This window comes from Pogona vitticeps, chromosome 2, assembly GCF_051106095.1.
Source record: "Pogona vitticeps strain Pit_001003342236 chromosome 2, PviZW2.1, whole genome shotgun sequence".
NCBI classification, from domain to species: Eukaryota; Metazoa; Chordata; class Lepidosauria; order Squamata; family Agamidae; genus Pogona; species Pogona vitticeps.
In genome coordinates, this window is record NC_135784.1 from 146655337 (window position 1) to 146711314 (window position 55978).

The 55978-nt window shown below is 40.0% G+C and overlaps 1 protein-coding gene across 1 annotated transcript; it reads left to right on the plus strand.

The window, feature by feature from the left end:
- Positions 1–19600: 19600 nt before the first annotated feature.
- LOC110077808 (uncharacterized) lies at positions 19601–40884 on the plus strand. Its single transcript, XM_020791292.3, has 4 exons — positions 19601–26274; positions 32730–32784; positions 35436–35645; positions 38601–40884. The coding sequence occupies exons 1-4, from the start codon at positions 26206–26208 to the stop codon at positions 38966–38968; spliced, it is 702 nt and encodes a 233-aa protein (XP_020646951.3). The 5' UTR covers positions 19601–26205; the 3' UTR covers positions 38969–40884.
- Positions 40885–55978: the final 15094 nt, after the last annotated feature.

Genomic DNA, 55978 nt, shown 5'->3' on the forward strand with positions numbered 1-55978 from the left:
TGGGCTGTGGAGAAAATGGAAAGGGAAAAGCTTCAAGGAGGTGATAAGCTCCTCCAAAGGAAAGTTACAGCCTATTATGTATTTTAATTCCTACTTGTCTAATAAAGATAACTGGCCTTGCTTTTGGGAGATGCTCCAACCTAAATCTCCTTGACTTGGAACATAATCAAGCTGTGGAGAAGGGGCAGAGTGGGGTGGTGGAACTGGCCCCACATGCTTCTTCCCTGAAATGCATCAGGTTTTCCACACAGGGCATGGGCTCCTACAACTGGTTCATCCACCCGTGAAGCCCAGCTGGTTATGCAAGGAATGGGAAGAGCAGGTTCTTAAATATGCTCGGTTATTCTTCTTCCCTTCCCATCCTCATTCCTTGTATATCATATATCTTCAAGTCTGAGGATAATACTTATCCTGCTCTTGCTGTATGTGAGCTTTCCAGGGAAATGTTGGTTGAGAGTTGGACTCTCTCAGGGCTGCTTCATATGTGTCTTTTGTTGTAACATCACTTTTTTTTGTATGTTTGAAACAGCTGTCAAAGATCAACAGGGGTACGAGTACAAACAAAGGGATGATAAGGGACATGGCAGAGGTGGAAAAGATGCTATGGTGGTCACAAGACAAAGATCATTTTTTTGTGAATTTTTAGCTTACCCAAGAAAGATTCTATCTCAGGATGGACTTTGGGACTTGACCTCAAGATTGTAAAATAGGTTTTATGGTGGGATCATGATGATAACGATGATGATGATAATGAGGAGGAGGAGGAGAACAATGTAAATGTTCCTTCAGTACGTAGGAGCTCTTAGTTCTTTCACTGCAAAATTGAAGCGGGAAAAATCAATACTGGATTTCTATAGTCTCAGTTTAGAGATGGGATGCCCCTTCCCCAAAATGCAGAGACTGTAAAATTGCATTGATCAAGCCCTTGCTTGATGAGACTCTTTCAGCCTTTGAATGTAGCACTTAACATCTCACATTATTTTACTCTAGAAGGAGCAATTTCAGCTACCGAGCTTCAAACCCATTCCCCCGCCTCACCAACATTTGGTAGGAAAGTGGAAACAGACATTAAAACAATTAGGAAACATGCTTTTAATGCAGTTATCTTGGTTAGCCATTTATTGATTTTCTTTAATTTATTCAAAATATTTTTATCCCACCCTTCTTCTCGAAAAGGCCCAAGGTGGCTGATTCTGGTGGATGTGTGAGGAAACATAAGGGGAACAAACGTCTTCCAATTTCTTTAGTGGAGGTTGGTGGTTTGCTGTGGGACAGTTTCCACTTCCATTTCAACACTATGGTTTGGGAACTACCTTGGATCAATCAGCCAATTGAATCTCCCAAGTAGAGTTCAAGGGTTTAGTCTACACTATAAATTGCAAATCCTCTTTCATCTACAGGAACTGATAGCAAGACAAACTAATCCACCATAATGATCTTGGTGGGAAAGTGGAGGATTTCCTTCTGGCTAATCTCTTTATGTTCTGCTTTCCAGTTAGTAATGGAGAACCAAAATTGCTATGCAAGCTTGAAGAACATTTTTTCCCTCAAGACTCATTAAACAATTCCCCCACCCGGGCAAAAAAAAATCTGGCCTAAAGAAATACAATATGTACCAGCTCTTTCCTTGATCGCTGATAAATGATTTCACCATTCTTTAAAGGTTGGGAAAAAGCGGCCACAGAAATAACATCTTAATATATTCCAGATTAGGTGACATGCTATATTTGTAATAAAGACTCTTGTCCAGCATTGGTTGGCAGATTGCTCTTATGAACAATTATACAAATAGCTATTAGGATATGATTGCACTCATTTCCAGGCAGTGCAGGATTGCCAGAACTGAGCTTGGCTGGTGGCTGGAGTTTGGTTTGACTTTTGGAGAAAACCACAAGAATTTGTCAGTCATCTTGGCCGTCAGGAAGGACTCCTCGTCTTGAGGCGATCCTCTTTTAGTTGAAAAAGCAAAGTTGTTCAGCTTCAGTTTCATTTTGTGTGTGATTTTTTTGGGGGGGGGGAATCAAAATTCATTTCCCCTCTTGTGTTTTGTTTTAAGGACCTGAAGGAGTGGGGATTCTTTAAAAAGGCATTGATGGATGGATTAGACAAATGTTTGGCCTGTGTGACTTTCATGCATCTCTCGTTCATCTATCTGGTCTGTCCCATTTCTCCTTTAGTTTGCAAATTAAACATACACATGCACTTAAATTGCATTTTCTCTAAACTATGTTTCTTATACATAATTATTCATAAAACGGAGGGTTTTTTGTATATTGTTCTCTTAAGATGCACGTATTTGTTGCCTTTTTAAAAAACGAGAACCGCATTGTGAATTTTTAAGATTTTTATAATCCAAAGGTTCTCTGTGTTCCAATTTGTATATTAGTCCATGATATACAAATTAAAAGCTAAATCCAACATTATTGTATGGTCACAGTAGAACTTTCCTTTACCTGTCCCTTCACTTCAGATGTTTTCCCAAACCCTCCAGAGCTAGTTTTGATGGGAGAAAGAATGCAGAAGGTCCCTTCACGGGGCAAGAGTATCCCAAGTCTCTTAATTGTACTAGATCCCACTATTTTGTCACTAAAACATCAAAAGTGAAGGTGATCCTAGGTAATTTCACAGTAAATATATACCAGTAAAGTAAATATATACAGTGGTGCCTCGCTTAACGAGTGCCTCACTCAACGATGAATTCGCATAACAATGGCCTTCGCTGGAAATTTTGCTGCCTCACCTAACGATGTTTCCTATGGGGGATTTTCGCTTAACGATGTTTGGGACCTTGCTTCACTTAACGATGACAGTTTTAGGTCCCCTGTTTCGCTTAACTTTTTTTTTGACAGCCCTGTTTTCGCTATTTTAAAAATATTTTAAAATGTTTAAAAAATGTTTAAAATGCTTGGAATCATTAGTGCACCTAATAAAACCTTCGTTAAAGTAATTTGGCTTTGTTCTGAGTCTTTTTGAATTTTTGGTGATTTTTTTTCACCATTGAAATGTATTGAATAGGCTCCTATTGGAACGGATTAACCGGTTTTCAATGCATTCCTATGGGAAATGGTGTTTCTGTTCCATGGATGATCTACAGATGGCACAAATTGTATTCAAATATTAAAAATATCCATAATATGGATACAATAATTTTAAAAAATCACTAAAATTTCTATAATGGATGGTGCAGAAAAAAGCATGAAAGCTCCCAAAGTTATAGCAGATGTCCATACCAGGTCTGTGTCTTCAAAGAGAGTTCCAAAGTGCAAGCTACAAGCACGAGTCAGGAGTACAGGTTTGAGATTCCACTGATGGTGGCCATTGATTGGGTTATCTCTCTCAACTCACTAAACAAAGGACAGGCACGTAGTCATCATTTTCCCTTACCCCACCGTTTTATTTTGAAACTCAGGATTCTTACTCGGCCAAGGTTTAGGGTGACACAGAAAAGAAAAGATGTATACTTAACATTAGGCAAGCAGGACTGTAAGCTAAAAATGAAATAAATAAATAAATAAAAATCTTCCAACTACTAGGTAATACCATTAATCTCTCTGCAATTGGCGTTACCTAGTGGGTAGATTGCATTTTATTCTTAATTTCCTGACAGGGGGTTCGCTACATTTCTGTGTTACCCCGATCCCTGGCCGAACAGGAACCCTGAGCTAGGACAGATCATTCAACCAATGGATGGGGTGAAATCGGAAACTTACACTCCTGATTTGTGTTTACAGCCTGCACCTTGGAACCCATTTTAAGTAACAGATCTAGCATGGACATCTGCCATGACTTTTGGGATGTCCTTTTTTTTCCCCTGCACCATCTACAATATATTGTTGACCAGCCTGATGAAAACTTGCATGGGTTGAAAGCTAGCAATTTTTTTTGCTATTATGATTTTTAGAGGTCTAATAAAGGTATCACCTGCCCTTGTTTTGGACTGGGCAAGGACCACACAATGTTGTGTGTGTTTTTAAATGTTTTTGCAAGGGTTGCCAAGCCTGCAGTACCCCATTCCTTGATCCTTCAGAATGAGACTGCACGGTGAATCCTTGTGAAGTTACAGAGGTAAGATGGGTAACTGGGAGAGGGGCAAGAGCTGCTTTTGGATTATCTGGTTATGGAAAAAGGTTTGAGAGGTTTAAAACCTAGTTAGCCTAGCAGTATGACAATGCAGAGCCAAAGAAAGAACACATGTTTCGAAGGCCCAGCAAGGGCCTCCAATATGTGTCCAGCAACTGCAGTGGTTGCCACCATTCCCACGAGGCTTTGTGGTTAGGTTTTAAAGCTACTTCACGCAGAGAAACCAAACGTTTTGCTTCCCTGGCATTGCTCGCTTTGAAATTTGCCTCCATGCAAATTTCACATGGAGACCTAGAGAAACAATTCCCTGAGTCTTTCGCTGGCGTCCCTGAGGCTTGACCACCCTAGGTTTTCTTTTGTATAAATTCTGGCTGGGCCCACCACGTCTGAGAGCTTTTTCAGGAGAATGAATAACGGAGCACATTCTGTGAGGAAATTAGTTGCCTTGGCCATGTTCCAAAGCAATGACTACACCAAGAATGGCTGAAGCATATCCTACCAATGGAGCATAAAATTGCTTCAAGGCTAATAACGGCAACACCTTGCCGAAGAAAACACTGTAATTAGCACTAAAGCAACATTTGTGCCCAGTGGACCTCTTGTATACCCCTACATGATCTCCCTTCAGTCAGACACATATTAAGATCATTCTTGCATGGGAGTGTATGCTTTTGTCAGGGTGGGAGAGAGGGAAGGGAGAGAGCGCTGTGTGCTCAGAGGTAATCTCTGTGCAGTATGTTGATGATGAATGTGCTATACTTGGCAGAAAGTGCAACCTACACCAGTGGGAGGCCTCTTGATTAGTCAAGTCCCCAAACTATCTACCTGGCTACATTCTCCCCACACACGATGCATATGTGTTGAGAGAGAAAGAGAGGGAGGAAGAGAAAGAGAGAGGGAACACTTTTATTTTCCTGGTTTATATATTATATATATTAACTCTACAGCCAGAACGTGTATTTAAACAAATTAAATGGAGCTAGCAGGTGTACAAAAAGTCTTGAAAGCCCCCCCCCCCGCTTTAAGCCATTCCATGAGTGGAAAAAAAGGAGAGAAAATCCAAACCCATGTACAATATAAACGTCATTTTCCAAAACCCACAGTCAGACCCATTCATGTCCCCCAAATACATGAAGTGTCAAGGTTCATCAACTTGTTCACATTTATTTGGCAGTACTCTTGCTTCTAGTCTCATGAGCGACTCTCCTATGATTTCAGAGAGGAAACTTCACTCAGACAGACACCATCAATTCTAAACGTAGCTGAAATCCCCTCCGTATTGCACAAATGGAGGTATGCCTCTGCTGGTACTCTGCAAAGAAGGTTTAATGGTGAACATCCATTTCTCAGAACAGTTGGAATAGCCACAGCACTGATGACAGAGCACTGAGGGTCACCACTGCCTGAGCTGGAACCTTCTGTCTCTGAATGGCTGCCTCAGTGATGTGGCTGCTTCTGTCTCAGCTATCTTAGCAATGCTTGGTTGCCAGGCCATGTCCCTATGGGAAGGATGGCTGCAGGTTGGTTGGTTTTTTAACCCAATTGCCCACAATATCTTGACTCTGATATCCCGCAGAGCTAGGCATCAATAAAATACCTGAGAGATTAGGGACTGTGCAAGTAAGGAACTGCTCAAAGAGGGAAGTAATGCCTTTTCTGACCTCAGGTGGTGGAACAGTTTGCTCCATTCCTGCCTATATGGTAGGCACGTCCATGTCGCTGTCCATTTTGCAAATGGCTGGACTTGATGGATTTGGCCAACGAGATGTAAAGCTGGGTAAATCTGAACAAATATCTGAAACTATTCTTTGTTTATATAACTTTTTCTTATCATTTCATACATATGTCACCAGTAGTCTTTCTTATTTTTCTCCCCTTTTATGCCATGCCATCTTGGTAATCTTCTTCAAATTATTTGTTCAATTAACTCTAATTTTATGATTTTATATATTTTATATATTATATTGTTCTCTTTTATCTATGTAAGCCGCCCCAAGTAGACATGGTCTAGAGAGGCGAGGTAAAAATCCAATAAAATAAATAGATAGATAGATAGATAGATAGATAGATAGATAGATAGATAGATAGATAGATAGATAGATAGATAGATAGATAGATAGATAGATAGATAGATAGATAGATAGATAGATAGATAGATAGGTAGATAGGTAGGTAGGTAGGTAGGTAGGTAGGTAGGTAGGTAGGTAGGTAGGTAGGTAGGTAGGTAAGTAAGTAAGTAAGTAAGTAAGTAAGTAAGTAAGTAAGTAAGTAAGTAAGTAGTTAGTTAGTTACTGGTACATTTATCAATAGTTTAGTTCCATCACTGGGTAAATAAAAATGGCCAGTTCTCAAAACCATCACTAAAACAATCTGGTTAGACAAACATACTTATGAAAGATAAGCATTGCCTATCAGATTAATATAGACATTGATTAAATATATTAAAATATGTTTATTCTTAGTCTAGTTCTTCTATTAAATATGTCCATCAAGTTCTAAACTGACTATTAATTTCTAAGAAACAAATTTCTCTAGCTACAACATGCTCATTCTCTGATTAGTTGCCTCTGGCCATGTTAAGTGAATTCTACTTGGATGGTTTTTCTTTTCCTTTCTGGCCTTTTCTCTCTGTCTCTGAAATGATTGGTTTTTTCCCCTCTTCATACGAAGCAAATCACATAATAGCTAACCATGCTGAGCAGAATTGTGGTTTGGATGGATTCCACATTCCTACTAGGAGATGACATAAATAGGACACTGGGATCCAAAAAACAGAGAAGCTAAGGATATCGCAGACATATTTTTATTTAACGTTTCATAAGGGCTTTGTAGGGGAAAAAATATTTAAAGCAGAGTAATATATTAAAGATTGTCGACATGCTCAGACAAATTGAAAGCTCTTTTAAGACAAACTGGGTGAAAATGCTTGGCTTTTGGCCGGCGTCCTTTCTCCAAGTCTCGTCTTATTTCCAAGAGAATGTGGTTTGGGAGTCCCGGTTTGCTGCTGGCACTCCAATTCAGCCTTTGCCTGCCACAGCTAGATTGAGTTTGCTGTTTCTGGATCTGAGAGTTGAACAGGATGCTGGTGCCTCAGGTAGGAGATGTTTTAACAGCAAGGAAGTAACTCCTCCCCTCCCCATTCCAAAACCTCCTTCCCTTCCAGGATAAGAATTTTCCAGCCAAGACGTTTTGAGCCAGCAGCATGGGGCAGCTTTGTCAGATGGGCATGAAGTAGCCTTGACAAACGTCTCTAGGGTGCATAGGCTTATGTGGTGGGGGAAATTTTAATGAACCAAGCCAGACAATGTGTGAGTACAGCATCTGAGGATATAGTTTGATAACTTGAATATATTTAGGTAATTTATATGGCAATAGCCATTGGTATTGTTCATTCTTCCTGGCAGTAGCTCACCAAATTCTGAAACAGACGGGGTTTTTTTTTTATCTTGTTTTTTGGTGGATTTGAGGTAACAAAACTGATAGGCTAATACACGTCTCCCTTGAATTGCACAATTTTGAGCAGCATGTGTTTGGTTATACATAGATTTGTTTTTCAACAACAAACAAAATTCAATAATTAAAAAAGAAAAAATCAATAAATGCTACCTCTCTGGACACCCAGAACCCCATGAATTCAACAATGAAGGCCTCAAAATGGTTTGTTTACACAACATCTGTAATTCGGCCTCTGGATCAGGGAGTCATAAAGACTTCTAAGGCTGATTGCACATGGTACTGTATGAAAAGGATTGTCAACAATATGGAAGAGAAGCCTGATAGACAGAACTGTTTTCTCTTTCTATGTGTGTATTTGTGTGCATCAGCTGTTTGTTATGTTTTGGGGAACATAAGAGTTATACACAAATTTTGAACTATATGGGGATCTGGCACCCCTAACCCCAGCATTGTTGAAGGGAGAAGTGTATTCCTTTTGCTAGTATGGAAAAGGTTAGGTCCCCAGTGCCATGAAATAAGACTCTGGACTGAATGGCCTTAAGGGAGGAGCTCCTTAGATGACACTGCAGGGCTGGCCGAAGACAATGTCGTTGTCTGACTTGGAGCACCGATGGTGCCTTTCCCCCAGCCAAGTGGCAGAGATTCTCCAAGCCAAGGGACACACATTTATTTATTTATTTATTTATTTATTTATTTATTTATTTATTTATTTATTTATTTATTTATTTATTTATTTTATTTTATTCTATTCTATTCTATTCTATTCTATTCTATTCTATTCTATTTGTACCCCACCTATCTGGTCAATATGATATAGCACATGACAGAAAAATCTCACAAGTACCCTTCTCCATTCTTGGCAGTATAAGTGTAATAACAACAAAGTAAATAGCTAAAAATGTGCACCTCTTCAACAATACCCCAAATGTTCCCCTGAGATGGCTAATTTACTCTGCACTCCTTTGGTAATGTGCATTATTTCTTTTGCCTCAAGGAGGTAAGGCAGTCTTCTTACATTGAGGGGCTTCCTGCTCATTCTATAGACCTAGGGCCCTGGACCTTGACCCCAGTATCCTTCCAGATGGTACGGGATGGATCTGAAAGTAGATACTGTAATTTAGTACATAGAAATATGCCTGCAGGACTAGAGTCAGCACTGATCTCATTATACATCAGGTGGTCAATGGCTACCTCTACTGGGTCTCTGAGTGTGGCTCTAAGAAAACAACATCCTGCCCCCATTGCTACCCCCTCTCAAACATGGGCTTTTATTTCTTATTAATCCCTCAAATCTCCCATTAAAGCTGTCTAACTACTGGCCATCAGCATATTGTGCCAAGTCACGTACCGTAAGTATTTATGGACAGATGAATCATCCTGTCCATAATATCTGGAAAGTATGGAATCTAGTGACTCAGTCCATTCTGATCAGCACATTAATTTGGGAGGCTAGAATCAAGTTAGTTCACAGTAGAATTCACAAAAACTGAGGGATCGTTGAGACAGGCATTTGTCCTGCTGTTTGGTATGTTGTGGAGGTGGATTGGTTCACTCTTTTTTTCTGGTGACCACATTCAAGTTTAAGTTTATTGTATTAGCTAAAAGCCGTCACAATTGTTTAAAATACAAATATAATCAAATAAAATCAGAATAAAATCACGGAGATATAAAATAATAAGAGGCTGTTCATATCTGGGAGTCTCCAGCACAATTGATTGCAATAGCTCTCAGGGAATTAGCGCAAATGTTTCTGGCCGCTTTTGCTAACAGTGCTGTTCTGTAAGTGATACATGGGTCACAATCCAAAAGCAACCTGACCACCTTTGTCTGGGGGCTTTCGTCCTGTAGAGCAGCCAAAATGTTACCCAGGAATTTTTTTCTGGGGTTTTGATAGAGCTGGCAGTTAAGTAAATAGTGGACAACATCCTCTATCTCACCTGCTCCACAAATACACAGCCTCAGATGCTTAGGTACATTCATGTACCTGCTGTCTAAGACAGCAGTTGGCATGGTTTGATAACGGAATGCGGTTCTCAAGGAGGGAGAAGTAAGTGTTTGTAAATATTGCGCCCTTGAGTGGTTTGTTTTCAACAGATGGTTACCACTGAGAGAAATTTGAAGAGTGGATTGAGGATAAGTCCTGGTCGTTATCCAATTTGTAGAGCCAGTCCCTCAACATTCTTTTAACACCAGAAAAAAACAAAAAATATCTGTAGAGAGGGATATAGATTTTAGTAGGGCTTGAACTGAGCATGCTGAGTGGACCAATTTGCCCCAGGGCACCCCAACCCATGCCCTTTGAGCCCTTGTCAAGCTGTTCATACAACATCTCCCAGCATTGTGTAAATGGTAGGCATGAACCATTCAGACTTTTTGGACTTGAAATCCCAGAATCTCCAGTGAGCACTGCAGCAATTTCCTCGTCTAACAGGCAACTAGGCCAGAGTTCAGCTTCTTCTAGGCCATGAAGCCTTCTAGCCTGGGCTTTCTCCAAGTGAACACAATTCAGAGAATTCTGGGATCTAGAGGACAAGAAAAAGAATGGCACAGCCTCGTGAACAATTCCTTTCAAATATTTCCCTCACCTCCATCTACTGCCTGTCAAATTCTTGGCTGGCATTAAAATCTGGCATTAAAATCTAGGTGAGCAAATAGGGAGAAGGATTGCTCTTATTCTGCAACTTCATTTGTTTAAAATGTTTTCTATCTTTTGAGATTTCATGATGATTGGTACTGAAATTAAGTAACAACATCAAAGCTACCAAAAATGGCAATATTAGTAATAGCATACATACTACACCAAAATTAAACAGATACTTAGGGTTTGGGTTAAAATTTGTATCTGTTATAGAATACCAGTCAATGTTTTTATAATTTGATTGACTGTGTTTGGTATTTTTAATAATAATAAAATAAAATAAAATAAAATAAAATAAAATAAAATATAATATAATAATAATAATAATAATAATAATAATAATAATAATAATAATAATAATAATAATAATAATAATAGTAATACTAATACTAATACTACTACTACTACTACTACTACTACTACTACTACTACTACTACTACTACTACTACTACTAATAATAATAATAATAATAATAATAATAATAATAATAATAATAATAATAATAATAATAATAATAATAATGTTTCATCAAATTAATTCTGACTTATGACAACTCTTTTCAGGATTTTCCAAGTAAAGAATAGAAGTGGTTTACCCTGCCCTTTTTTGGGGGTTCACCCTGGGATTGTGAAGCTTGCCCAAGGCCACCCAGGCTGGTTGCACTTCAAACAAGGCAACTGCCAACTCTGGTTTCACAGCCAGATACCTAAACCACTGAAATTGAACATGAGTTCAAAATCTGTCATATCTTCCTGAACAGCATTTGAAAAGAATCCCCATCACTCTCATGAATAATATTATGACAGTTCAGTCTGCCACTACTAGTGGATCTATCCACTTGTCCTCTTATATCCCCTTAATGCCCCCAGATCTACTCCAGATGATCCCTGAATCCTCCAGAGTAGAACTAGGAAACATCGTGAACTTTGACAGGGAGAAGAAAAGAGACATGTCGCGCAATTGTTGTGCAAAGGATATTCAATCATGTAATTTTGGATTTAGTACAAGGCCCTCAAGGTTAAATCCCAGTCACCATGTAAGTACGTTTGTCCATGTGGGTTACACTTAGAAGCATGGAGAAGGGGTTATTTTGGCTTACTGGATTTCATATGAATTCAGCTCGCTTATCATGGGAAAGTGAAAGACGAATTGTTTTGGATATAATACCTTTTTTTAAATGCAGAGAGCTCAGTGGCAGCCCTCAAGTTCATCCGTGCAAAATTTTCATTGGCTAAGCACCAAATTAGGGACAACACACATGAAACCTGTTCCTTCCACTAATGTTATGCTTCATTTGCCTCATATTTTCCATCAGATCTGTTCATGGAATATTAGATATTCTGGTGGTTATTTAATAAGGCAAGGAAGACAAGGAACCCTTTAAAGTGAAAGTAAAACAATCTCTGTTTTCTCTTCAGGAGGTTTTTTGGCAAAAAGAGAAAGATGGGAAGGAGGGATTTCATTTAAGTATAAGAAACAAAAGGTACAGCAGTTTGTCTAACCAAATAGGTGCATTTGAGGAACCCTTGAGATTGCTTGTGGTATCCCAGCTTGCATGCATCTTAAGTAGGGTATCATATAACTTGAAAGTAACAGTGAAAAAAAAAAGGACATTCATGTAAATGTAAAGACCTATGGGGTTTATTCTAATCTCATTTACACAGCTTTTAATACTAGGGCACCATCAAGACCCCACATACTCCCAGGAGAGGTAAGTGAAAGGTATTCCACAAAGTTTCATTAAAGGAACTGCTACATATTTGTTGAACAATGCTAACAGTTTCAATTCAAGCTCATAACCTTTACAGCCAGTATTTTGTCCTGGATAGTATCAGATAATGGGGAAAAGGAGAGAATACAGCAGCAGAAATCACAAAGTAGTGGCCAGGTGATCAAATTCCTTCAGAATTCTATTTATTTATTTATTTATTTATTTTAGTATTTCTATTTTAATAATATATAAATATTTGCCTATAGTACTCCTTTCCCTTTACATATACATTCAGGACAACATCTACAATGCAGATATATCTTAGTTGGTAAAATGTACTCTTGCATGTTTGTCCTTTTCTGTGAGGAGCCTGGTCCACATTTGCCACTAATAACATCCCCCCCCCCACACACACACACACACAGGTCAGAGTTTTTGGGACCAGCCAGTTCCTTCCTATTTTTAAACCACAATTTTTCTCTCCTCCATTTTTTGCTTTCCAAAGACAGATTGGTGATGACATAGTTCCACATACCATATGAACAAAGCCATGGGTTTTTTCATTTTCTTTGACCAAGAAACATGGAGATATGTTATTTTTCCTTTTCCAAGGGAAAACCTGAGATTGGCCAGTCAGTGGTTCTTAACCTTGGGTTACTCAGGTGTTTTTGAACTGCAACTCCCAGAAACCCCAGCCATCACAGCTGGTGGTGAAGGCTTCTGGGAGTTGCCGTCCAAAAACACCTGAGTAACACAAGGTTAAGAACCACTGGGCCAGATCTTTAAACAGTTTTCTCTGCACTAATGCCTCCAACAGGTTATGTTGCCTGATGAAAACACTTCTTGCCCAGGAGAGAGATAACAACTAATCCACACACACCCCATTCACAATTCTCTCCTTCAGGAGTTATTTTATGTGTCAAAGAACTAAACCTTTAGCATGTTATACGACAGAACAGGTGCTCATTCTTTGCTATCGTTCTTCAGTTTTGTTATTGGTTTGCTCAAAGCAAAACAATAACAATCAAATCCTCTTGACAAAGACAGTCTTGTCTAAGAATTGTGTCTGACACATAAACCTAATGGCCATTAAACATACTTATACTCTGCCCTATGATAACAACAAATTCATTAAATTGTCTGTTTGCATCAATTGTTTGCAACATCAGAGGTAACACCCACTCACATCCTGTCCTTAAGAAAAGATGTAAAACTATCCATTTACACCTTTCATCCTTTTTAGTTCTGCTCTGCTCTCCCATTGTCTGTAGCACACGGGTTACAACGTTCATCCTTGAATGTAACACATATTTTGCTAAGTTGCACAAATTGTTGGCCATGAAAAGATATGGTATCTGGGCCTTTCCAAAGGATACCGCAGAATGCAACTTTCTCTACACTGCTTTTTCTACTTTGTTGTAAGCTGCCCAGAGTAGACGATGTCTAAATGGGCAAGATATAAATTCAATAAATAAAAAAATAAAATTTTCAAATATCTCTCTGGAAGCACCAGGAAGTAATTATTAATGTAGCTAAGATGTGTGATGCTACTTTCTCAAAAGAAATGTAAGTATGATGGTGGCTTCCTGAGTTGCATTAAGATGGTTCTAGGAGCAATGTTCTTCACCCAGAAAATCTTCTCCACATACACAAGGTATGCCTCTTCAAGTCATGTTAAATGTTTGTTGGGAAGGTTCCTAAGAAATTTGCAGTGGATCTATTTTTAGTTGCTGTAAGCATGCATTAGAACAAAGTCCTGAAAAACCATGTTGTCATGAACAGTTCATATTCCATGCACAAAACAGTAATACAAATGTGAACAATGAAAAAGTGGGTCCAACTGAAAACATACATTTAAAAGGTACTTTAGTTAATTGGGAAATGCATATATTATGTAAAATAGGTAAATCAATGTACATATTAGGAAAAATGCATAAGAGGCATACAGTTTCAATGCAGAAATGATAAACAGTTTCTTAATCCAATATATAATGAGAATACATATTCAGTTTAGACTGATAGATCTTCATATACCTAAAAAAAAACTTCAGATACCTAAAAAAAAAAAAACTGAAAAAAAGGACAGGCTGTATGCTTCCTCTTCCTATTCTTCCACCCTGACCATAAGAGAGAGGATATTTCTAGTCACAGAAGCATTACTTTAGTACATCTGAAAAAGGACCATCTGGCTCCATTGCATTTTGCTTCTTGATTAAATTGTGGCTGCTTAGAGGCTTCTGGTGATTGTTGGGGGGGGGGGGGGGTTGTTTGTTTTTTGTTTGCTTTTTGTTTTTTGGTTTTTGGTGTTCAAATTTCCCCCAGTGTTTTTTCACTAATCCCCAAAATAGAGTCCCTTAAACATCAGGGCTTTGTGTTATTTAAAGAGAGAGATAAGAAACTTTCACACACACACACACACACACACACACACACACCATTATCCCTCTTTCATTTCACCTTTCTTTTGCCTACTGTTAATCAAAATATCTAGTGATTTTTTTTTGTCCAATACCAGCACCAGGGCTGCTCGAGGAAAAACAGCATGAGATAACTCAAAAGAAGGAGTTCCTTTTGTGTTAAATGAAAAGTTTGGTGCGTGGAAACCAAGAAAACAAGAGATCCAACCTCCAAAAGAGCCTGAAACAAAACAAAAATGAGAGTTTTCATCATACACACCCTTAATTCCAGTTACTTGTGCTGTGGATATAATTTAGGACATATAATTCACTGATTGATAATTTGGTCAATGGAGTTTCTTTAGGGCTGTGAAGAGATCTCACTACTTTTCTGATTTTTCAAGATAGGTCCTGACAGGTTGTAATGTTAGGACTATTTGTTGACCATACATTAACCCTTCTGAGATTTCTCATCTGCTACATGAAAGTGAGACAAGAACTATTTCTCAGTCAGTGCTTCTGCATTTTTCACAAAACTTATCTGAGCAACACTGGCGTCCTTTGCCTTTTATGATCTGAAGCACACACAACACAGAATAAACATAGAAAGCATGCAAACCATTTGCTTTGACATAAAAAGACACAAATTATCTACTGCACCAGCAAAATGTTGTGTCATCAAATGTGCAAATCACGCTGGGGGGAAAAAGCCATTTTGAAAAAAGATTTGCAAGACAGAAGGGTGACATTTCTCATTCTTAAACAGAAGCATTTGATGACTATTTAAGCCCCTAAACTCTTTGTTACTACTCTTAATATTTTAAGATTGTTTTTCATTTTTTTGTATTGTTAGTCACATGGAGTTTTATTCCCATTCTTTTATTTGCAAAGGAAGACAGAAAGCAACTGCATCTATCTATACATCTCTGTCTAGTACATATATCTTTTCATATTCTGACTTTTTCCATTGTGTGTGTGTGTGTGTGTGTGTGAGAGAGAGAGAGAGAGAGAGAGAGAAACATGAATGTGTGCATTCATACTGGTGTGTCATCAAAAAATAAAGATTTGTCAATTGCTGATTGAATTAATATGTCCAGTACACTACAAAAGTGAAGAATGACTTCTTCTCTGTTGTATCTCTCTATATCCTGAATAGAACTAGCTGGCTGTAAAATCTATACATGTGTGAAACCACAATATTTTTCCCCATTCTATCATTAAAAAGCCATTTATAACATAAATGGGAGGAAAAAGAGGAACACAGAGGTGGAGAAATAGCAATAAGATTATACGCGATACGCTTCCTTCCCGGCAAAGATTATTTTCCCCTTTTTTCCCCATTCATTTTAAGCAACACATTTTTACTTCACTTTTATGGGAAAACTGAAGAGGCCTCTAATGTTACTGCCCCTTAAACTCCTATATAATCACAGCATAATCTATATTAACAAAAAAAGTCTATAACTTTGGAGACACACAGTAGTACTCACAAAGTTAATGAAGTGAGTCTGAGACATTGAAGGGTGCAGTGATTCTTGCTAGGCACAGAACTGGAGAAAACTAACTTGGCAAACTGAGCTGAATGGAAATTTTCTCCCATCTTCTTCTCTTTTTTAAACTCCTATTTGGCACAAGACTGAGATTTGAGTGGCGCTGACCTGTTCTCTAGCGTTATAAGCTCAGTTGGCATCTTCACTATCCCCACTCCCACCCCCAAGGACAGTTATGGAAGCCTTGGCCCACTGGGTTCCACATCCAATTCTCACAGATTTCAATATTTGATAAATCACCATCTTTTGTTCCACAAAGGTCATCAGCATGTAAAATGAGTGGATTTGGATGAATTCCTTTTCCGCTGAGAATTCTCCGTGTACTTTAGCATAGATCTCTTCATAAGGTAATGGCATCCAAAGGAGTGATGAGATGCCACATGATTTGGGTCTGGAGGAATGACCACTTGAGCTAGTAAGATTATTTAAAGAGGGCTGTCCCTAATTTCTGAACAAGAAAGAAATGCCATGGCTTCGGATTGCCTGGAATCTATGCATTCTGGCTTAAAAAACAATTCCAATATCAGAAGAATTGGAAGAGATGCTCTATAATTATTCAGTGGTGTCAGAAATGCATTCACTTGGATAAGTGATATCCATATATTCCTAATACAGTATGTATACTTTGTGTTGTTAACTACCCAGAGTAGACTCGGGTCTAGATGGGCGGGGGATAGATAGATAGATAGATAGATAGATAGATAGATAGATAGATAGATAGATAGATAGATAGATAGATAGATAGATAGATAGATAGATAGATAGATAGATAGATAGATAGATAGATAGATAGATAGATAGATAGATAGATAGATAGATAGATAGATAGATAGATACACTGTAGACAGACAGACAGACAGACAGACTGACTGACTGACTGACTGACTGACTGACTGACTGACTGACTGATTGATTGATTGATTGATTGATTGATTGATTGATTGATTGATAGTATAATGGGCAACCACAAAAAGCTCATTTGTTAGCATCACAACACCCTGATGACTAGCAAAGCTGCCAATTTGGTTTCCTCTAGAGTGGCAGGAATACCTTGGGCATGGGCTCAGGCTACCTGAAGAATCATATCTTCCCACGTGAGCCTTTTCAGCACTTAAGATCATCAGAGGAGGTCCTTCTCTTGGTCCCATTGCCTGTGCAAGCACAGTTGATGGGGACATGAGAGAAGACTTTCTCTGTGGCTGCCCAAATCAAATATACAACTTGAGTCCAGGAATTAACAGGTGCTGGCATAGAATATCTACTTTCTGCATCTAATTTTTTCCCCCCAAAGATCATTTGAGAATGGGGGTATTGTTCAATGGTAAAGTGAAGGTAGGCTGTTCAAGCTTCCACTTCTTACATCTCCCAGTAAGCCTGGGAAAGAGTACTCTAGGCTGAAGGCTGGAAAACATGGCCTAATCATCCATTCAAAGACTGGTGTGGGCTGTACCCTCTTTTATTTATTATTTATTCCTTTAAAATGTTTCTATCCCGCTTTTCTCCCCAAAAAGACCCAAGGCTTTTCAATGATGTAGTGCAGGAAATTGACATGTGGGTTTGCAATATATCATGGTTGCAGCATTGAAAACTTCAGTGTGAATTGGCTAAAAAGTGCCAGCAACATTATAGTGGATGAGGGCTGCCAGCCAAGATTGTGTGTCTGAAATATCCAGCGGGAAGTCAGTATGGCAATCTTTTAAAGTTATGCTCAGCTGCCTAAAGTCCATAGCAATAACATTTCCAAGACCCTACTCCTATTTGTTATAAAAGTAATAGAAACATGAATATATCAGCCACACACTTGCCTTTATTGTGTTGTGGTAAAACACTGCTGTCACCGTGAATCACCAATTTCATATCATGACACTTCCTTTCTAAAACATCAGAGAGGAATGGAAACTTAAACGGGATGAAGTCTCTTAATATTCTGTTTCCATTCAGATGCTCAAGTTGGAAATATAACTTCAGATGTTTGGGATTATCGTCTACTTTTTGAGGAGTGTTTTTCTTCAACAGGCTAGGTCTCATGGGGTTTAACAGCTGTGACAAATTATATATAGAAAAACGATGGTATTAGACTTGAGACAACCTTGCAAATAAAGTTCTGTGGGGGTCAATAAATGTGAGGTGGATGATTTTATTTCCTTGTAGCATAGCTGCTGCTGCAATCATGATCATCTCAGCATATACTCATGAGCAAAAGAGAGAGACAGAGAGAGAGAGAGAGAGAGAGAGGATAATTTGGAATGTAAAACCTTTGCGAACATGCAACTCATGTTGCTACAGATGTGGACACTTAGTGCCCAAATGTTCGAGAGAACACCCTCACTTATAACAGCAAAGATTTAAGAGCAGAAAAGATTCTGTGCTACCTATTTACTTATTTATTTATTGAAAAAAACTTTATGTCTTCAATCTTTTTTGCATGCAGCAAGACCCCAAACAATATCTTCTTAAACCAGCCAAGAGGCCTGTTCAGGGCACTGCCCCTCATTGTCTGAGATTTTAGGGACAAACAAGAGATCAAGAGAAAAACCCTTGTGATGTCACAGGAGAAGGGCAGGCAAACACTGAGGACAGCAGAAGTGCTTCTGAACCAGCTGATTGTGGACATGGGGACAAGGCACTCCATTGCCAGCTTTGCCCCAAATAGTAGGACAGGCACACGTTCCTGCTCTTTCCCTCATCCTTTCATCTCATTCATGGCCTTTTAATATGCCCACATTGTGCAAACACAATGAGCCCCTTGCACTGTATCCAGGAGCCCTAGTGCCAGCAGAGAAGGGGTCCCTGGTTTTAACACGACTTAAAGTTATAATCATACAGGCACAGAGCTCACATTCTGGACTGCTTGTGGGGCAGTCTGGAGCAAGCTGTCTCCCGGTGATCAGATCATGTAGTAGTGCTCCTGCTCCACCTCGACCCATGCCTTTTGGTCCAATGACAGGGATACTCTTTTGGAACGCCAGGCTGAAGTGATTCCCCATCAGACAGAAAGGCTATCCATGGAAAAGATCAACGGTACCGAAACAAGAAGATCTTATTGAAAAGATACGGGAAATAGCCGAAATGGACATTTTATCAGAAGTCATGAAGGACTATCCCTTGCAAAAGGCAACAGAAAGATGGGATCTATTTAACAAGTGGACAGAATCAACAGGCAGCTTGTGAACAGTACATATTGAAAGAACTGAATCTAGAAGGCAGAAAAGAGTAAATAGAATAATTTAATATCTTGATATGGCAATAGGTACAGAATGGATGAAAGTATGTTATTGTCTCCCCTCTTCCTCATCAATCCCAATTCCCTTTTCCTTTTTGTTATCCCTTATAAAAAATAAAAAATACAAAAAAAAAAAAAAAGACAGAAAGGCTATCCTGAATAGGAACCGATCCAAGCAAAGTAATCCTTCCTTGCCATCTGCTTGCAGTTCCACAGACAAAAATCAAACTTGCTCTTCCTCCGGGCCTTCTCGCTTGGAGATCTGGGAAGCACAGCATCTCCTTAAGACATCGGGTATTTCTCGGAGACGTGGCAAGCCTGTGTTTTAAACTGTAATAATGTGAAAACCAATTCATTTATCCACTACCAAATTCCCCACTTATTGCTTTGGCTCTCAGTAGCATGCAACTGCAAACTTCCACCTCTTTCCCCAAGCTCAGCATGGTGACGACAGGGTGCTGCAAAGGGGATTTGAGCCACTGGCTCTCTCTGTAGGTGTATCCCTTAATAGTCCACTCCACATGTCTCCTGGCTTTGGGCATGGGATCTTTCAGTTTTATTATTGTTTTATTCGCTATTATTCAACATGTAGAACTATAATTTTGGTCTAGTGCCCTGATTTCACTCATCATAGGTCATTTGAATAATTAATCCAGGCTGTCGCTTCCTGAGATATAGTTTATACAGAGCTCTAATTCAGATCAGAGATAATGCACGCATACTAGCAGTTTAGAATTTGGATTCAGAGATGAGAGAAAGAAACAGAGAATGTAACCACTAATGATATCTTATGCACAAAGGCAATATCTCATTTCTGGCACCATGAAAACTGCAGGACACAGACGTAAGGGGTGGGAGGGAAGCTGACCTTGAACAGCTCAGGCAAACATCTGATGCTGGGTTACAGCTGACTGGAATCCCAAGGTCTTTCTGGCATTGATCCAGTTCAAAAACAGCACCAACCGCCCCATATTTTATAACATTGTAAAGCTTGTATTGTTTGAAACATGTCGAAGCACTTCTTTTTTAAAAAAAACACAAAAGCTGGAAGCTTTCCAAAACCATCTTTAATGGCCCAAAACTATCAGCAGCCACCCACCTTCCTGTCCATTACCATGTGATTAATGACACTCCACCATTGGGGTCCACCATTAAGAGTATCTGTGCCGTGGGGCTTCTACCGAAATAAGAAGACTGAGACTTGTAAATTGTCGGTATGGCTTGCAGCTGTGTTTTATATAGAGTTGTCTCTTTTATGCTGCGGTGACCCTGCAGGAAAGGTAGTGAGTATGTGTCTGTGTATATATACATATATCTTATTCAGGAAAGAGGTGGCACCCACGCATGGGATAAAAAGGTGTAATTAAAATTTTAGGAAGAATTGGAACAAATTATTTTGATTAGGGTTTTAAATCTTTAAGATAGTGCAGTTCTGAAATCTATCCATCGTTCAAATTCCACAAACTTTTTGGTTGGGGGAAAAAAATTAGAAATATCTATAATGTTCCAAAAGCAACAACAACAAACAGGCAGGGAATGGTTGATAAACTTTTGTTCTGAATATGCTTTCTAGATCATTTAGCTTTCATAATTTAAGTGACTGTAGAGTAAGGATGTGTGAGCTTTTTGGCCCAAAAGTCCTACGTGTAATGTGACTGACATAGATATTCTTAAGGAAATGCAACTTCAATAAAATTAGATCAATAATTTCAGTTGGGCCTATTTTCATTAGAAAATAGTCCTAGTAAACAAGAAGTAGTCTGAACAAGGGAAGAAAGGGTAACAGGCAAATAAAGGGTCAAAAAAAGGACGCTTCCCGCCCCCACTCCCCAATCCATATACAGATTTCTACTCTTAGAATATGTGTACATGGGGTCCTTTTGGAGTGGGCTGTTGCAAGCTAAATAGTGCCACTTGGTGTGTAATATGCCATTTGGTATGATCCTCGCATCAAAATGACATACTAGTGCTCAAGCAGCCCTGTTTGGTCCAGCTCCTTCTGGTCTGAAGTAATTTAATAAGCAAACCCATTCAGGAGATCAGCAAATTGGACATTTCCTCTTGGCCGGGGGGGGTGGTATTTTTTTTACATTGTAGTAAACTATTGCTGATGCACTATGTCACTTACAAAAATATTTAAAAATATGTATTCTTTGCCTGAACTGCAAGGAGAACATACCTCTCCATTCTAAAGGAAATCAACCCTGAGTGCTCCCTGGAAGGACAGATCCTCAAGCTGAGGCTCCAGTACTTTGGCCATCTCATGAGAAGAGAAGACTCCCTGGAAAAGACCTTGATGTTGGGAAAGTGTGAAGGCAGGAGGAGAAGGGCATGACAGAGATGGTTGGACAGTGTCATCGAAGCTATCAACATGAATTTGGCCCAGCTCCGGGAGGCAGTGGAAGACAGGAGGGCCTGGCGTGCTCTGGTCCATGGGGTCACAAAGAGTCAGACACGACTAAACGACTAAACAACATTCTTTGTCTTGTCTTAACTGCCTCTAGCTGAATCTGTGGAATATTACTGAACACAGTAGACACTCCTTCCTTGTAAGACTTGTAGTAAGTTTATGATTAATTAATAGAAAATAGAAGCAGAGGCAGTTTCCTAGGTATTCAAATTAGCATAAGTTGGAGAGAATAAGGATGTTCAGGAAAGTTGGTTGGCTTGCATCTTCAAGCAAATTCACCTAATTTACCGCACCAATAAAAAAACTGTACCTCTCTCCAACATGCATCCTGGTGAATTCTACCAGGGCATCATAAAATGGCTGCCTTCTAAACATTTTTTTCCTTTAAAGAAAACACAAAACAAACTGAAGAGTTAGATATATTTCATAGATTTTAAAGACTGGCTTTATGCTGGAAATGCCAGCAGTCCTCTGAACCTCTTGTGGAGAGCTCTTTCAGTAATTTTGAGGGAGTGATGGAGAACCAAAATGAAGGGATTCCCCCTCCCCCATTTTTTTTTCCAGGAGAAGTGTGATACTAAACATTTTCAGACTCAGGGGACAGGGAATTACTGGCAAATACTGTTTGGTTTGGTTTTTAACCACTCTAATGGGGCAGCCATTTTTTATTTCTCCACAATGCACCTGGAATGATGCCAAATCACAATACAGGACTAAACCCAGTGTTACTCCACCTAGAACAGAGCCATTGATATTAATGGGACTTGTCACCGATAGAGCACATTCGTCTCAGTAGGTCTACTCTAGTTGGGAGAAACATCGGATTAAGCCTTCTAACAAATGCTGCATTATTCATTTCAGTCCCAATGAAAACCAGCCCCACTAAGACTCACCCATTTTGCTGTTCTATTACTTTTCAGATTTGACTATTTACTTCATTCTGTTTTGTTTACTGTAGTTGTCATGTTGAATGGTCAACTGTTCTCCATCCACTGTTCTTTAGTCCACCCTAGAATATGTTTTGATGAAATGTCATGTAATGATGTCCTCAAAATAAGTGAATAGAATAGCTATTCTGCAGAGCTATTCTAGCCATCTCATACATCTGTTTGAGAGGTGTAAGGATGTGGTAGAGGTACTCTAAATTCAAGCAGATAGGAGTTTCTCAATGAAGGGTGAACAAATCCTGGGGACTCCCAGTTAGGCCATGGGTTGACAGTTGCTGGGCTTGAGAACTTCACAGGTTGAGAACTAATTCCTACTGGACTGCTAGGAAGAAGGAAATGCTAGCTAAAAGACTGTATGGCAAGAAGCCCACCCATTTAGATCTCTCCTTGGTTCAGTGCAAGATAGCTAATATACCTAAGCCACACACTCACACACACACACACACACACACACACACACACACACATGTGTACATGAACTGCATAGTGAACAAAAACATATTCTCTCCATTTGTGTTGGCTCTATTTTGTAAGCCCATTAAAATCCAGCATTTACGGAAGGCTCCTGAAGAAATCACAGAATGCAACAGCTGCAATATAATTTTGGATGGTAATCTAGCATTCTCACACACACACACACACACACACACACACACACACACACACACACACACACACACAGAGTGGGTGTTGGTGAGCTTTGTGTCTCAGGGATGGCATAGAGGGAAATTGATGCTGCTGACCTCTGATTTATATCATGAATAATCTTTAATTTTTTGAGATGTCACACAGTGACTTTTATACAGTAGTGACTCATCTTTCTAGCTAATTTTTTTCCTTTTAATTTTTTTTTCTAACTGCTTAATCCAAGAAACTCTGACTAAGTCAGTTCTGCCACGTCCCAAGTGTAGCAGGGATTCCTCACAGCGTTTGATGCAAAAAGAAACTAGTAATTCACCTCAGAAATAGGAAGGGGGGGAAAAGGCTGTTCGTGGGCTGATGCTCGATGCAATGATGACCTTGGCTGGGGCTCTGCAAACAAAATGGTCATGAAGCTGATGCCATTGCGGTAAACAGAAGCAGTGCCAACAAGGCAAAGCTTCAGGATCTCCTGGCACGGGAAACATCACTAGGCAGCAGTGTTATCCTCACAGGCCATATTTTCTAAAGGCAGTCTGGCAACCTATTGGCACCTTTTGATTTGACAATCCAGTTCTGTGTGTCAACTTGGTTTTCCACCGTTTCCCCCCCCCATCTGTAAATGTACTCAATGCAATGGTTGAATTGAATTCTAGTGGCCTATAATTAATAATAGGAATACATTTCTCAACACTTACTCATCATTCTAGCTAATACAGAAAATTTGGCGGTAGATGGCTATCAATGACAACCAGTTTCTTTGCTGGGAAGTATTAAAATTATTGCAAATGTGCATGCACACATGTGTGTAGGAGCAGTAATAGTCATAGTAGTAGCCATAATACTATCACCTATTACAGTAGGCCTGCCTTATTCACGGGATCAGTATCCAATGATTCACTTATCCACAGTCTGAAAATATGAAAAATTTTGAAAGAAAGAAAAAATCCAAAAAAACCTATCTATATGTATTACCAGAACTCGCCACTAGAGGGAGAGAGGGACAATCCTATTAATACTTGTTAGTGAAGAATACATAGCATGGTCTCTGGCACCCTCTTCTGGCCAGTTCTGGTAATACATGTGAAAATAGTGTTTCTGTTTTTCTTTTTCTTTTTCCCATGCTACATATATAATTTAAGATGATCACACTATAACATAGAATCAGAATTGTAGAAAAGTGAAGTTGGAAGGGGCCTTCAAGGCCATCAAGTCCAACCCCCTGCTCAATGCAGGAATACAATCAAAACATATCTACCAGGTGATTATCTAAGTTTTTCTTGAATGCTCCAGTCTTGGTGCACTCACCAACACCCGAGGTAACTAGTTTCACTGTCGTACTGCTCTAACAATCTCATTCCTGCATCTTGTTACTGAGGTAAAATAGATGTATTACAGCACCAAAATGCAAACAAACAGAAGGAACAGAAAACAGTGGGAAAAGAGATGTCTTCTGATTGCCAAAGTAAATATAATAGCCACATTAACTAGAAGTTACTACTAAAGAACAATTCAGAAGGCATCAAACACATAGGAAAGCACTCCATGAGTCAACCAAAGAATGTTATACTAGAAATCATGTATAATTCTGGTCACTGCACTTCAACAAGGATATTGCAAAGCTGGAAGATGGTTGGTAGCCAAGGGCAACCAGAATGATCAATGGACTGGAACAACTCCTTTATAAGAAATTTCACAACATTTTGAGCTATTAAGTTTAGGAAAAAGACAAATAATGAGGGGCATGATATGAGCTATAAAATTTGTACATGGTGTGGAGAAAGCAATGGAGAAAAAAAAAAGATGAAGTTCTTCTTCACAAAGGCTCAGTAAAAACTGAAGAAATCCCACCACAGGATGGTGGGTGGGGGCACCAACCTGGGTAGCTTCAAAGTGAGATTGGACCAAATTCATTAAAGACAAAGCTATCACTGGCTGATTATATTAAACATAATAACAGGAAACTGGCATCCTCCTTGAGAAACTTCATTCAAGTCATAATCACTGGACCTTCCTCACCTCTCCACAACTCCTCTCTGCCTATCATCATCTATTTTGTATCTTAAAGATAGGAAAAAAGAAGGAACCTCCCTGAAGAGTGAAAAAGCATTGTGAATATGCTCAGAGGTCCTCTGGGCAATGGGCGTACAACTGGCCAAACCTTCACTTCTAGAAACATCGCACTGCAAACTTGCTGATGAACAAAATGACCCAGCAGCCCTTTTAGGACCACAAATGACAGTAATTTCTAAAATTTAATTTAATTTTTAATTTTTTCCTATATTTCGTATGTATCCATAATTTTAAATTATGCAATACTTTGATACAAATCAAGAAGGAAGGAAGAACCTTAGAATCAAGGTCATTCTGAATTTTGTTTCTGTCTTCTAGGGTATTAGCTATTTTGCCCAATTTGGTTATCATCTGCAAATTTGACAAGCATTCCCTGCATTTCCTCATCCAAGTCATTAATAAAAATATTAAAGAGCACTGGGTCCAGGACTGAGCCATGGGGTACCCCACTAGTTACCCTCCCAGTTAGAGAAGGACCCATTAATCATCACCCTCTGAGTACGGTTCTGTAGCCAGTTTTCTTTGAGGGGAAAATCCCTTTCGTGCATATTCTTTGTGAGGTAAGGCAGCAAAGTGATGCACGTCAGTGTCCCAGTCTCATTCTGTCATGGTTCTCAGCTCCTTTTCAACCCCCCACTGGAGAAAATGGTACATTCCAGGCGTAGGAGCATAGAGGAAGTAGCCTTTTCAAGTGTGGAGGGTTTGTTTGACAATGTGCAGTTTGTTTGCTGAGGGAACAAGTCTGACTTGCTTGAGATAATTATGCCCTGTACAAAAACATGCGGAAAGTAACACCGCATGACTGAGCACTTTAGCCCTAGACAAGACTGCAACTTCTTTCTGTAAGCTTCCGGGGTTGTAATGCCGCTGGCAACAGTTTCGAAAGAGATTCCCCTTGTTCTGTTTGTTTATTTATTTATTCAATTTATACCCCGCGCATCTAGACTGAAGTCTACTCTGGGCGGCTTTTCTTATTGCTTTTCTTTGAGAAAAGCTGGTATGCAGGCAAACTAAAAGATCTGGCAGGTGCTCCTAAACATTTGCCTTTCCTGTGAAGAAGGGGAGCTCTCTCCTTGTTTCGATGAGTATGGCCCTCCCTTGTTCCTCCTGCTGCTGCTGCTGTCCCTGGATCTCATTTCCTTCGAGAGAGGTAAGAGACCAACTACTATGCTGTAAGGGGAGAAGGTGACGCAAAAAATGCCCAAATATCTCATTTTAAACATAATCTAAATAGTAAAAGAAACTTGAAGAACCTAGTCTGGGACAGAAAAGTCAAGTAGGCAGGTGCCCTGTTCATTTCTATAATGGTTAGAGGAATCTGGACTGGAAATAGGTCATAGTATAGGAATGCCATGTACCCTGCTAATATTCCACCATTATTGCACAGCAGGGAGAAATGTAGGCTTGGGTGGTTTACTTATGCTTTATGTGACAGGTTGAAGTAGTGTGTTCACATGGTGTTTAGCCTTGATAAAAGAAGACTGAGGGGAGATATGATATCATTTTTCAAATACTTGAAAGATTGATGCATTACTTTGTTCCTATATTTTAAATTGTTTATTTTATATGTTGTTAGCCGGCCAGAGTAGTCAATTGACTAAATGGGCAGGGTATAAATTCGATCGATCGATCGATCGATCGATCGATCGATCGATCAATCAATCAATCAATCAATCAATCAATCAATCAATAGTCATACTGAGGAGGGGCAGGATCTGTTCTTGCTCATCCCAGAGTGCAGGACAAGCAATAATGGGCTCATGCTACACGAAGCCAGATTTAGTCTGAGTATAAGGAAAATATCTTAACTGTTAGAATAGTAAGACAGTTGAACAAATTACCTTGGGAGGCGGTGAGTGCTCCAATACTGGAGGCATTCAAGAGAAAATTGGACAACGATCTGTCAGATCTGCTTTCTGGATTCCTGATTTGAGCAGGGGGCTGGACGGTCTTATTGGCCCCGTCCAACTTAACTATTCTATTGTTCTATATTGTTTTTTTGGTGATCATACTCTGATTCTTAAAGATCTTTCTACAACTTTCCAGCAGCAGTTCTAATAGTAGCGGTGGTGGGTTTTTTTAAGCTAAAATGCTAGGGTGCAAGCTTACTCAGATTTTATTTTCCTAGGACTGAGGCTACTGGAGAGTTATAACCTTTTTAAATGTATCTCTGTATTCTCTCTGTGTTCTCTCTTTCTCATGGAGAGAGACAGAGGACAACACTAAGTGCAAATTCACATAGCAGAATTCTGTTTTCACATTAGGTCTTGGTGAAAGGAGGATGCGCTTTGGAAAATACTTCCAGAATACCAGCGAAACTGTATCCCCATCACACTGGTCTGGCCTTGTAAAAAGAACTGCCCACATTTGTAATTTTTGCAGACATTTAATTAGTAGATCCCTTGGGGAACAGGTGGGAAGGTGGAGATAAGTGTTCTTCAAATATCTGCCAGTCTTTAAAAGTCACTTAATAGCCACTGGCCAAATGCAATGGGGCAGCCTAAACCAATTCAAGGAATGCTGACATTGCTCAAATTAATACTAAAGATATAAAGGTCATAACGTTGGTGGAGCCAGAGACATGGGGTGGGTACAAAACTAAATGGGCCAAACCAGATGGAAATCTTAGCGGCTTTCTCAACATAGCAGTGCGGAGGCCTATGAAACCTTTCCAGTATGTAAACCAGAGCTCCTGTTCTGTTAACCTAAAACCACTAATATTGTAACACTTAAAGCGGAATCCAGATGTTTTCTTTATCATTTTTTTGACATATTCATTTGCAATTCAAGGCTTCTCAGTCACTTCACAATGTGACCAGTAAATCTCATTCCTTCCCTTGACTGCCCTGACTCAGTTATCTAGTTCCCATGGCAACTGTACCTCTTGACCATTTATACCTTTTGGAATTACCAGAAAGCAGCTGAAAAAACTCACTCAGACCATAATTGAGGAAAGTGCTTGCCAGCGCTGGGAATACTATTTTAAAAGAACTGGTGACAATTATTATTACTCACATTCCAGAAAATACAGGGAAGTCCTCTGTGGTTCCTTCTACTGACCACTTCTAATATTGCACATTTAAAATACCCAAGTACAAAAGAGGAAAGAAAACAATGCTGTTGTTAGTATGTGGAACTCCTTGCCACAGGATTTAGTGATGGCATCTGTACTACATGCCTTTAAAAGGGGATTGGACAGATTTCTGGAGGAAAAGTCCATCGCAGGTTACAAGCCATAATGGGGATGTAGAATATCCAGGCTTAAAATGAAGGTACCTCCAAATGCCAGATGCAGGGGAAGGGGTATCAGGAGACAGGTCTCTAGTTGTCTCGTGTGCTCCCAGAGGCATCTGGTGGGGCCACTGTGAGATACAGGAAGCTGGACAAGATGGGCCCTTGGCCTGATCCAGCAGGGCTCTTCTTATGTTCTTATGTAATGCTTCAATTGCCAGTTAAAAGTGATAAGATAAAGCCATAAAACTTTAAAACGTTCAGTCAAAATGCCTTAAAATGCTCTTATAACTGAAATGTTTTATCCCCTCCAAGTCATTTAGGATGTTTGTCAATGCTGCTCTTCTGAGATTGTTTAACCATGAAACCCTCTCTGTGGATTCAGCCCCTCTAAAATCAAGAGTATAGATATTTCATATCAATTAAGCAGGGAAGAATTTTTAAAAAGCGTGGTGCTTATATACCACCCCACAGTGCTTCAAGCACTCTCTGGGCAGTTTACAAGTTAATTGTGCAGGCTACACATTGTTCCCCCCCCCCCCAGCAAGCTGGGCACTCATTTTACCGACTTCGGGAGGATAGAAGGCTGTGTCAACCTTGAGCCGGCTACGTGGGATTGAACCCCAGGTCGTGAGCACAGTTTGGCTGCAGTACAGCAGTTTAACCATTGCGCCACGAGGCTCTTCTAAATAAAGGGGCCCATTGTAACAGGAGATGGGAATATATGGCCTTTCAGAGGTTGCCATCAATCCTTAGCCAACACTGCAGGAGGAAAGATGTCTAACAACATCCGCGAGGCTATATTAGTTGTCCACTTGTGCATTTTAAGGCAGTTTGAGAGAATCATAGAGCACAGAGCAGGCCAGATGTACATCATCACAGAATATAAGTGCTCCTACCTCAGCAGTTAATTTTCACAGGATCAAGAGATGGTTGTCTGTTATCTTCACGACTTCTCACTAAAGCATAAATGTACATATTTATAGAACATTGTGTGTTTTTTTACTTCATGCACCTTCTTTGTCTACCTTACTTTTAAGTTGCCACCCTCCCTATAGGTATTACTTTTTTTTTACATTTTTAAAAATTAGAACTCTTCCAAGCCCTTGTTAAATGCCTTCATTAACTTTTGCACCACTAGTTTACTTTCATAGTATTTTGAGAGAGAAAGAGAGAGAAGTTTCCTTGGTGAAAATTGTTTGTTGTTTAGTCTTTAAGTCGTGTCTGACTCTTCGTGACCCCATGGACCAGAGCACACTAGGCCCTCCTGACTTCCACTGCCTCCCAGAGTTGGATCAAATTCATATTGGTAGCTTTGGTGACACTGTCCAGCCATCTCATCCTCTGTTGTCCCCTTCTCCTCTTGCCTTCACACTTTCCCAGGAGTCTTCTCTTCTCATGAGATGGCCAAAGTATTGGAACCACAGCTTCAGGATCTGTCCTTCCAGTGAACACTCAGGTTGATTTCTCTCAGAAATGGATAGGTTTGTTCTCCTTGCAGTCCAGGGAACTCTCAAGAGTCTCCTCCAGCATCACAATTCAAAAGCATCAATTCGTCAGCAGTCAGCCTTCTTTATGGCCCAGCTCTCATTTCCATACATCACAACTGGAAAAACCATAGCTTTGACTATGTGGACCTTTGTCGGCAAGGTGATGTCTCTGCTTTTTAAGATGCTATCTAGGTTTGTTATCACTTTCCTCCCAAGAAGCAGGCGTCTTTTAATTTAATGGCTGCTGTCAACATCTGCAGTGATCATGGAGCCCAAGAATGTAAAATCTGTCACTGCATCCATATCTTCCCCTTGTGTTTGCCAGGAGGTGATGGGGCCGGTGGCCATGATCTCAGTTTTTTTGATGTTGAGCTTCAGACCATTTTTGTACTCTCCTCTTTCACCCTCAATAAGAGGTTCTTGAATTCCTCCTGACTTTCTGCCATCAGAGTGGTATCATCTCCATATCGGAAGTTGTTGACATTTTTTCCGGCAATCTTAATTCTGGTTTGGGATTCATCCAGTCCAGCCTTTTGCATGATATATTCTGCATATAAGTTAAATAAGCAGGGAGACAATATACAGCCTTGTCGTACACCTTTCCCAATTTTGAACCAATCAGTTGTTCCCTATCCAGTTCTAATTGTTGCTTCCTGTCCCACGTATAGATTTTTCAGGAGAGACACAAGGTGGTCAGGCACTCCCATTTCTTTAAGGACTTGCCATAGTTTGCTGTGGTCCACACAGTCAAAGGCTTTTGGGTAGTCAATGAGGCAGAAGTAGATGTTTTTCTTGAACTCTCTGGCTTTCTCCATAATCCAGTGCATGTTAGCAATTTGGTCTCTAGTTCCTCTGCCCCTTCGAAATCCAGTGTGTACTTCTGGGAGTTCTTGGTCCACATACTGCCGAAGCCTACCTTGTAGGATTTTGGGCATAACCTTGCTAGTGTGTGAAATAAGTGTAATTGTATGGTAGTTGGAGCATTCTTTGGCACTGCCAAAGATGGGATACGGATGTAGACTGATCTTTTCCAATCTTCTGGCCACTGCTAAGTTTTCCAAACTTGCAGGCATATTGAGTGTAGCACCTTAACAGCGTCTTCTTTTAAGATATTAAATAGTTCAACTGGAATGCCATCACCTCCACTGGCCTTGTTGTAAGCCATGCTTTCTAAGGCCCACTTGACTTCACTCTCCAGGATGTCTGGCTCAAGGTGAGCAACCACACAATCTGGGTTGTCTGGGATATCCAGATCTTTCTGGTATAGTTCCTCTGTGTATTCTTGCCACCTCTTCTTGATTTCTTCTGCTTCTGTGAGGTCCCTACCATTTTTGTGCTTTATCATGTCCATCTTTGCACAAAATATTCCTTTCATATCTCCAATTTTCTTGAACAGATCTCTGGTTTTCCCCTTTCTATTATTTTCCTCTCTATATTTACACTGTTCATTTAAGAAGGCCCTCTTGCATCTCCTTGATATTTTTTGGAAGTCAGCATTCAATTTTTTTGTGGGAACAGAGAAAGGCAAAGTTATACATTATTTTTTTTCTCAGCGTTAGATAGCCAAGGAAATCTAAGATGAGAGTCTGAGACTCTGAAATCCCAGAGCCCTCTTTGGTTGGCTTTATTTGTTTTAAAAAAACTCTCTCTCTCTCTCTCTCTCTCTCTCTCTCTCTCTCTCACACACACACACACACACACACACACACACACACACACACACACACACACACACACACACACACACACACACACACACACACACACACACACACACACACACACACACACACACACACACACACACCACTCTCTTTGGATCCATTCCCAGGCACAATTCAAAGTGCTGGTTTCAACTTATAAAACCCTGAACAGCTATCTCAAGGACTCTGTGTCCCTTTATGACCCTTGGGTGTCACAAGTGTTGTGAGGAGTGGCAGTGTAGAAGGTCAGAAGGGATCCCCAGATCCTGACTGAGGTTTCTGCACTATGGTAGGCCCCTCTGCACGAGTTGGGTGATACAATTTAATGTTTTATAAAGTTGAGTCTCTAGTTGAACCAATTCTGTGTCTCATCTCATTATTCTGGAAATCTGAGAGGACAAAGCTTACAGGCAACTAGTGTACTGAATGGTAGTAGATTCAGACAAAAAGTTGTTCATAGTACATATAGGCTGAAATTCTGTTGCTTAAAATAGTGAGGTGCACTACAGTAAGTACATTGAATCAGTGGAGATAAGGGTAAGGGAACTTTTCTGTATATTCCATTGATTCAAATGGACCTGCTCTGGTTGTGACTTACTGTGCTCAGGCAATTTGCATCTATATTAGGCCCATTTGAATCAGTGGAACTTACAGAGGTGTTGACTCCACACTGATTCATTGGGCCTACACTAGTGTGACTTTAGTTGTTATTTAATGGTTAAGTCGTGTCTGACTCTTTCTGACCCCTTGGACCAGAGCACGCCAGGCCCTCCTGTCTTCCACTGCCTCCTGGAGTTTGGTCAAATTCATGTTGGCAGCTTCAATGACACTGTCCATCCATCTCATCACATTTTTCCTCCACATCACTCATTGAGGCCACACTTCAATACCTATTAAAACAACTAAAAATGTACCTGCCACAACAGAAGTGATGGCATGAGGTTGTTATCCCCATTTAAGTTACAAACATAATTTCCTGTAGATAGATGTTTGTTATTATAAAAAAAGGAACTACGTGTGAATTACTAATTGTTTGAAACTCTCTGCCTAGAGTGGTCGTATAGACCAGATGGGCAAGATACAAATCAAATCAAATCAAATCAATCAATCAGTCAATCAATAGTTATTTCAAAGTATCAAATATAATGCATTTATTTATAAATACCTTTCTCTGTTTACAGAGAGAACCTCTCAATACACAGTGGTCAAGCCAATCTCATCAAGGCATCGAAAGGGGTAAACTCCAAATCATGATTTTTTCTCTTTTTGTATTACAATTAATTTCAGTGATATTATGTAGCTGAATTTTGTTGTTCCAGTTTTCTGGTAGAAACAAGCCATTCTGAAAGAGCAAACTTTTTTCCTTACTTCTCCCACACCTCTCTTTTCTTTTCTTTTCAAATAAATAATTATTTAACTATGTGAATGAGTATTGGCCTTTCTTTCAATTCTGACTGGTGCCATTTCCCACTCCTAGCGGGTATTTCTTCCTCATCTTGGATCAGTCATGTGGGTGATCCCAACCAATCAGGGATCATATGCTGAACAGGGCAACATTGGAGGAAGAGGACAGCTAAGAATGAAAGCAAATGAATAAGAGAATATCTCTCAAGGAGTCATTAAAAATTACAACAAAAGAGATGACAAAGCTTATTCCTAATGAAGCCAGATGATGATCTCTGTAGTCCAAAAGGCATCCACACCTTCAGGCCATCCTTTTTCTCTTTTTATACACTACATCATAGTTAAATAGCACTGTCCACGAATCCCCAGGCCAGAAACAAAGAAGAGGAATAGAAAATATGCGTAGTAAAATTAACCTGGGATTTTCAGAAAAAAGATCCAAGATTTCGCATGCTACAGAGTCTAATGAAATGTACAGAAAGATTAAGTAAGCAATCATGGATGTAATCTGATAACAACAGCACTTATCACTAAGCCATTTATTAAGAACTAAAAACAGATGTTATAGATCGTCCATAATTGAAAGAAGAAAATCCTTAACTAATGAAGGCATTTGAATGTCACAGCAGGTGCACTTCTCATCTCCAGGAGTCTCCAAATTAGCTTGCATTGTTTGGTGCTTGGCCTTCAGAACATAAGTATTGGAGCCTGATTTCACAAACCCAAAAGACTACCTCAGTGATCCATCTGCAACCTTGATAAATCTTTTAGCTCTCTTGATGGGCTTTCTATAATGTCTGTTCTTGCTTTTAGTCTGCAACCAAGTGGATCTAAAATGTAGTTTCTAAATTTACATTGGATTAAAAATCTAATTATTAGCTCCAAACAGATAAGACCTAAATGAAGAGAGCATTAAGTCAGTGCATATGTAGAGTCAATGAGTCTATGCTTTTGTGGGCCAACACTGAATTTAACCTTTTATAGCTATATCATCTGGCCTAGTTTGGTTCTGGGGATAGATTTTCCCCCCACTTTTTAAGTTCTTCTCTCATCCCTTATGTTTTGCACCAGCTAGTCTTCTGTTCTGAAGATGTTGGAAGCTTGTATACTCTACCGTGACTCTTAATTTGATCCTAATAAAGGTACTGCCCAAATTTGGAATTTGAAACTTCTTAAAATAACCTACAACTTTGACGTTTCCAAATATCTCCCCTAAAATATTGCTTGTTCTTTCTTTTCCATAACACCATTTGGCAGATTTTTAACAACGTTTGAACCAACTGTATCGTCTAGCTGAGATCATTAAGATTTATATGGTCATTTCTGAAAAGAAGACCAGATCCTTCTCCAAAATTGGTGCACAAGTGAATGCTATTCCCTCCTATTTTGTCAAAGCAAAAAGGACATTTGTCCCATGTCCCAAAATGAGATACTTTTTAAATGCTCTCTGAATTAGTTTGGCAGTTGAGAGGCATACTGAGACCAAGCTAGATTTTTTTCAATCCTTGTTTTTCTTTTCTTTTCTTGTGTCTCTGACATCTGCTGGAAATAGTACCAGTGAAGAGATCATGTATTCCATTGCCTGGAAAGATGCAATTAGGTTCTGCAGGTTTGAAAAATAAACGCTAGTCAAAACCGTGTTGTCATGGAACTAGTGGCATGATTTTTAGTTGAATAATTCAAGGTTTAATTATGGCTCCTGTGCTTATTCTGATGAAACTACTTTCTGGATATGATGGCTGTGATTTGTCAAAGCTGATTTAAGGGATTTGGAGTGCCAGTTTCCATTAAAATTAATGGCAGCTGGGCACTGACGTTTCTTGGGACATATTTGACAATTTCAACTTACAAAAGTCATTGCTCTGTGCAAGAAGGGCTGCCCAACTTGTTTAGACTAATGGTTCATTCAGCCCAACATATTTGACCTGTGTAGAACCAGACATTCTGATCTAATCAATACAATATTGTATAGGCTGAATACACCAATCCCTATTCCTCATTTTCTCTGGTCAAGTAATACACAGCACAAGTATGATCATTACCCTTACCTTTGAAGACACTACATAAATACCAAGACTTGTTACAATAATTTCAAGTAGCATCAGTGCTACACTGCCAGGCAAGGGTGTAGCTTTGTCAGATTCATCAGCCCAAGCCAAGAAACAAATGTGAAGCTTTACATTTGTTACATGCATGTCTCCTCTGACATAGGTTCCAGTGAATACAAAAGAATTTACTTTAAGTGTCTATAAAATTACAGACCAAGTGGTGCAGTCTATAACAAGGAAATCTGTTTCATTGAAGAGAAAATTGTAAGATGGGCCTTTGAAAATAATATTTATGTCTTGGATTTATTCTTCTTATTTACTTATTGTTTCAGTTGCAGTACACAAAAAGTGGTGGTATTCTGTGTTTCCTTCTCTTTTTTTGTTCCCTTGCTCAATCACTAACAGGCAGGTTTCTGTTGGCTTCCATCTTTTTAGCTCACATTAACAAAGAGAAACCCCTCAAAATGAAACGGGTCAACATGCCTAAGATTGACACCCTGTTCACCAACATTGCAGAGACATTTAACAAGCAGCAAGGTGATTGCGTGGCTCTCCGGGAAGCCATCCAGGGCCTGAAAGAGACCTTTTGCTGCTCACCTGCAAGCAGTCTGTCTGTATGCATAGAGAAGATACAGCAGGAACACCGTAAGTTGACGAGCAAATAGTATCAAAGAGCTAGTGTGCAAATTAGAGAATGTGGAAGCTTCTGTTTCACTCTTTAGTGTGCCCAGAAACAGAAAGCTGAGGTAGAGCTATGCAGATGAAGGAACAAGTGAAGCAGAGAAATATTTGCTTCTTAGTGACTGAGAGCTGTTGTTCTGTGGTGTCCCTGAATGGCAATACTTTACTGCCTCCTGAAGGGCTGACATTGGGTCTATGGTTGTGCTTGATAACATGGCTGCTGGAGGACCAAAATCTGACATAGTACTGGGAGGACTAATTCCCACCAAGAAGGATTCGCTGTTGATGGCAGCAGATTTACAGACTTCACTGAATATGTCAAAGAAACCTTACATGAACACCAGTAGGATTCTGGCCTGTATTTGGTTAAAATGTATGATATTCCAGTCTCATAGGGTATTGCCTTTCATGTGTGAACAAAAGAGTGTAATTCATGTTCTTTCAGAAAATTGCAAAAAAAAAAAAAAAAAGAAGAAGACTCTGAACATAAATCATTCAGGTTTACAAAGTTTTGTGTTTCTTTCACGTTCCCTCTTTCATGTATGGTAATCTTTCAATGCCCTTTCTTTCACATTTTCTCAGTCAAATTGCCTGAGAAATTTTTCATCAAAAAGATTAGAAAGTGCAATCAGAAACCAACCAGAACATCTGGGGGAAATGGGAATTTTGAATCTGCAGAATAGCCTGGAATGCAGTCAGGATTTATTCCTTGTGGGATTACTGGGTGCTGAGTGTCTCGTGCCTACCATTTTCGATTTTTCCTGGCTGCTGTGCTTCTATCTTGGATCTTTTTCATTTTCGCCTTTTTTTCTGGATTTTGGAGAGATTTTTCACAATTTATCTGGATTATTTTTGCTGCTGCCAGGCAGCTTACCTGTGCCACTGTGTCTCCTTGGGTTTATTTTAAGCCCCCCCCCTCAATTTCTTTAGCTTTAGTTTTGATTTATTTTATTTTATTTTATTGGGTTCTTTTGGCTGCTGCCTAACCTGTCAGGCTTTATTTTTTTTTTTTTTTAAAGGTGTATACTTTGGGGCGGGTGGATTGGGAACTGTTTTGTTTGTTTCTATGGAGCTGAGCAGGTCACTGAGCTATGTGGGTGGTTGTTGTTGGTTGGCATTCATCTATTGTTGTTCTTGGTCAGTTAGTTGCTGGTGGTGGTGGTGGTCAGATTGGTAAGTGGGTGTTTCTATGTGCCACACAGCCAGTATGTGCCTGACTGTTTGTTTGCCTTTTTTCTATTGGGTGGCGAAATCATTTTTTGTTCTGCGCATAGGACTGGTGGTGGGAATAACTTACCTAGAGGAGTATCTTCTCTTTTTTTGCCTATTGTTGTGGTGTGCATTGGAGTTGATGAATATGATAGTATAAATTAGTGTCTGCATGGGTCTGGTGATTATGTTTCTTTCTCATGTACTTTGGAGTAGATTGTTGCCTTGCCTCTGTTTATTTGCAATAGTTTTTAAGGGTTCATTGGGGTTTTTGGAGTGCCAGAAAACATGAATGGGGAGATACAAATAGGAAATCTAAAAGAAGTTTTCCCATTTGTGTAAAATGAAAGGACCATACATGAAATATACAAAATTTAAAAGCACTTCCCAAAAGGACCCAAAACGAAATAAAATTTATTATCTTGTGTAAAGATAATAGCTTATCCATTGAGGTGAAATAAAGATAAGTTGCTGTTCTTTTAACTGTCTGTTTTGTGGCATCCCTTTCTCTATGGCGCACTTTGAACTCTATTCATGTGGAATTTGAAAACTTTTCTGTATATGGTAGCAATGAAAGATGGAAGTACACACAGCAAAGAACTGCTAGATAGCTCCATGGTTTAGGTATCTGGCTGCAGAAGCAGAGGTTGGGAGTTCGATTCCCCACTGTGCCATAGGGTCCTTCCCGCTCTACGATACTAAGATGACAACGATGAGAACTTCTAACTCACAATTAAAATTTAGGGAACTCAGTCCATAAACTTGCTGCATCTGCAATTTAGTGTGCATGGGATGGGGACAATGAGGTAAAAACTGACACTATGTGAAGCTTACCATGTATTCTTCTGTTAGCATTTAGCTTGAAATACTACCACCTATGGTATCGTCCGCTTAGAGCGAGGGAATCAGATAGGTGGATATGTTGCTTTAAGTCTCCTTCTCAGGAGAAAGTTGGCTGGATTAATTAATTTGGTTTCCTGGTTTTCTGCTTCAGTAAGTTATCAAGATGCTGCTAAAGCCTGTAGACTTTTGTGTTTCATTGAATAACCCACTGATTGGATTGCACTTTGCCATGGAATGCAGCATCCAGAGGGCCTCTCCTCAGTCTTTAGATTTTGCCTTCCTGTGTATTACCTCTTCACGTGGCTTTAAATCCAATCCTTCCTATGTAATGCCAGCCTTCGAAGCTAATGCCAAAAGCCCAACAATGCCTTCCTCAGAAAGAAGAGCCAAGTATTTGTGAAACCAACAATAAGGCAGACAAGAGAGCAATGTGAAACAAGATTAGATGAGAATTTGTTAGAGAGATTTATCCAATATCTGATAGTTCCGTACTGAATGAGTAGCAGGAAAAAAAGCCATGGGATTATGGGTCAAGTTCACCAGAGTGACTTCACTGGAAAGCATGCCAGTGAGGCTATGCCAGGGATTTGTTTCCTACAAACAAATGGCATAAGTAATCTTGGCTTAATATTGCAAAATGCCTGCATTACCTCTCTCTCACAGATATTTCTGTATGTATACAACTGTGTCACTGATAAGTAATGTGGAAATAATCAGATTTCATGGCACTGTGATATCTTAGACAGCTAGTTACCATTAGAAGCTTTCTTCCTCCATAGATTTAAAGCTTCTTAGGACTAAAACAAATTTTAGCTTTTGCCTTTGGACTCTCACCAAATTCGGCTTAATCACCGTTTTCTCTTTCAGGTGCTTGCAATGTGCAGGTGCAGATGGAGGGATACAGATTTTGGCTGGCCATGAGACAGAAGGACGTTCCTGAGAAACTGAAGTGGGCTCAGCAGCAGGTGGGGGAACTGAACCGTGCCACCTTAGGAGTCATCAGTGTAGAAACTAAACTCCAGGAAATGATCCAGTCTGTGCTTCAAAGCCAGGACAAGTTGATGGAGAAAGTAAAAGCTGCAAATCCTGAATACCTAGACCAGATCCGGGTCGAGGGAAACCTGCAAGAAAACATACAGGAAATGTGTTTGGCTCAACAGTTCTCGAAGCAGTATACAGAAGAAGCCAAAAATGTCCTTAAAGAAATGTCCAACTCAGTAGGTTTTACCTTGTAAAAAGGGATGAAGATGAACATGTTTTAAGGGTGCTTTCTACAGTGATGAATTAAGGCACTAGTGACAGAAGGCTCTTTAGGTTATAGTTTTACTGCACAGGTTACACAGAAATTGAACCTGACTGTAAGATTTCTGTAAGTGTAAAGTGATACAACCACATGCCGGAAAAGTAGACAAATTATTATCATGTGACAAATAGACTTCAGTGGTCTATAAGTGGCAAGAATTCAGTGCTATTGCTATTAGGTGGCTGCCATTTTTCTCTTTATACTGTATCTGTCTTTAAAATGAAAAAGATAGCTACAGACTTTGTTTTCCTCTGAATTCTTCTGAATTCATAAAGGACAGCCAACCCTATCTTACTGGGCCAATGAGAATACCCGCCAGAGTGCCAGCTTGGAAAAGGAGTAGTTTGTGCCCAGGAGGTGTGATAAAAAGAAGTTTGTTCTCATTGTTATCTCAAGTCTAATTCAGCATCTCATTTCTAAAAACATGTCTGGGTAAGACAGGCCAAATAAAAGCTTGAACATAATGCAGATGTACATGAGCTCACATTTTTTAGTGCGCCCAACAAGGGAGGGCTGTACTTTCAAGTAAAAGTCTGAGGTTCTTTGTCCCTGGTTCATTGTCTCTGCCCTGTCCTTAACTCTACTGTATCAAGCTTACTCTTACTGTTTATTGTATTGCTACAGGTTATCTAGGACTCACCAAAAGACCTAAAGAAGGAAGGCTCTGTTTGAAGTTCTGTGTGTTTACTGCCACCAGTAATACTCTTAGGAATATGTATATTTATGCATATATAAGTTAGGAAACTATGCATCAGATGCACTTGGCACTTTTCCATTCCGCCTTTTCCTACACTATGAACGTTGCTGTCACTTCCAACATATGGTAAAAGGTAAAGGTTCCCCTTGACAATTTTTGTCCAGTCGTGTTCGACTCTAGGGGGCGGTGCTCATCCCCGTTTCCAAGCCATAGAGCCAGCATTTTGTCCAAAGACAATCTTCTGTGGTCACATGGCCAGTGCGACTTAGACACGGAACGCTGTTACCTTCCCACCAAGGTGGTCCCTATTCATCTACTCGCATTTGCATGCTTTCCAACCGCTAGGTTGGTGAGGAGCTGGGACAAGTGACGGGAGCTCACTCCGTTGCGTGGATTCGATCTTACGACTGCTTGGTCTTCTGACCCTGCAGCACAGGCTTCTGCGGTTTAGCCCGCAGCGCCACCACGTCCACCCTATAAATGAGTGACCTCTGAAATGTCCTGTCCTCAGAAACCCAGCTCAGCTCTTGTGAACGCAAGGCTATGGCTTTCTTTTGGAGTCACTCCATCTCATATTTGGTCTTCATCTTTTACTGCTGCTGTCAACACTTCCCAGAATTATTGTCTTCTCCAGTGAATCTTGCCTTCTCGTGATGTATGGCGGTATCAGTTTCATTAGTTTTGCTTGCAGAATGAGTTCAGTCTTGATTTGATCATTGATTTGCTTGTTTGTTTTTCTGACAGTCCAGGGTATTTCTAAAGCTTTCCTCCAGCATCATATTTCAAAGGAATCAACATTTTTCCTATTGGTATTCTTTACCGTTCAGCTTTAACATTGATACAAAGTAATTTGAATCAACTGTAATCATTTTACCTCCCAATAGGAAATAGTTGCATACCTATCTTTTCTCTCTATCATTTTCTTCCTTCTCTGCATCCCAACAATTTGCCAGTATCCTGGAGGTCTAGTTATCTGCATGTAAGTCCTGATCACCATCCCAAACAGCCCCCTCCCATTCTTATCAAGCCATTTGTGCCACCCCTCTCTTATATTTGGCTCCATATAGCTAAATAAATAGTTCTTTGTCCTATTTGATGCCTATATGCATAATTTTTCAATGTTTGTAATAAACTATGTTGGATTATTGTAATTTCTGGCTGTGGCCTCATTGTTAATTTCCTGATTTAGAGAGATGAGTTGTTTTATCTATTGCTTTTATCCGGCTTAGGATTCCATTTCCTGCCTCTCTGCACCTTTATTCTGAAGAAGATCTGATCTGGGCTAAATACTAAGAACACACCACTGAATGGGTTGTCATCAGTAGCTATCTGCAGATGAACAACCCAGGCCTGGTGCCAACACCTAGGACACATGACTGAAAGATTTGCTAGAGCCCACACACGTCAGCACTATCCATAGGGACCAACACATTGCCTGTTGCTGTCTTGTGAGTCCCTTCATGCCATGCCTACTGTCGCAGCCGCCAGTCTAGCATATGTGAGGATGTACTCAATAGCACCATTGTAGTGAGTTGCTCAGAGCTCCTGACAGCACAGTACATTATCTCCTGCAGTGCTCTAGGTGATTAAACATAGCAGCAGCTGGGTGCTGACTTTAGCCAACCAGCCGCTGTGCCCTTGGACTATTACCATGTCAGAGCTGTAGACTTTGGGGGCCTCTATCAATGGCAGCCTGCCCAGGCCCACCCCAGACTTGGAACTGGGCCCTTAATTGCTACCTATATTCTATATGAAGCCACCTAGCTTTCAATGCAGCGATCTATTCATCCCTGGGGTCTTCCTTGCAAATTAACATTAATGGAGAGCTGCAATAATGAAGTCAAAAATAGTTTTTTCTACTAGACGTTCTTTTGAAATAGCCATTCGTTCCTACCTTAGTTTTTGCTCTGCTTTATTAAAAACAACAAAAATGCTTTTTAAAATTTATATGCATCAGTCAGGTGTTAAAGTTATAAGCTCAAGGACTGCTCACAGGCTTTGCTGATATGTATGCCGTCACTCTCAGAGGAATTGGTATATAGAAGGAGGACTAAAATCACAATCACAAAAAACTGTGATCCCAGAACTGCACTTTAGTAATGCACTGAAAATATTTTCTGCCATCTGTTATGACCATTTGATTTATTTTGATTTTTTAAAAAGTCAATGGAAAATATGACTTCAATAAAATGTTGATGGGTTGACCCAGGACTTTTACTCTTACCTTGGTTATGAGGTAGCTAAGAGGAGTGTGAGGTGTTTTTCAGTGTACAATCATCTGTCTACTGATCTCCAGCCTCCTCAGATTCCCATGATTTAATTAAGACTGAGGGAATGGCATCCTAGTTAATTTCTGTCTTGGACCTGTTGCAGCTCAGGATGTGTAAGCATCAGGGAAGGCTGCAGAGCACTAGACTAGAGGTTAAAATAAATACCCCCTTCTTCCACCTCTGAATAGTAAGGCAGATTCAAAATACTGACAAACAATGCTCTATGGCCATACTAAACTATCTTAAAAGGAAGGCCAAAAACAAAACAAAACAAAACAGAATACACTTTCATGGAGGAGAAAAACCTCCAGGAAATCGAAAGACTGATTCTTGAACAACATTATTTCATATGTCTTCTTAAGGAATACCTTCACATGGGGCTCAAAAACGGCAAAGGATCTTGGTAGTCAGTTGTAGATACGAATAGTTTGTGCGCGCTGTGGGAAGAAGCCACATTCTCTCCCACTTGCATGATTGGACTTTGTAGTATCCCTCACCTCTTTGGGTCCACAAGCCACCAGGGATGGTCAGTACCTTTATCTAGCTATAATCCAGGGGCAGCAGCAATTTATGGTCTGAGCAAAGGAGTAATCTCAGTCTGCTCAGACGATAAGTTGACAGTGCTCAAAGAAGAACATTTAGATTACAGTCTTATACCTGCTGCACTCATTAGTATGTACCCTCAGAGCCTGTACAAAATCATAAGAACATAAGAAGAGCCCTGCTGGATCAGGCCAAGGGCCCATCTAGTCCAGCTTCCTGTATCTCACAGTGGCCCAACTAGATAGCTGTCTCCTCTGCTACCCCTCCCCTGCATATGGCATTTTGAGGTACTTTCCTTTTAAGCCTGGAGATTCTACATCCCCATCAATCCCCATCATGGCTCGTAACCTGTGATGGACTTTTCCTCCAGAAATCTGTCCAATCCTCTTTTAAAGGCATGTAGGCCAGATGCCATAACCTCGTCCTGTGGCAAGGAGTTCCACAGACTAAGAACATGCTGGGTAAAGAAATATTTTCTTTTGTCTGTTGTCACTCTCGCAAGGTCAATGAATTACACATTACAAATTTATGAGTTTTGACTGATAAATTGATAAATCGATTTGTAAATTTGTGTTTAATTTTAAAACCCCATAAAACGCTACCCCCAAGACTCAGAGACACCAAAGTCACAGAGAAGCTTTCCCCACACTCTCTTCTACAAGCCCTGCATGATTGGTAAAGTTTGGATTGTGGCCATCCGAGTTATACACCCACAAAGAGCCACTTCCAGGCACCTAGAGACACCAAAATCACATAAAAGCTTTTCCTGGCTGTCCTCTACAATCCCACCAAGTTTGGTGAAGATTGGGTTTCAGACAGCCACTTTATACACCCACAAATTTGGCTCCCCAGGAAAGTGCCCTTTAGCAGCTGGCTTGGGGAAACCCAATCTTCACCAGACTTGGAGGGATTGTAGAGGAGAGTCAGGGAAAGTTTTCCTGAATGTTGGTGTTTCTAGGTGATTTTTTTTGAATGAATTTGGTGATTTCTTTTCTAATTTGAGCCCATCTCTAGTTCTTATCTATTTGGGGGCAGCATAACTATAATTGTAACCAATTGTTCTTCAAACCAACTCCTCAATAGCTCTGGTCTTATGAGCTCTTCAATGTCTGAGAATTTTCATATAACCAAAGAAGACTGTAATTACAAACAGGCACACCACAAACCTCATAATCGTCATGGGTTTGACTCAGTCCAATGCACCCAGGCATTTCAAAATGCACATTATAGACCTCATGGAACGCACAGCTCCACTTTGGCTTTCTTTAAGGAACAAAATAGGTTCCTGCATAAATATAGATATTTGTACTTCAATATATTAATACAACTCTGGTGAGATATGTCTAGTTCCAATATGATGTGTACATGTTCACAAAGGCTCACATTTATACCTCTTTGTACTCACTGTTCTTAGCTTTAAATATTGCCTTTCAAGGATATAAGCCGCCCTGAATCCTTTTAAAGGAGAAGGGCATGGTAGAAATGTTTTAAATAAATCAATTAATTAAAATATAGCAGTTAAGTTTTTAAGGTGCCACTGTGTTTTCATCTTCCTTATTTATTATTTCTTTTCCTTTTATTTCAGCCTGATGTGCTAGCACAGACTAACACAGTGTATCTTCTAAAGTTCCAATATAAGTGTCATTACTCATGTTTCACTACTGAGTGCAAGTCCAAATGCAGCTGTAGCATGGCTCAGTAAATGTGGCTTCTGGTAGCATAAATTTGGGCTGGTTCTATCCATCTGCTGACCCATGCTAGCTATGGCAACTCCTTGGCTTCACTCATGGCATTGCTGGCCTCCATTCTAGCATATGCACGTTGAACTAACCATGGTTGATGTTATACAGGTCCAGAGCTGTAGCCAGAATAAGGCAGGTGTTTCCAAAAGTCAGGAAATTCGTAGCTACTGTATTCATTATTAGTATATTTTTACAACCAGGGATAACGAAAGGTGCTTCCGGGACTTTTTTTGCCTCATATGATAAAATTATGTAGCTGGCTTTGGGCATTATGCTTCTTGACTTGGGTTGAGAGGGGTTTTGTTTATTCTTCTGCCTCAAGAAGAATAACGTCTTGAGTCATCCACGATACTGCCTCCATTTTAAGAAGGAAGGAGGTTTGGGGTTCACTGCTCTTTTTTCCTTATGAATAGACCATATGAGCAACTAAACCAGTGATGTGAATCTCACAATCTTTCTCTCTCACCAAGAAACCATGAAAAGAGTCCACTCTTGATGTTGATTTCCCAAAGTCAAGGTAAAAAAAAATTCTCCAAATGACTGCTGGGTTGAGGAACACTGAGTTTTTAATACATGTGGGAAACCTCTGCTTAAAAATTGTAGCTGTGTTCTGTTTCAGTGATGTGCATACACTCCTGGCAGGAAGCGGCAGCTGCCAGCAGACGATGTGGCCCCTTTTTCTGCCCTTTCGCTTAGAAGTAGAGTATAAGATCAAAGGGTTATTGCTCCCCCAGGTCCCGAAATGAAGACGCAAGACAATAACGTTTGGATGAAATACAGGCCACACTTTATTAAACCAATTCTGATTATACCAAACAACCAATTCCAACATTGAGGGGGCCTGCGGTAGTGCGGAGAAATAACTGCTTGGCATCCAATCAATCCTTATAAGTCAATGGGTGAGTCCCAGGCCCCAGGTTCCAGCTGTTTTGATGACAGGAGAAACCCGGCAGGCCTCTATTAAACACCCCAGACCTTGAGCCATCTATATTTGATGACTGTCAGTCCAAAAGTGGCCCAGCGCATCTTGCCGCCTCCGGCCCTGTAATCGCACAATCCACAGAGCCGGAAGGTCCGATGCGCTGTTGGCTTAGCATAATTATCAAAGGGACACACGGAGACAACCAGTTTTTCCCGCACTACCCGCCAGTGTGACCGAGGATAACCACCATCAAATGCCAACAACCCTTCTCCGGTGTGGGATAGGCAAAAAATCCCTCCATCCAAAAGCCAATCAGGGTAGAGGTCAAAAATTCCTATCCAGCCCCTTAAAAAGGCAACCCAAAAGCACACTTGAAAGAGGGCAGGCAGGTGGGTGCCTGCCGCATGCTACCCTCCTTATCCTCCTTAAACAGCTAATGCCTCCTGGTCCCAATCTACAATTAAATCAATACAGTCCCCCATGCAGCCACTGGATTAAATTAAATAAGTAACAGGGAGGGAGCTCATGGCTACCCCCCTCAAACCGTCATCCAAGCCTTGCGAAACAGCCAGCCAAATCCGTCTTTCTGTCTCTGTGCCGAAAGCGAAAGAGGCCAAATGGAGGAATGGTGCCTCCTTAAATATAAGCACCAGCACTAACCCCCGTCACGTGGCCCAGCTGGCTTGCTTCTTCTGGGGCTGGGACAGCAAAGCCGGCTGTGCAGATCGAGGGCGTTGCAACGCCCCTCCTGCGAGCGAAACCTTTTAGCCAATCCTAGTTATGATTAAGGAACTAGTATCGTATCTGTTTCTCTCATAACATACTATGTAAGCATGTTAAGTAAATAAAAGAGCTTTCAGGGCTTTGCCAGTAGGCTCCGCTGGCTCGGACATCTGTTGTCGACTCCTTTGTTGTCTCTCTAAGGCAATTGGCCTTCCTTTGTTCCATGATCACCCACAAATACACTCTGCAGTAAGAATGTAGGTGCTGGGAGACAGAGCATTTTCATTTTTCAGAAAGAAAAGGGAAACATATTCAATGATGCTCTTATAAATTTTGCACTGAAAAGGGAAGCATTTGTCTTGAGAACATGCACATTTCCCTTGGACTGTTCTTGCTGATCAATGTTTTTACTGCATCCTAAAGGATAGCGTAACTAGGACAAATTCTAAAATTACTTCTGGAATTGGAGTTACATATGAGGTTCAGTTACATATTTTTCCTTCTGCAGGGAAGTTCAATCCAGACTCAAAGATACACCAGTAAAACACAAGGGGTGGAAAAACTGTTACTCCCTACTGATGGAAAAACTGTTACTCCCTACTGCAGGTGTTCACACATGTTTCTTTCTTCCTGGCTGGGCATAGAACACAGCTGAAACTCAAATGAAAAAGGTGAAAGGGCAGCCCTAAGTGTTCAGACTAGCTCCTGCCCATAATAAAAAGTTATAGTATTACTCTTCAAGGTCACATTATGGGACAACCTGGGATTTGTTTCAGAGCCAGTTCAATAATTAGGCTGTTTGTGATCATGAAAACTCTTGCTTAAGTCTTCAGTTGATCCAACTTTGGACAGCTTTTCCAGATCAAAAGCTCTTTCTGACTTTTGTTGTGCATGTAACTTCTCTTATACCCCAAATTTTTGAAGTATTCTTATATTGCTCCTATTCTTAAAACAAGGTTTCATTCTTAAATAGAGGCTGCCACCATCTGTTGTGTCAATTTAAAAAATACATTTCCAATTAAAGACAATCCTAGTGGGAAGTAAGAGCAACTCTTGGCGGGGGCAGTCTTTCAATTTGCCTACCTCTGGCTGTTGGACAGAGGAAAAAAACCAACAGAAGCAACTAAAACCATGGCAAATGACACATGAGTGAGCATTATGTAGAACAGCCTTCTCCAACCTGGCATCTTTCAGATGCACTGAACCAGGCTCTCATCAGCTCTAGCCAGCATGGCCCCTGTAGTCCAACACATCTGTGGCAGTCCTACAAACCCGTAGGACACCAGATTGGAGGATGCGAGAGCAGGAGCTCAGAAACTGAAACAACAGAGCAGGAAAATACAATGCATCAATGGCAGCTTGAAAGGTAATCCATATAATATCATAATCAATATCTGAGAAGACATGTGGATGGAAGACTTCCAGAAGCACCAGTCATCTTCTTTATGGTTTTGTTCTTTTGTTTGTTTCCTTGCTTATTGTTTTGGGCAGGAATGTCAACTGTTCCATTTTATTTTGATTTAGAAAGAAAGAAAGAAAGAAAGAAAGAAAGAAAGAAAGAAAGAAAGAAAGAAAGAAAGAAAGAAAGAAAGAAAGAAAGAAAGAAAGAAAGAAAGAAAGAAAGAAAGAAAGAAAGAAAGAAAGAATTTTAGTAAAACTAACAAAACTTTTCTTGCACAGCTAGACAAACAGCACAACTTGCTGTAAATTGAGAAATGTCCAAAGATGTTATCTGTCACATAGAAATTCATGTGACACAGTATAAACAGATTATGTCTATGGAGATTTCTTAACTTACACCAATGTGTGTGGCTAAAAATTGTCCAGTTTCCATAACTGCACAACAGGATTTTAGCTTCAGTGTTGTAGTACCTTATCCAACCACAGTCCTTTTGCTGCTGCAAGGTAGGATAAGTGGAATATCTCCCTTTTCGAAGCTCTTATTTTAATATCAAGTATGTAGCACTATCATCCTTGAAACATTCATGAAGAAGTTTTTAGTTTGAGCCCTGTCCATTTTTTATGGGCTGTATTTCTTCAATTTCTTATATTTCCTCTCTTTATAACACTATTGTGATCACTGAGTTGACCTGAATTTGAGTCAGAGTCACTTTAGATCACTGTGCTTCACAGACTATTTAGGACAAAAATATTGCATTGAAATCTGTCACTGGCATTATTAAAGACCATCTGGACCCCCTTGGTCTAACTACCTATCCTCTAGGCAATTTTCCTGCTTTAAAAAAAAACCCTGATCTTACTCATGTAGTTCTCCCTTTCAAACATGAGCATTTGAGGCCTTGCCCCTTGCATTTCTGCCATGGAGAATAGACATGTTCCTATGTAACAGCTGTCCACCCAGAAGCTCACAGGCCAGCAAGTTTATTATTTGGCAGACCCGCCAAGCCAAAACCCATAAACCATAATAGTCTGGAATAGTTTCCCATATATATCGCCAAAAAGCACAGGGCATGTGACACAGCCCGCCCCTTCATTGTGACTGTGGTGTTAAGTCTTCCAGAAAAGGAAATGTTTATGAGGCAGGGAAAACAATAAAGGAGGAAACCTGAAAGAATGTGACCATGTAGTGCAGCTTTTCTTGGACAGCGTCAAGGCTGTTCTGCTGAATGCCATTTTGCCACCTTGCATTCCTCCCCCCCCACAAACACACACTACCACTTATTTGAGTTGAGAAAGGGAAATGAATCAAGTGTTTGCCCATTGATTTAACAGTCAGCAGACTCAGGCAGCAGTTCGGTATCCATTTGCTTCAGAATAAATCCCACCAAATTCAATGTATGCTACTGCTTGTCTCTCAAGGAACTGCTGGGATCTACATTCATCTGAGGAGTAATGAGATATATTGCTAATAAAATTCCTAAAATACCATTTTTGGATTCTTGGGGCAGGGGGATGACTGACATAGGTTTGTGGTGCATATGTGCCTTCTATGAATCTGTTCTTTCCAGTGTGAAGAGCAACAGAAAATTTTGAAGAGAACACTCCTCCATCTTGGCTTCAAATCCTTTGTGTTGTTGTTCATGATGACCATTAACCTCCTCCTTACATTTTTTTTCTACTGGACAAATAGGTACCATGTTACTTCTGTGTAAATGGTTTGCATACCAACTATCCAATAATGCTTCTGGGATAATAAACAAAGTAAAACAAGAATATATTCAAATAAAATTGGGAGAGTGAATATGACTTTTCTTCTTTCACTGAAATGATACTGACATTAAATAAATAAACAAACAAACAAACAAATAAATAAATAAATAAATAAATAAATAAATAAATAAATAAATAAATAAATAAATAAATAAATAAATAAATAAATAAATAAATAAATAAATAAATAAATAAATGTGGAATGGGATGAATTGCAGGCGGGTACACTGGGTACTACAGTCAAGAAGGTTGTCTTTCTGGTCAACGCCTCTCTTACCTTTGATAATGGGAGCACGTAAAGGAGAAAGGGTGGAATGAGGAAGAACCAAGCAGCAGAACTAGAGATGGTAACAAATATAAAAATGGATCTTTTTTTTTTGATGAATATAGCTGATTTGTCATATATCTGTCAATCCATATTCATCTAATATTAAATCCCAACAAATATGGATTGATGAATATTTCCTAGTTTTTATTCATCCCTTAGCCTGCCTTAAGGGAATCCAGGCTGCCCTTTCCAAAGATGGCAGCTGCAGCTTCCCTACCCTAAATAAAGCCACAGCTGCCATCTTTGCAAAGGGCAGCCAGTGTCCCTTTCTACAGGCCATGACTATGGAGGCCTGATAGAGACCTTGGCAATGGCAGCGATTATTATGGTAAAGGGGTGTCGGCGGGGGTGGTGGGGGTTTTGGGGCTAAGGTAGGGAGAGGAAGTAGGTGGGGGAGTAGACTGTGGGAGGGTGGCTGTGGTGGGTGGGTGGCTGCCTATTGGCCCACTGATCAGTTGATCGGCGGGCCAGTAGGCAAAATGGAAAAGCCATAGGATGGCTTTTTTTCTTCTTTGTATGGGGGTGTCGGCAGGGGGATGGGGGTGGGATGGAGGTGTGTGTGTGTGTGTTTGTGTGTGTGTGTGTGTGTGTGTGTGGTTTTTTTAGTAATCCCCCACAAATCACCAAAATGGTGAGTCATCCCCATATCTAAGCAGAACCAAACAACAACAAAAACCCAGCGGGGGGGGAAAAACCACACACACTACCACATATGCTTTATCATTTTGAAAAGGAAGAGTGGCTGCTTAAAATCTATCAACAATTAATTCCCACTTTCTATGAACCTTAAAGCATTTCACAGAGCCTAAGAGGCAACCAAAGGAGATCAACTGAAGGTGAGAATCCTCAATTATTATCTGAAGAAGAATGATATCACATTATCACTGAGCCCCTGGCTATCCAAGGGGAACCAGCTCATAAAAGAAGTCTCCCTCTACAAATCTCTTTCTGTCTTACATACACCACTACACTCATGTATCAACGGATGATATCTCCAGTGGAGAACCTTCTCTATTTGCAAAATGCAGGATTCTAAATCATGCCAACATTTAGTAATAAACGTTTGTGATCTCCACTGTGCATTTAGCTTGACTCTGTGCTTCAGTATCCGAATCATATATATGAGTGCAAAAAAGCCAAGCCATAAAGTGGCTTGGGACAGTGTAAATGTGGGGGGAAGGGAAGCATCAGTAACACTGCATCCTTTCCCCATGGTTAGTAAGAGTGGCCCATTATGCTCTAATGATTTATAGTAAGAAAATCAGGAGCAAGAGGATATATACTGCTACCAAAAGGATAGCTGCATAATTATCGTCAGGATCATTAGTCAGTCTAACCTGGAAGATACCCTCTTCCCCACTGTTTAGATATGATTAAAACTAGGCATGGGTACTGCCTTTGGACAAAAGTGAAAAAACAGACCAAATCAGGATTATTTGAACCATTTGGGGGTTACTATGGGGCCAAAGAAAGAGCTACTGTTCATCCCTGAGATGGAGCAACACCCTTCTTACTCTTTTTGACATTTATTGGATTAAAAACATGTCTGTAATTTCAAATGAAGAAAGGGGAAGTCAAAAATCAGTACCTAGCACTGAGTACCTGGTGCCAGAGCAGAATCCCCCAATGAAGTCCAAGAGATTCCCTGGATACTCCAGCCATAGAGGCACAAGGGAGGGCTCAGATGTGCTCCCCAAGCACTATGTATTCTCCTGTAGCTACTATGCCAGCCATTCCATGAAGCTACAAGACATTTTGTGAAATTGTGTTTTGAACAGTCTCTTTTTAACATCTTTTCTCATTCAGTTTGGCTTACCAAATTTGCTGAAATATTGTTATTCTGTTAGGATTGAATGTGAGTCTGGTTACGAAAAGATAATTGCTATATGTGCATTGAGTGGGGTCATACCTTAACTAACCTATATGGCTTCTCAGTTCACCATCATTTGAATTCTCCACAACACACACACACACACACACACACACACACACACACACACACACACACACACACACACACACACACACACACACACACACACACACACACACACGTGTCATGGAATTTCTTTCTGTCTTTCTTTCTTTCTTTCTTTCAAACTGGAAACTGCTAGATAATGTCATAGACCCATGGAGTGGGTCAGACTGATTCTTAAAGGGTGCAGGGTGGGTTCATCCCGAATGATGCAGCCCGTATTCTGGTACATAGTAAGTTGGGGGCAGGGCATGCAAACATGTCCCATTAAAACAACTACTAACAATTTTTATATCTACACATACTGTATGTCAATAGATATTTCACACAATATCCAACACCTGTCTCTGATGATGGCAACATGAGGTACTTAGCTGAGATCTGCTCATTTAACATAAAAGGAATAAGGCAGGGTTTGAAAGCAAGGAGAAGTAACAAGATTGGTGCTCCATTGTTTACTATCTGGCCGTATGGTTCTGATACATAAAAGGTAGATAGAGAGGGAGGGTTTTGTGGCAGCTGCCTGTCCTGCAACCTACAGTACATTGTCTTCCAGGAATGGACGAGAAGAATTTGGAACCCTTCCTTGCCAATCTGGGAACAACTGATCACAGACAGGCTAGACTGGGTTTTAGCGGTTGTTCTTGTTTGGCATAGAGACAACCTATCTTTGGTCTCGTCAATACTGTTTCCTTTGCCCTGTGCCCTGGAAGAGGCTTCAGCTGTAGATAGTACCATGTCAAAACAGTAGGGCTGCCAGGATCTTGCTGGGAAAGCTAACACCTCACTTTTTGATGACACTGAAGGGGATTGTTGTGACTAGTGGCGTGGATGACAGGCTGAAATGATGGTGCCATGCTAGGACCAAGACAGGGACACCTACAACCCCATAACTATAGGCCACAAAACATAGGCTAAACCTAGCTCTAGCTTTTTAATCCTTAGTCTTTCTCAAGGTTGTTAAATGTGGAAAGAGACATCCTCCTGATCTAGTTGGGGAAGAATCATCATTATAACCTTTTCATCATCCCCTGATAATTTTACCAAGATCTCTTGAGAATCCTCTTGACATGTTGCATTTATTTTTCACCAAAACCATCAGTTATAAATCGTATTCATCATCTTGAAATGAAGGCAATTTCTTTTCTAATCAGCATCCTACTACTCTGACATTCGTGATGGCGAGAGCCCAGTATCCCAACGAGGCAAAGAGCTCTTCTTACTGCTTTTCACAGAAGCCAGAACAATAAAGCCAATAGTCTGTTCAGATAATAAGCCAAATAAGATTCTACACTCCACCAACGCCCCATCCCTTTGGCTAGGCTTCCTTGCCTCAGATGACTGGAGAACCATAACATAAAGATCTTTCAAGAATAGCAAAGGCAGAGAAAGGGCTATGGTTAAGTGATATACGTCAGGCCTGCGACTTGAGCATGGTGTATGTTACTCTAGCCACTGCTGGCTGTTTATTATGTTTGTCTGGTTGCCTGGGGAACCAGCTCAGGACGTTTCACTCATTTTATAACGTTCCTGTAAATGTTAGGTAGGGCCGGGATTTATTATGCACTGTCAACACCTCAAATGGAACGCACTGCTGAGCTCCACTTACTTGGCACCGTGCCCTTGCTCAATCCCTTCTCTTTAAAAAAATAAAAGGGCAGAAAAAGAAGAAGAGGGAAAGGAAAAACAAAAGTCAAGAAAACCTTTTGCGTTCAGATTCCGATGTCTGGGTATGTTTCTGTTTGTGTGTTTACTGCTCTCCAGCCATACATAAAAGTGGTGACCTTCTGAATGGAGACGTTTGCCAGGGGAGGATTGCTGCAGAAACGGGACAATGTTTATGTCAAGGGAACAAGTGAGTTAGCAAGTAACTAACCTAGCCGACTGCTCTTGGGTGGAATCTGTGACTTGTTATTTATAAGAGGTAAATTTGGAAGGGGGAAAGGTGGGGACATGTTTACTGAGAATGTTTCTCATCTCCACACAGTATGACCCCATCGTCATCAGCCTAACAGCTTCCGTTGCGTTAAGATGAGTAATGAAACTTATTAAGGCTGGAGCGTGCTGGTTTTCTTTTCCTTCATCTGTCCCAGCATGACGGGGCATATTTGACTGCAAAAATTAGCTGACATTAGGCACAATAGGTTTCTTTGGAAGAATGGGATTCAACCCAGATAAATATAGAAACAGGGTAATGGGATCAGAACCTTTGTCTTAGGAAATTCACTTGAAGTTTTGACAAGAGTAAGCAGCAACCTGCTAGTTTCTTTATTTATTTACACAATTTCTAGGACAGAATATTGCGTTCTAAGATTTCTGACAGCAGCTACATACTACTCTTTTTTTTCTCTCTCTCTGTATTGCTGATGTGTCCATTTTTTATTTTTGGGGAGAAAGCCTGTTAATAATCTGTTCAAGGTTTCAGTTTTAATAAAGTTTTTGTTTGTGTTTATGGTTGATACTATTATAGTAATTTTGTGTTATTTTTATACTCCCATGAGAATATCTAGTTTGTTCATTTGTTCTTTATAATCTTGAATTATCAGAATCAGTGTTCCAATAATATGCAAAGCAACATTAGCCTTCCATCTGAGTTTGCATGCATAATTCGCTGCACAGCAGATTATAACACATATTATATATTTTATTTTAGTTAGACTTTGGCTTGTTTGTTAAAGGTAAAAGGTAAGTAAATAGACAGGTGTGTGCTCACACATGCTTTTTTAGTTAGAAAAAAAATCTGTAGCCACACAGGCATTTTGTCAGTGTAACTGTCACTATGTAAGGCAACCCCAGTGGTAAGGCTGTGTCAGCAAAATCACAGCTGCTCTTTTTAATTGCCTCCTAATTTGCCCGTGGAGCTGGCTAATTTGAACAGTTCACTTCTAGGATCCTGTGAGGTCTCCAAGGCTAATTGATTTTGTCTTGCTTAATCAGCACCGCCATAAGCAGAGCCCATTTGTGCTGGCTGCTTTCTAAGCTCAATTCTGGCATTAGGTGACAGAATGGAAAGAAAACACACACATTGAAGGATGGTGGTGGGGAGTCACCCACAGCACTTGTTGGCCAAAATCTGATTAGAACTGCAGGAAGCCAAGGCTCCGTGCTGAAAGGTGAGATTCTACTATGTATTATTTAAATATAGCTTTATGGCCTCCAAAATGTGTTATGGAGAGACCTCAAATGACTCTGCAAGGCCTAGGTATATTATATGCATGAAACATTCAAAAAAACCCAAACTTTCAGGCTTGGACTAGTGTTTTAAGATGTGGGTTCAAGATTTATACGATCTGAAGAGAAACCAGAGTTTAAGAAGATCCCGAGGGAACAGAGACTCTGCCCCTGTGGATCTGGTGAGATAGAATCCATTGAGCATATGATGCTCAGATGTAGCAGGCATAACAAGATTCGAGGAAAATATATTACACCCCTCTTAAAAGACATGACAAGCCAGTCAGACTCGGACTACTGTAACCAATTGTTAATTGATCAAAATCGGATTACTACAGAACTGGTAGCGAAATTTTGGGCGGCATGCCATAGTAGGCAGAATAGATAGCCAAACTTAGACATTGGTCTTACATTGTCATATTTGTAGTTTTAGTGTCTTTTGCTTATTTGACTTGGCTTTTTATAGTATATGTCAGTACTTGAAGCTCTGCATTTAATTTTGTTTTATTGTTACAGCTCGATGCTGTAACAATAAAAGTATTTTGATTTTTTTTATGTCGGTTCAAAACACTTTCTTTTCTTGTATTTGGTGTCAAGATAAGATATAATGTAAAAAAAAAATCTTCCATGAACACTAACAGAACTGCTGGATAGCTCAGTGGCTGAGGTACAGTATGTGGCTGCCAGAGGTTGGATGTTTGATTCCCCACAGCACCTTCTTGACAGGTGCTGGACTCAATGATCTATAGGGTCTGTTCCAGACCTGCAGTCCTAGAATGATGATAACAAATCAAAATTTAAAAACAGCATTTCAATTGCTCTTTTCAAAATCAATACACAATATTATAATTGAAGAGACAGCCTGTTATTCTAGGATTCACTGCTTATTAATTTGGAAGTTATAGCAAAAGCAACAACCTTTTTGTGGTATTTATTCATTTATTTAAAATACCTTTACACCTGCCTCCTCCTAAGAAAGAACCCAAGGTAATGTACATTGACGACCCAGCCCAGAAATAAAGAGATGACACAGGTTGTTGGATTAAAACTTCGGCCACAACTTTATTAACTATTTAAACTAAGCCCCCCCCCCATCTATAAGGGGGCCTGAAGTAATGCTTTATTTATCCAAATCCAGTGTAGCCTTTACCTCCATCAAACAATGAAGGGTAATTGCCTTCACCAAACCTTTTTAGGGACCACTCCCAATGGGGAGACTCACAAATTTGGTACAGGTGGCTCGTATAAAAAGGTCCAGCCACCCGCCCCCCAGAAACGTCTTTCTTAATCTTTTCTCTAGCTTCATCATCCATACCCTTCACTGATTTCAAATTGCTTGCCATAGCAGATACCCTAAGACCCTGCACAGAGATCCTAAAACCAAACGTGAAGCCTTCCTG

Coding starts and splice junctions, on each gene's coding strand:
- LOC110077808 (XM_020791292.3), top strand. CDS start 26,206: ATGAGTATGGCCCTCCCTTGTTCCTCCTGCTGCTGCTGCTGTCCCTGG. Junction 26,275..32,729: donor TCTCATTTCCTTCGAGAGAG/GTAAGAGACCAA, acceptor CTCTGTTTACAG/AGAGAACCTCTCAATACACA. Junction 32,785..35,435: donor TCATCAAGGCATCGAAAGGG/GTAAACTCCAAA, acceptor CCATCTTTTTAG/CTCACATTAACAAAGAGAAA.